This window comes from Phyllobates terribilis, unplaced genomic scaffold (genome assembly GCF_046119375.1).
Source record: "Phyllobates terribilis strain yellow unplaced genomic scaffold, ASM4611937v1 Scaffold_68__1_contigs__length_7421828, whole genome shotgun sequence".
NCBI lineage: Eukaryota > Metazoa > Chordata > Amphibia > Anura > Dendrobatidae > Phyllobates > Phyllobates terribilis.
The window spans coordinates 5,571,276-5,643,364 of NW_027362828.1; positions in this window are offsets into that span (position 1 = coordinate 5,571,276).

Here is a 72,089-nt window from a genome sequence, read left to right on the forward strand (position 1 = left end):
ATTATCCATGACTTTAGTTGCTCAAAGGCTTGTTGCAGCTGTTCTTGGTGGTCCTTGTTGTTTAAATCAGCCAGAGTGTCTTCTTTTAATGCATCATATAAGGGCTGCATCAGACGTGAAGCGTCTGGGATCCATTGTCTGCAATATGTACATAGTCCGAGGAACCGTTGCAGTTCTATGCGATCTTTTGGGAACGGTAGTGCGTAGATGACCATCTTCCTTTCTTCTGTGAGATGTCTGGCACCCTGAGTAAGGCAATGGCCTAAGAAGACCACTTGACCAAGGCAAAACTGAAGCTTCGAGGCTGAGACTCGACAATTCAGTTTTGCTAGATGCTTGAGGAGGCTAACACTGGCCCTGATGGACATTTGCTCTGTGGGGGCACGAAAAAAAGATCATCCATGTATTGTAAAAGTACTACCTCAGAGTTGTCCAGCTGCCACGGCAGCAGACAGCTAGACATGTTCTTTGCAAACTGATTAGGGCTATTCTGCGCACCCTGCGGCATCACCGTCCAAGTCATTTGCCTGCCCTGCTATGTAAATGCAAACAGAAACTGACAGTCTTTGTGTAGTGGAATGCTAATAAAGAAAACAAAAAACGTTTGCTAAATCAATTACTGTAAACCAGACAATGTGTATGTGCATCTATTAGAAACTTAAGGATATATGACCATCTAGAAAATTCGTTTACATCACCATATTTTAGCCAAAGTGGACATAAATATGTGCTGTTGAGGATAGTGGATTGATTAGCCAACTTATCCTGAGCCCATATTTTAAGGGCTTGACAGAAGTCAACCCCACTCTCATATGTATTGGCATCTAATGCTCTGTCACACACTCATCATGATCTTCCTCATACACATTCTGGGTGTAGTGTGTATTGCTGCCTGTATTTCGGGTGTGCCAAGATGGCCGCCACCAGAAGGAAGCATACTACAGGAAGGGTGCACCAAGATGGCCACCACCAAAGGGACATCTGGTCAGAGGCCGGAGGTGATGCAATGGGTGTAGCAACATGGCTGCTGCAGGAAGGGTTGGAACTTTGGGCGGACATAGGTATAACAGATGAGGATGGGGCACTAGGAGTGGCTTGGGTAGTGGCAAGCCGTGGGTCTCCTGGACGGGGGGGGGCACGTGACATGCAACACAATAATCTGCTGACAATGGATTCTGCTGGCCACAATTAGAACATTCCCAACAATTCATTACTCCGCCATTATCGGAGAGCAGTATATTTGTAATACACATAACATAGCGTCTTTCCCTTATTGTCTGTATTTTGTTCCTCCATTCACCCTTTTTTTTTTTTGACAAATTCTCTGCTGTTCCGTATCAAGCCAAGGCCATTTTGCTATGCTAGCAGCTGTAACTGGGCGCTTATCTCGCAGCGCGCACATTTCAGTTAACCATTTAAGTTCCTCCACATATCCACATACTTTTTCCTTCTGTCAACAAACTCAGCGCAACCTTTTTTTTTTCACATGCATTCACTTTATTTTTCAACATTCCATTATCTCTTCCTTGCTGCATTTAACATCTTGTACTGTAATCTTACACAATGACATTACTCTTTTTGGTTTTCTCTACATGTATAACAAACTGACATGATTGCTGTCCTGTAGTGTTGAGCGAGCACTAAAATGCTCGGGTGCTCGAAGCTCGGGCCAAGCTCACCGTGATACTCGGGTGCTCGACCCGAGCAACGAGCCCAATGTTAGTCTATGGGAGACCCGAACATTTTTGCGGCGGCACCCCCAGCAGTCTGTAGAAAGCCTAAAAAGTGCCCAAAACGATAGTGACAGTGCTCAAATGACATGGGGACAGCATGGGGATCTCCCCTGGAAGCATTTCTGACCCCCAGGTCACTGCTGTCAACAACGTGGTCAGAGGTATTAAGCCACTTTTACAGGCTCACAATAAAACGTTCAAAAACGAAAGTGAAAGTGCTTTCCTGTGAAATATGTTAACCCCTTAACGACCATGGGTCTTTCTGTTTTTGTGTTTTCCTTTTTTGCTCCCCTTCTTCCCAGAGCCAGAACTATTTTAATTTTTGTTCAATATGGCCATGTGAGGGCTTATTTTTTGCGGAACGAGTTGTACTTTTAAATACCATCACTGGTTTTACCATATCATGTGCTGGAAAATGGGAAAAAAATTCCAAGTGCAGTGAAACTGCAAAAAAAATGCAATTCCACAGTTGTTTTTTGGGTCCTTTTTTACCACGTTCACAGATTGCTAAAACTGACCTGCCATCATTATTTTCCAGGTCGTTAGGAGTTCATAGACACCAAACATGTATAGGTTCTTTTTTATTTAAGTGGTGAAAAAAAATCCGAAGCTTGCTAAAAAAAACAAAAAAAATGGCGCCATTTTCCGAGACCCTTAGCTTCTCCATTTTTCGTGATCTGGGGCCAGGTGAGTGCTTATTTTTTGCGTGCCGGGCTGACGTTTTTATTGATACCATTTTGGGGTAGATCCGATGTTTTGATCGCCCGTTATTGCATTTTATTGCAAAGTTGTAGCGACCAAAAAAACTTAATTCTGGCGTTTAAAATTTTTTTCTCGTTACGCCGTTTACTGATTGTATTAATTCTTCTTTTATATTGATAGATCGGGCGATTCTGAACGCGGCGATACCAAATATGTGTATGTGGTTTTTTTTTTATATATATATATTTTATTTTGAATGGGGCGAAAGGGGGGTGACTTAAACTTTTATATATTTTTTATTTTTTTTATTTTTTTAAAAACTTTTATTTTACACTTTCTGCTTGCTTCTATAGTCTCCAGAGGAGACTAGAAGAAGCAGTTGTCTGATTGCTTCTACGGCATACAAGCGATGAGCAGATCGCTTGTATGCAGGAGAAATGCTCGCTTGCTATGAGTGCTGACCACTAGGTGGCGCTCATAGCAATTGAGACATGACAACCACAGGCGTCTGCTGCAGACCCTGAGTTGTCATGCCCACCCATTGGTGACCCGCGATCACTCACGGGGTCACTGATGGGCGGGGCTTATGACTCCCGGAAGCGCGAGTTAAATGCCACCGTCAGAGATTTAACATGTTAACAGCCGCGGGTGGATTGCGATTCCAATAATCAGCTGACATGTGCTCGCTTCAGTGCGGGCTCACCCCCGGAGCCCCCGCTGAACCGGCCTTCCCGACCTGGTGCGTACTATTACTGACCAGGTCGGAAAGGGGTTAAGGAACATCCTTTCCAGGGTAAAGACTTGTGTATAAGGTAAAATAAATAACCAAAAGCAAAAATACTCCTCGACACCTTGGGCTATGTTCACAAGTAGCATTTTTTATGCGTTTTTGCACGTTTGTATTGCTTTCAACCGTGACAAATGCATTCACCGGGAAATGTCATTTTAACATTTTACAACCTTATCTGGCCATGTGCTGTGTGACACATGCATACAGTGCTAAAAAGACATGGGAACAGCATGGGGAAGACCCCTGGAAGCATCTCTGACACCCAGGTCACTGCCTAAAAGTGTGCCCATCAGAAGTGATCCTTGCCGCATCAGAAGATGCAGACTTGCAACTATCCCTGTGCAAGTCCTTGTCCCAGGGCAGTGTTCAATTGTACCTCCCCCATAACTTGCAATACAAGCGCAAGTATGCAGCCTTCCACCCACCCACCCCCAGGCTGCAATACCATACTGCTAACTTGCTTGCACTTGAAATTGGGCCTTTTAGGCATGTGGAGGTGGAATCTGGCCACCACGTCATGGCTGCGTCGGTAGCCTGGTATTCATACTCAGTCCCCAGCCGCCCGGCGGCCGGGTGTCCACGCTTGGTGCCCAGTCGCCAGGGGGCGGCCGGGTGTCCATACTCAGTCCCCAGCCGCCCCGCGGCCGGGTGCCCACACACAGTCCCCAGCCGCGTGGGGGTGGCCGGGTGTCCATAAACGGTCCCCAGCCGCCCCTATTTGTCCCGGTGCGCCTTATACACAAGCGCGCATACCAAAACATTACCTGTGCCCTCCCCAGTGCATTTAGTGGGAAGGACAGCCTAACCACAAACACGTGGACAAGTGAATGTGGCCAGGAATGGTCCATCTCACTGAAACCTTCACACTGGGTTAATATTGTGGAAGCCGGGACACAGTTGGACACTGGGATGCAACACGTCCTCCAGACATAGAGGATTGCGGGTCCTGGGTCAATCAGGCTTCAACACAAAGTTCAGAAGGTAGACAGCAGCAGTGGTCGGCCTCCTACACAACGAGTAAATTATTCATGATCATGAGGCCATCCACCTCCTTAGCTTTCTGTTCCTTGGAATGCAAGCGCATGTATGTAGTAGCAGCTAGGCCTGAGGTGGTCAGCGTTTTGGCGCATATTCAACCTCCTTCGAGGATTGCTGGATGTTTTCCTGCTACTATCCCAGTTCTATGACTCCCGTTAAAACAAAGCTTCAGGTGATGAATGATTGATGAGGTGGTGGCAAAGGAGAAATAGCAGGAGGAACAGGGACCATTCACATCAATATCAGGCCAGCCAACCACACATGTCTTGTAGGATATGTTTCTGTACCAAAAGGAGCGGTTCAGCTACACAGTTATAAGGCATACAGTGAATGCAATGCTTACCAAAAATTTTGAGGCACTCCAATGCCCCTTGGAAGTGACATGGAGGTCAGAGGGCCTTAACTAAACCGTTTTTTCCATTTATAGCAACTGGGTCTCCTGTACACTGTTGGCGTAAGCAGGGAATGGAAGGCTTTCCAAAAATTATTAGGCACTGCAATGCCCCTTGAAACAGACGTGGATTAAAGCGTATTAAAAACCTTCTACCCATTATTGGGGAGTGGGTCTCCCTTAGTGTTCGCCTATGCATTGAAAAGCAAAAGCTGACAAAAATTAGGAGGAAATGCAATGCCCGTTGCAAGAGTCGTGGAGGTTAGAGGTAATTAAAAACAACATGTCAATGCCCCTTAGAAGAGCTGTGGAGTTCAGAGTGGTTTAACAAGACGGTTTTAATGCCCCTTAGAAGAGACGTGGAGTTCAGAGTGGTTTAACAAGACAGTTTTAATGCCCCTTGGAAGAGATGTGGAGGTCAGAGTAGCTTAACAAGATGGTTTTAATGCCCCTTGGAAGAGACGTGGAGTTCAGAGTGGTTTAACAAGACAGTTTTAATGCCCCTTGGAAGAGTGGTGGAGGTTACAGTGGAATAAAAAGACAATATCAATGCCCCGTGGAAGAGACGTGGAGGTCACAGTAGCTTAACAAGACGGTTTTAATGCCCCTTGGAAGAGTGGTGGAGGTCGCAGTGGAATAAAAAGACAATATCAATGCCCCTTGGAAGAGTGGTGGAGGTTACAGTGGAATAAAAAGACAATATCAACGCCCTGTGGAAGAGACGTGGAGGTCACAGTAACTTAACAAGACGCTTTTAATGCCCCTTGGAAGAGTGGTGGAGGTCGCAGTGGAATAAAAAGACAATATTAACGACCCTTGGAAGAGATGTGGAGGTCACAGTAGCTTAACAAGACGATTTTAATGCCCCTTACAAGAGCCATGCAGTACAGCATATTAAAAACATTATTCCCATTATTGGGGAGTGGGTCTCCCATAGTCTTTGCATATGCCTTCCAAGCAAAAGCTGCCAAAAATTAGGAAGGGGGAACTTGCAATGTCCCTTACAAGAGCCATGCAGTACAGCATATTAAAAACATTATTCCCATTATTGGGGAGTGGGTCTCCCATAGTCTTTGCCTATGCCTTCCAAGCAAAAGCTGATAAAAATTAGGACAGAGGAACTTGCAATGCTGGCAACATGGACCACGGTCACCCTGGTGGTATAGTGGTCGTGGAGGCTGAGGATAAGGAGAAGAGCAAAAAACAGCTGAAATGAGGAAGCGTATACCCATGTGTGGGTGTGAAGCGATGCATGGGAATACACCTCCCGAAATAACACAGTGAATTTGACTTTATGTTACTCTGCTGTCATTTGGTGGTGATGAGAAGTCTGGCCCAATCCAGCCCTTGTTCATTTTGATAAGGGTCAGCTTGTCAGCATTGTCAGTTGACAGGCGAGTGCGCTTATCAGTTATAATTCACCCAGCGGCACTAAAAACACGCTCCGATAACACGCTAGCGGCAGGGCAGGCCAGGACCTCCAAGGCATACAGAGTGAATTCATTCCAAGTGTCCAGCTTGGATACCCAATAATTAAAAGGCACAGAGGAATCACGGAGGACACTGGTACTCCCTCACCATCTTTTTGGGGCTACTGCCCCATTTTTGTAGACCTCTCCAACTCAGGAATAAGAGAGTGAAAGTTCTCCTTGTAGAGGGGGTCTAAAAGTGTCATCAACCAGTAATGACTGTCACCCAACATTTTGACAATGCGAGGGTCACGGTTAAGGCAGCGGAATATAAAGTCAGCCATGGGTGCCAGACTGGTAACGGGCAAGACTTCCGTGTCCTTACCAAGATGACGACTGATAGTGTTGAGCGATCACTAAAATGCTCGGGTGCTCGAAGCTCGGGCCGAGCTTACCGTGATACTCGGGTGCTCGACCCGAGCAATGAGCCCAATGTTAGTCTATGAGAGACCCGAGCATTTTTGCGGCAGCACCCCGGGCAGTTTGTAGAAAGCCTAAAAAGTGCCCAAAACGATAGTGACAGTGCTCAAAAGACATGGGGGCAGCACGCGGATCGCCCCTGGAAGCATTTCTGACCCCCAGGTCACTGCTGTCAACAACGTGGTCAGAGGTATTAAGCCACTTTTGAGGGCTCACAATAAAACGTTCAAAAACGAAACTGAAACGGTTTTCCTGTGAAATATGTTAAGGAATTTCTATTCCAGGGTAAAAACTTGTGTATAAGGTAAAATAAATAACCAAAAACAAAAATACTCCTCCACACCTTGGGCTATGTTCACAAGTAGCATTTTTCATGCATTTTTGCACTTTTGTATTGCTTTCAACCGTGACAAATGGGTTCACCAGGAAATGTCATTTTAACATTTTACAACCTTATCTGGCCATGTGCTGTGTGACACATGCATACAGTGCTGAAAAGACAAGGGATCAGCATGGGGAAGACCCCTGAAAGCATCTCTGACCCCCAGGTCACTGTCTAAAAGTGTGCCCATCAGAAGTGATCCTTGCCGCATCAGAAGATGCAGACTTGCAACTATCCCCGTGCAAGTCCTTGTCCCAGGGCAGTGTTCAATTGTACCTCCCCCATTCCTTGCAATGCAAGCGAAAATAAGCAGCCAACCACCCACCCACCCGCAGGCTGCAATACCATACTGCTAGCTTTCACTTGAAATGGGGCCTTTTAGTTTGGAGGAGGCCGAAGCTGGCCACTACCTCATGGCCGCTTCGGCAGCGAGGTATCCATACTCTGTCCCCAGCCGCCCGGCGGCCGGGTGTCCACGCTCGGTCCCCAGCCGCCAGGTGGCGGCCAGGTGTCCATACTCGGTCCCCAGCCGCCCTGATTTCTCCTGTCACCTTCCCCCACACTTTTCTTAGCCTGGCCTGCTTTAGGGCAGCATTGGATGAGCCCACCAGAGAACCAGACTCCTCCGGTGGGCCCTGGCTTCTCCATCAGGGGAGTTGAGAGTGCCTAGGTGAGGAGCATGATGATGATGATAGAAGTTAGCATCTGCTTTGTTTTCTTGGAATGCAAGAGCATGTATGTAGTAGCGGCTAGGCCTGAGGTGGTCCGTGTTTTGGCGCATATCCTACCTCCTCCGAGGATTGCTGGATGTTTTCCTGCTACTATCCCAGTTCTATGACTCCCGTTAAAACAAAGCTTCAGGTGATAAATGATGGATGAGGTGGTGGCAAAGGAGAAAGAGCAGGAGGAACAGGGACCATTCACATCAATATCAGGCCAGTCAACCAGATATGTCTTGTAGGATATGTTTCTGTAACAAAAGGAGCGGTTCGGCTACACAGTTATAGGGCATACAGTGAGTGCAATGCCTACCAAAAATTTCGAGCCACTCCAATGCCCCTTGGAAATGACATGGAGGTCAGAGGGCGTTAACTAAACCTTTTTTTCGATTTATAGCAACTGGGTCTCCCGTGCACTGTTGGCCTAAGCAGTGAATGGAAGGCTTTCCAAAAATTATGAGTGGCACTCCAGGGGTCTGGTCACCACAGTAATAGAGATATTACGTCGGAGAGCAAGTGGGAGGTTTCCTGGTCAGGTTCCTGGTCAGGTTCCCTTAAACATGCAACATCCTCCTGCCCCAGTCCTGGGAGGGGAGAATTCTGCCCTTATAAACTGGATCTGGAGCGGGGTTGAGTGAGTCAGAGAACAGTCAGAGTCAGAGTGAGAGCAAGGGAAAGTAACAGCAAGGAGCTCTGTAGGAGCTAGGAGCTAAAGACCAGGGGCTGGAAGCTGAGCAGAGCTCGCCCTGGCAGAAGACAATAGGAACCGGACACAGGAGTCCGAAGCTGTGAGGACTTATATATCCAGCAGCAGAAACCAGCCGGCAGGGGATTTCAGGTCCTCTGGCCATAGAAGCCCGGAGGCTCAGTCACAAGCAAGGGACCAGCACCGCCGTCGTGGAGCGGAGGCTAACAGAAGGCCCCAAGTCACCAGCCATACGGGTGAGCACTACACGGTACACTCAGGGACGTGGGCTACTTCTACCCGCTTACAGCAAGGTAGCCAGGAAGAGTGCAGACAGACGGGGAGGCCTACAACTCCACCTGGCCAGGGGAACTCCTGCTTGCTCACAGACTGACCAGGTCTCTTATGCTAGCCAGTACTCCTGGGAGGGTCTACCTTATAATCATCAGTAAAGACCCTGAACTGCACTGCAAAGACTCTGAGTCGTTCCTGCTGCGCTCGTGCACCATCACCCCCATCATCCACACTCACTGCCCTGAGGCTATACTCCTCCCGAGGGGAGTTATCCCATTCTATGCTGCACACACAACACCAGCCTCAGCGGTCTGCCTCGCAGCGGTGGTACTCCCTGACCGCAATCCACGGGTGGCGCAGTCGGACAATTAACCTCAAAACCTAAGAAAGACTGCCACTGGTTTGACCAGCCTGAGCCACGGGACCGGGTCACCGCCACGGAGACTACAGACCCCAGAGACCCGGCACCGGGTATCCCACACACGTGTACACACGGCCCAGGGGGCGCGTCACATGCAGTACAGCATATTACAAACATAAGTCCCATTATTGGGGAGTGGGTGTCCCATAGTATTTGCTTATGCCTTGCAAGCAAAAGCTGCCAAAAATTAGGACGGAGCAACTTGCAGTGCCCCTTACAAGAGCCATGCAGTACAGCATATTACAAACATAAGTCCCATTATTGGGGAGTGGGTCTCCCATAGTATTTGCTTATGCTTTCCCAGCAAAAGCTGCCAAAAATTAGGACGGAGCAACTTGCAATGCCCCTTACAAGAGCCATGCAGTACAGCATATTACAAACATAAGTCCCATTATTGGGGAGTGGGTGTCCCATGGTATTTGCTTATGCTTTCCCAGCAAAAGCTGCCAAAAATTAGGACGGAGCAACTTGCAATGCCCCTTACAAGAGCCATGCAGTGCAGCATATTACAAACATAAGTCCCATTATTGGGGAGTGGGTCTCCCATAGTATTTGCTTATGCTTTCCCAGCACAAGCTGCCAAAAATTAGGACAGAGCAACTTGCAATGCCCCTTACAAGAGCCATGCAGTACAGCATATTACAAACATAAGTCCCATTATTGGGGAGTGGGTGTCCCATGGTATTTGCTTATGCTTTCCCAGCAAAAGCTGCCAAAAATTAGGACGGAGGAACTTGCAATGCTGGCACCCTGGTGGTATAGTGGTGGTGGAGGCTGAGGATAAGGAGAAGAAGATTAAACAGCCGAAACGAGGAAGCGTATACCCATGTGTGGGTGTGAAGCGGTGCATGTGAATACACCTCCCGAAATAACACAGTGGATTTGACTTTATGTTACTCTGCTGTCATTTGGTGGTGATGAGAAGTCTGGCCCAATCCAGCCCTTGTTCATTTTGATAAGGGTCAGCTTGTCAGCATTGTCAGTTGACAGGCGAGTGCGCTTATCAGTTATAATTCCCCCAGCGGCACTAAAAACACGCTCCGATAACACGCTAGCGGCAGGGCAGGCCAGGACCTCCAAGGCGTACAGAGCGAGTTCATTCCAAGTGTCCAGCTTGGATACCAAATAATTAAAAGGCACAGAGGAATCACGGAGGACGCTGGTACGATCGGCAAGGTACTCCCTCACCATCTTTTGAAACTTTTCACTCCTTGTGAGAGTACCCCGCGCCTCATGGCCTGTAAGCTGGGCAGGTCTCAGAAAACTGTCCTAGAACATTGATAGTGTTCCCCTGCCTCTGCTGGATTGGAGTTGCGTCTCTCTAGCCTGTATGCCTTAGTTGGGCAGCGAACTGTGACCTCTGCCGCTACCGTGTTCAGATGGGAATTTTTTTAATAGTTCTGCAGCAAGGGCCTTCTGGTATTGCCCCATTTTTGTAGACCTCTCCACCTCAGGAAAAAGAGAGTGAAAGTTCTCCTTGTAGCGGGGGTCTACAAGTGTCACCAACCAGTAATGACTGTCACCCAACATTTTGACAACGCGAGGGTCACGGTTAAGGCAGCGTAACATAAAATCAGCCATGCGTGCCAGACTGGTAACGGGCAAGATTTCTGTGTCCTCACCAAGATGACGACTGACCATGCTCTCCTCCTCCTCTTCCTCCTCCCCCCTGTCCTCAGGCCACCCACGCTGAACCGACGGTATGACACTTGTACGGGTACTACCGTCTACAATGCATGATAGCAGCTCCTGTTCTTCCTCCTCCTCCTCCTCCTCCTCTCCCTCATTGTCCCCCAATGCACGTTGGGATGAGATGAGGCTGGGCTGTATGTAATCGCCCGCTACGGCTTCTTGATCCATCTCAACATATCCTGGCTGCAATGCCTCCTCTTTAATTCTCTGCAGAGAGCGTTGCAAAAGACAGACAAGTGGGATGCTGACACTAATGATGGCGTCATCGCCACTCACCACCTTGGTGGCCTCTTCAAAGTTTGTCAGGATGGTACATATGTCAGACATCCAGGTCCACTCCTGAGGTCTTATGTGTGGAGTCTGACCTGAATATCGACAGCCTTGTTGCAGCTGGTACTCCACAACTGCTCTCTTCTGCTCACAAATCCTTTGCAACATGTGGAGAGTAGAGATCCAACGTGTGGGGACATCACACACCAGTCGGTGTGCCGGAAGCTGCAAACGCTGCTGCAACACAGCAAGGGCGGCGGAAGCTGTAGCCGACTTGCGAAAATGAGCTGACAGGCGGCGTACTTTCACGAGCAGATCTGGCAACTCGGGGTACGATTTAAGAAACCGCTGAACCACGAGGTTAAGCACATGAGCCAGGCATGGTACGTGTGTAATCTCACCTCGCCTCAGAGCCGCCACCAGGTTACGGCCATTGTCACACACGACCATGCCGGGATGTAGGTTCAGCGGTCTCAGCCACAGATCTGCCTGCTCTTTCACAGCTGTCCACAACTCACAAGCAGTGTGAGGTTTATCACCTAAGCTTATGAGTTTCAGCACAGCCTGTTGCCGCTTGGCAGAGGCAGTACTGCAATGCTTCCAGCTTGTAACTGATGTGGTGATATCTGAGATGGAGGCTGAACATGAGGAGGAGGAGGAGGAGGATGCGCAGGAGCTGTACACTGTGGGGGCAACTCTGACTGACATAGGGCCCGCAATCCTCGGTGTGGGGAGGATGTGATCCGTCCCAAGGTCCGACTGGGTCCCGGCTTCCACTATCTTTACCCAGTGTGCCGTCAGAGAGATGTACCGTCCCTGGCCCTCTCCCAGTAACTGCGTTGTTGAAGGCACGGCAGATGCTTTGGGACACGTGCTTGTGTAGTGCGGGGATGGCACACCGGGCAAAATAGTGTCGGCTGGGGACCGAGTACCGAGGGACGGCCACCGCCATAAGATTGCGGAAGGATTCCGTCTCCACCAGCCTAAAAGGCAGCATTTCCAATGCAAGCAGTCGTGAAATGTGCGAATTTAGGACTGTGGCCTGTGGGGCATTAGCTGCGAATTTCCGCTTTCTTTCAAAGGTCTGGGATATGGACAATTGAACGCTGCGGTGGGACGTGGACGTGGACATTGATGCTGTTTCTTGAGAAACTGCCATAACAAGTGAAGACTGAGAGGAGGGGGCGTCTTTACATGCAGTATGGACAGGGGATTGCCTTGCACACACAACAGGGGGTTCTATTGCACGCACAACAGTGGAAGAAGCAGTGGTGACTCCCGCTGACACAGGTCGTGGACCCTGAGTTTCGCCCCACAAAGTCGGGTGCTTTGCTGCCATGTGCCTGATCATGCTGGTGGTGGTCAGGCTGGTAGTTTTGTCACCCCTGCTGATGCTGGCATGGCAGGTGGAACATATGGCCTTTTTGGGGTTATCAGCAGAGTCTTTAAAAAAATTCCAGACTCTGGAAGACCTACCGCTTGTACTGGCAACGTCCCTCGTGTTGGTGTTACGGGGAACGGTTGCCTGCCTTCTGTCTGCAGCCACCACACTGCTTCTTCCTGCCTGTTGGGGTACTCTGCCTCACTCCCCCTGTGTGCTGCTGGCCTTACTCTGCATGTCTTCCTTCCACGTTGGGTCACTTACTAGATCATCCACCACCTCCTCCTCTTCCACTTGCGCACCACGATCCTCCTCCTTACTTCCTGGCAATTGTGTCTCGTCATCGTCCACCTCTTGTGACAGATTGCCAACGTCGACTTCCTGTGGCCGTGGCTGTTCAAATATTTGGGCATCGCAACATGGGATCTCCTCTTCCACCACTTCAAGCGTTTCAGGCGAGGGGCCCAAATATGGAAATGGACCAGTGAACAGCTCTTCAGAGTGTCCAAGTGTGGAATCACTTGCTGTCTGACGACACTCGGCATGGTGGGAGGAAGGAGCATCAGGGTGAGGAGGAGTATGCGGTCGAGACTCATGGCTACTAAGAGTTGACCGTGTGGAAGACAGACCGGAGGTGGTGGTGCCCAGGTAACTGGAAGAATTGTCTGCTATCCAATTAATAACCTGTTCACACTGATCAGTTCTCAATACTGGTGTTGTTCTGTGCTTCCCTAGTAATTCGGTCAAGAAGTGGGAGCGAGAAGATGTGGCTGTTGGTTGTGGCACATTTTCACCTTGGCCACGGCCCCGTCCTCTGCACGAACCATCACCAGAACGTCCACTTCCACGTCCCTTGCCACGCTCTTTGACCATTGTAAATGAAGTAAAATAGCTTACACTTGCACTATCAATGGAAAAAGGGTAAAAAAGAGTAGATTAGAACCGTGGAAGAGGAAAACCACAGTTATTGTTTACTGGGGTATACCACACTTTTTTAAATAGAGATATTTGCGGCTGAACAGTGAGCGACACACTCAAACTGCTTTTTTTTTAGATACCAAAGGCCAAAAACTGGATAGTACAGCGATTTGACCCGTGGAACTGCGAAACCACACTGGGATGTCGGGCCTACACAAGACTATTTTCAACAGATATATTTTTGTGTCACAACAGTCAGGAGACACTACTGTGTTTCTTTACGGAAAAAACTACCAAAACCTGAATAATAGAGATTTCTTACCGTGGAACAGCAAAACCACAGTTGTAATTTACTGGTGTATACCAGGCTTTTTAAAATATATATATATTTGCGGCTGAACAGTGAGCGACACACTCAAACTGTTTTTTTTAGATACAAATGGCCCAAAAGTGGATAATACAGAGGTTTGTACCGTGGAACTGCAAAACCACACTTGTATTTCTCGGGCCTACACCAGACTATTTTCAACAGATATATTTGTGTCTGAAAAATCAGGGAGACACTATTTTTTTTTTTTACAGCAAAAAATGCAAAAAGCAGGATAATAGAGATTTTTTACCGTGGAACAGCAAAAGCACACTTCTGTCTCTCTGGCCTACACCAGACTATTTTCAACAGATATATTTGTGTCTGAAAAATCAGGGAGACGCTATTATTATTGTTATACAGCAAAAAATGCCAAAAACAGGATAATAGAGATGTTTTACCGTGGAACATCAAAACCACAGTAATAATTTACTGGTGTATACCAGGCTTTTTAAAATATATATATATTTGCGGCTGAACAGTGAGCGACACACTCAAACTGTTTTTTTAGATACAAATGGCCCAAAAGTGGATAATACAGAGGTTTGTACCGTGAAACTGCAAAACCACACTTGTATTTCTCGGGCCTACACCAGACTATTTTCAACAGATATATTTGTGTCTGAAAAATCAGGGAGACACTATTTTTTTTTTTTACAGCAAAAAAATGCAAAAAGCAGGATAATAGAGATTTCTTACCGTGGAACAGCAAAAGCACACTTCTGTCTCTCTGGCCTACACCAGACTATTTTCAACAGATATATTTGTGTCTGAAAAATCAGGGAGACACTATTATTATTTTTATACAGCAAAAAATGCCAAAAACAGGATAATAGAGATGTATTACCGTGGAACATCAAAACCACAGTAATAATTTACTGGTGTATACCAGGCTTTTTAAAATATATATATACTTGCGGCTGAACAGTGAGCGACACACTCAAACTGGTTTTTTTAGATACAAATGGCCCAAAAGTGGATAATACAGAGGTTTGTACCGTGGAACTGCAAAACCACACTTGTATTTCTCGGGCCTACACCAGACTATTTTCAACAGATATATTTGTGTCTGAAAAATCAGGGAGACACTATTTTTTTTTTTTTACAGCAAAAAATGCAAAAAGCAGGATAATAGAGATTTTTTACCGTGGAACAGCAAAAGCACACTTCTGTCTCTCTGGCCTACACCAGACTATTTTCAACAGATATATTTGTGTCTGAAAAATAAGGGAGACACTATTATTATTTTTATACAGCAAAAAATGCCAAAAACAGGATAATAGAGATGTTTTACCGTGGAACATCAAAACCACAGTAATAATTTACTGGTGTATACCAGGCTTTTTAAAATATATATATATTTGCGGCTGAACAGTGAGCGACACACTCAAACTGTTTTTTTTAGATACAAATGGCCCAAAAGTCGATAATACAGAGGTTTGTACCGTGGAACTGCAAAACCACACTTATATTTCTCGGGCCTACACCAGACTATTTTCAACAGATATATTTGTGTCTGAAAAATCAGGGAGACACTATTTTTTTTTTTTACAGCAAAAAATGCAAAAAGCAGGATAATAGAGATTTTTTACCGTGGAACAGCAAAAGCACACTTCTGTCTCTCTGGCCTACACCAGACTATTTTCAACAGATATATTTGTGTCTGAAAAATCAGGGAGACACTATTATTATTTTTATACAGCAAAAAATGCCAAAAACAGGATAATAGAGATGTTTTACCGTGGAACATCAAAACCACAGTAATAATTTACTGGTGTATACCAGGCTTTTTAAAATATATATATATTTGCGGCTGAACAGTGAGCGACACACTTAAACTGATTTTTTTAGATACAAATGGCCCAAAAGTGGATAATACAGAGGTTTGTACCGTGGAACTGCAAAACCACACTTGTATTTCTCGGGCCTACACCAGACTATTTTCAACAGATATATTTGTGTCTGAAAAATCAGGGAGACACTATTTTTTTTTTTTTACAGAAAAAAATGCAAAAAGCAGGATAATAGAGATTTTTTACCGTGGAACAGCAAAAGCACTCTTCTGTCTCTCTGGCCTACACCAGACTATTTTCAACAGATATATTTGTGTCCGAAAAATCAGGGAGACACTATATTTTTTTTTTTTTACAGCAAAAAATGCAAAAAGCAGGATAATAGAGATTTTTTACCGTGGAACAGCAAAACCACACTTCTGTCTCTCTGGCCTACACCAGACTATTTTCAACAGATATATTTGTGTCTGAAAAATCAGGGAGACGCTATTATTATTTTTATACAGCAAAAAATGCCAAAAACAGGATATTAGAGATGTTTTACCATGGAACATCAAAACCACAGTAATAATTTACTGGTGTATACCAGGCTTTTTAAAATATATATATATTTGCGGCTGAACAGTGAGCGACACACTCAAACTGTTTTTTTAGATACAAATGGCCCAAAAGTGGATAATACAGAGGTTTGTACCGTGAAACTGCAAAACCACACTTGTATTTCTCGGGCCTACACCAGACTATTTTCAACAGATATATTTGTGTCTGAAAAATCAGGGAGACACTATTATTATTTTTATACAGCAAAAAATGCCAAAAACAGGATAATAGAGATGTTTTACCGTGGAACATCAAAACCACAGTAATAATTTGCTGGTGTATACCAGGCTTTTTAAAATATATATATATTTGCGGCTGAACAGTGAGCGACACACTCAAACTGTTTTTTTTAGATACAAATGGCCCAAAAGTGGATAATACAGAGGTTTGTACCGTGGAACTGCAAAACCACACTTGTATTTCTCGGGCCTACACCAGACTATTTTCAACAGATATATTTGTGTCTGAAAAATCAGGGAGACACTATTTTTTTTTTTTTTACAGCAAAAAATGCAAACAGCAGGATAATAGAGATTTTTTACCGTGGAACAGCAAAAGCACACTTCTGTCTCTCTGGCCTACACCAGACTATTTTCAACAGATATATTTGTGTCCGAAAAATCAGGGAGACACTATATTTTTTTTTTTTTACAGCAAAAAATGCAAAAAGCAGGATAATAGAGATTTTTTACCGTGGAACAGCAAAACCACACTTCTGTCTCTCTGGCCTACACCAGAATATTTTCAACAGATATATTTGTGTCTGAAAAATCAGGGAGACGCTATTATTATTTTTATACAGCAAAAAATGCCAAAAACAGGATATTAGAGATGTTTTACCGTGGAACATCAAAACCACAGTAATAATTTACTGGTGTATACCAGGCTTTTTAAAATATATATATATTTGCGGCTGAACAGTGAGCGACACACTCAAACTGTTTTTTTAGATACAAATGGCCCAAAAGTGGATAATACAGAGGTTTGTACCGTGAAACTGCAAAACCACACTTGTATTTCTCGGGCCTACACCAGACTATTTTCAACAGATATATTTGTGTCTGAAAAATCAGGGAGACACTATTTTTTTTTTTTTACAGCAAAAAAATGCAAAAAGCAGGATAATAGAGATTTCTTACCGTGGAACAGCAAAAGCACACTTCTGTCTCTCTGGCCTACACCAGACTATTTTCAACAGATATATTTGTGTCTGAAAAATCAGGGAGACACTATTATTATTTTTATACAGCAAAAAATGCCAAAAACAGGATAATAGAGATGTATTACCGTGGAACATCAAAACCACAGTAATAATTTGCTGGTGTATACCAGGCTTTTTAAAATATATATATACTTGCGGCTGAACAGTGAGCGACACACTCAAACTGGTTTTTTTAGATACAAATGGCCCAAAAGTGGATAATACAGAGGTTTGTACCGTGGAACTGCAAAACCACACTTGTATTTCTCGGGCCTACACCAGACTATTTTCAACAGATATATTTGTGTCTGAAAAATCAGGGAGACACTATTTTTTTTTTTTTACAGCAAAAAAATGCAAAAAGCAGGATAATAGAGATTTTTTACCGTGGAACAGCAAAAGCACACTTCTGTCTCTCTGGCCTACACCAGACTATTTTCAACAGATATATTTGTGTCTGAAAAATAAGGGAGACACTATTATTATTTTTATACAGCAAAAAATGCCAAAAACAGGATAATAGAGATGTTTTACCGTGGAACATCAAAACCACAGTAATAATTTACTGGTGTATACCAGGCTTTTTAAAATATATATATATTTGCGGCTGAACAGTGAGCGACACACTCAAACTGTTTTTTTTAGATACAAATGGCCCAAAAGTCGATAATACAGAGGTTTGTACCGTGGAACTGCAAAACCACACTTATATTTCTCGGGCCTACACCAGACTATTTTCAACAGATATATTTGTGTCTGAAAAATCAGGGAGACACTATTTTTTTTTTTTACAGCAAAAAATGCAAAAAGCAGGATAATAGAGATTTTTTACCGTGGAACAGCAAAAGCACACTTCTGTCTCTCTGGCCTACACCAGACTATTTTCAACAGATATATTTGTGTCTGAAAAATCAGGGAGACACTATTATTATTTTTATACAGCAAAAAATGCCAAAAACAGGATAATAGAGATGTTTTACCGTGGAACATCAAAACCACAGTAATAATTTACTGGTGTATACCAGGCTTTTTAAAATATATATATATTTGCAGCTGAACAGTGAGCGACACACTTAAACTGATTTTTTTAGATAGAAATGGCCCAAAAGTGGATAATACAGAGGTTTGTACCGTGGAACTGCAAAACCACACTTGTATTTCTCGGGCCTACACCAGACTATTTTCAACAGATATATTTGTGTCTGAAAAATCAGGGAGACACTATTTTTTTTTTTTTACAGAAAAAAATGCAAAAAGCAGGATAATAGAGATTTTTTACCGTGGAACAGCAAAAGCACTCTTCTGTCTCTCTGGCCTACACCAGACTATTTTCAACAGATATATTTGTGTCTGAAAAATCAGGGAGACACTATTATTATTTTTATACAGCAAAAAATGCCAAAAACAGGATAATAGAGATGTTTTACCGTGGAACATCAAAACCACAGTAATAATTTGCTGGTGTATACCAGGCTTTTTAAAATATATATATATTTGCGGCTGAACAGTGAGCGACACACTCAAACTGTTTTTTTTAGATACAAATGGCCCAAAAGTGGATAATACAGAGGTTTGTACCGTGGAACTGCAAAACCACACTTGTATTTCTCGGGCCTACACCAGACTATTTTCAACAGATATATTTGTGTCTGAAAAATCAGGGAGACACTATTTTTTTTTTTTTACAGCAAAAAATGCAAACAGCAGGATAATAGAGATTTTTTACCGTGGAACAGCAAAAGCACACTTCTGTCTCTCTGGCCTACACCAGACTATTTTCAACAGATATATTTGTGTCCGAAAAATCAGGGAGACACTATATATTTTTTTTTTACAGCAAAAAATGCAAAAAGCAGGATAATAGAGATTTTTTACCGTGGAACAGCAAAACCACACTTCTGTCTCTCTGGCCTACACCAGACTATTTTCAACAGATATATTTGTGTCTGAAAAATCAGGGAGACGCTATTATTATTTTTATACAGCAAAAAATGCCAAAAACAGGATATTAGAGATGTTTTACCATGGAACATCAAAACCACAGTAATAATTTACTGGTGTATACCAGGCTTTTTAAAATATATATATATTTGCGGCTGAACAGTGAGCGACACACTCAAACTGTTTTTTTAGATACAAATGGCCCAAAAGTGGATAATACAGAGGTTTGTACCGTGAAACTGCAAAACCACACTTGTATTTCTCGGGCCTACACCAGACTATTTTCAACAGATATATTTGTGTCTGAAAAATCAGGGAGACACTATTATTATTTTTATACAGCAAAAAATGCCAAAAACAGGATAATAGAGATGTTTTACCGTGGAACATCAAAACCACAGTAATAATTTGCTGGTGTATACCAGGCTTTTTAAAATATATATATATTTGCGGCTGAACAGTGAGCGACACACTCAAACTGTTTTTTTTAGATACAAATGGCCCAAAAGTGGATAATACAGAGGTTTGTACCGTGGAACTGCAAAACCACACTTGTATTTCTCGGGCCTACACCAGACTATTTTCAACAGATATATTTGTGTCTGAAAAATCAGGGAGACACTATTTTTTTTTTTTTTACAGCAAAAAATGCAAACAGCAGGATAATAGAGATTTTTTACCGTGGAACAGCAAAAGCACACTTCTGTCTCTCTGGCCTACACCAGACTATTTTCAACAGATATATTTGTGTCCGAAAAATCAGGGAGACACTATATATTTTTTTTTTTACAGCAAAAAATGCAAAAAGCAGGATAATAGAGATTTTTTACCGTGGAACAGCAAAACCACACTTCTGTCTCTCTGGCCTACACCAGACTATTTTCAACAGATATATTTGTGTCTGAAAAATCAGGGAGACGCTATTATTATTTTTATACAGCAAAAAATGCCAAAAACAGGATATTAGAGATGTTTTACCGTGGAACATCAAAACCACAGTAATAATTTACTGGTGTATACCAGGCTTTTTAAAATATATATATATTTGCGGCTGAACAGTGAGCGACACACTCAAACTGTTTTTTTAGATACAAATGGTCCAAAAGTGGATAATACAGAGGTTTGTACCGTGAAACTGCAAAACCACACTTGTATTTCTCGGGCCTACACCAGACTATTTTCAACAGATATATTTGTGTCTGAAAAATCAGGGAGACACTATTTTTTTTTTTTTACAGCAAAAAAATGCAAAAAGCAGGATAATAGAGATTTCTTACCGTGGAACAGCAAAAGCACACTTCTGTCTCTCTGGCCTACACCAGACTATTTTCAACAGATATATTTGTGTCTGAAAAATCAGGGAGACACTATTATTATTTTTATACAGCAAAAAATGCCAAAAACAGGATAATAGAGATGTATTACCGTGGAACATCAAAACCACAGTAATAATTTGCTGGTGTATACCAGGCTTTTTAAAATATATATATACTTGCGGCTGAACAGTGAGCGACACACTCAAACTGGTTTTTTTAGATACAAATGGCCCAAAAGTGGATAATACAGAGGTTTGTACCGTGGAACTGCAAAACCACACTTGTATTTCTCGGGCCTACACCAGACTATTTTCAACAGATATATTTGTGTCTGAAAAATCAGGGAGACACTATTTTTTTTTTTTTACAGCAAAAAAAATGCAAAAAGCAGGATAATAGAGATTTTTTACCGTGGAACAGCAAAAGCACACTTCTGTCTCTCTGGCCTACACCAGACTATTTTCAACAGATATATTTGTGTCTGAAAAATAAGGGAGACACTATTATTATTTTTATACAGCAAAAAATGCCAAAAACAGGATAATAGAGATGTTTTACCGTGGAACATCAAAACCACAGTAATAATTTACTGGTGTATACCAGGCTTTTTAAAATATATATATATTTGCGGCTGAACAGTGAGCGACACACTCAAACTGTTTTTTTTAGATACAAATGGCCCAAAAGTCGATAATACAGAGGTTTGTACCGTGGAACTGCAAAACCACACTTATATTTCTCGGGCCTACACCAGACTATTTTCAACAGATATATTTGTGTCTGAAAAATCAGGGAGACACTATTTTTTTTTTTTACAGCAAAAAATGCAAAAAGCAGGATAATAGAGATTTTTTACCGTGGAACAGCAAAAGCACACTTCTGTCTCTCTGGCCTACACCAGACTATTTTCAACAGATATATTTGTGTCTGAAAAATCAGGGAGACACTATTATTATTTTTATACAGCAAAAAATGCCAAAAACAGGATAATAGAGATGTTTTACCGTGGAACATCAAAACCACAGTAATAATTTACTGGTGTATACCAGGCTTTTTAAAATATATATATATTTGCGGCTGAACAGTGAGCGACACACTTAAACTGATTTTTTTAGATAGAAATGGCCCAAAAGTGGATAATACAGAGGTTTGTACCGTGGAACTGCAAAACCACACTTGTATTTCTCGGGCCTACACCAGACTATTTTCAACAGATATATTTGTGTCTGAAAAATCAGGGAGACACTATTTTTTTTTTTTTACAGAAAAAAATGCAAAAAGCAGGATAATAGAGATTTTTTACCGTGGAACAGCAAAAGCACTCTTCTGTCTCTCTGGCCTACACCAGACTATTTTCAACAGATATATTTGTGTCTGAAAAATCAGGGAGACACTATTATTATTTTTATACAGCAAAAAATGACAAAAACAGGATAATAGAGATGTTTTACCGTGGAACATCAAAACCACAGTAATAATTTGCTGGTGTATACCAGGCTTTTTAAAATATATATATATTTGCGGCTGAACAGTGAGCGACACACTCAAACTGTTTTTTTTAGATACAAATGGCCCAAAAGTGGATAATACAGAGGTTTGTACCGTGGAACTGCAAAACCACACTTGTATTTCTCGGGCCTACACCAGACTATTTTCAACAGATATATTTGTGTCTGAAAAATCAGGGAGACACTATTTTTTTTTTTTTACAGCAAAAAATGCAAACAGCAGGATAATAGAGATTTTTTACAGTGGAACAGCAAAAGCACACTTCTGTCTCTCTGGCCTACACCAGACTATTTTCAACAGATATATTTGTGTCCGAAAAATCAGGGAGACACTATATTTTTTTTTTTTACAGCAAAAAATGCAAAAAGCAGGATAATAGAGATTTTTTACCGTGGAACAGCAAAACCACACTTCTGTCTCTCTGGCCTACACCAGACTATTTTCAACAGATATATTTGTGTCTGAAAAATCAGGGAGACGCTATTATTATTTTTATACAGCAAAAAATGCCAAAAACAGGATAATAGAGATGTTTTACCGTGGAACATCAAAACCACAGTAATAATTTACTGGTGTATACCAGGCTTTTTCAAATATATACATATTTGCGGCTGAACAGTGAGCGACACACTCAAACTGTTTTTTTAGATACAAATGGCCCAAAAGTGGATAATACAGAGGTTTGTACCGTGGAACTGCAAAACCACACTTGTATTTCTCGGGCCTACACCAGACTATTTTCAACAGATATATTTGTGTCTGAAAAATCAGGGAGACACTATTTTTTTTTTTTTACAGCAAAAAAATGCAAAAAGCAGGATAATAGAGATTTCTTACCGTGGAACAGCAAAAGCACACTTCTGTCTCTCTGGCCTACACCAGACTATTTTCAACAGATATATTTGTGTCTGAAAAATCAGGGAGACACTATTATTATTTTTATACAGCAAAAAATGCCAAAAACAGGATAATAGAGATGTATTACCGTGGAACATCAAAACCACAGTAATAATTTACTGGTGTATACCAGGCTTTTTAAAATATATATATATTTGCGGCTGAACAGTGAGCGACACACTTAAACTGTTTTTTTTAGATACAAATGGCCCAAAAGTGGATAATACAGAGGTTTGTACCGTGGAACTGCTAAACCACACTTGTATTTCTCGGGCCTACACCAGACTATTTTCAACAGATATATTTGTGTCTGAAAAATCAGGGAGACACTATTTTTTTTTTTTTTACAGAAAAAAATGCAAAAAGCAGGATAATAGAGATTTTTTACCGTGGAACAGCAAAAGCACACTTCTGTCTCTCTGGCCTACACCAGACTATTTTCAACAGATATATTTGTGTCTGAAAAATCAGGGAGACACTATTATTATTTTTATACAGCAAAAAATGCCAAAAACAGGATAATAGAGATGTTTTACCGTGGAACATCAAAACCACAGTAATAATTTGCTGGTGTATACCAGGCTTTTTAAAATATATATATACTTGCGGCTGAACAGTGAGCGACACACTCAAACTGTTTTTTTTAGATACAAATGGCCCAAAAGTAGATAATACAGAGGTTTGTACCGTGGAACTGCAAAACCACACTTATATTTCTCGGGCCTACACCAGACTATTTTCAACAGATATATTTGTGTCTGAAAAATCAGGGAGACACTATTTTTTTTTTTTACAGCAAAAAATGCAAAAAGCAGGATAATAGAGATTTTTTACCGTGGAACAGCAAAAGCACACTTCTGTCTCTCTGGCCTACACCAGACTATTTTCAACAGATATATTTGTGTCTGAAAAATCAGGGAGACACTATTATTATTTTTATACAGCAAAAAATGCCAAAAACAGGATAATAGAGATGTTTTACCGTGGAACATCAAAACCACAGTAATAATTTGCTGGTGTATACCAGGCTTTTTAAAATATATATATATTTGCGGCTGAACAGTGAGCGACACACTCAAACTGGTTTTTTTAGATACAAATGGCCCAAAAGTGGATAATACAGAGGTTTGTACCGTGGAACTGCAAAACCACACTTGTATTTCCCGGGCCTACACCAGACTATTTTCAACAGATATATTTGTGTCTGAAAAATCAGGGAGACACTATTTTTTTTTTTTTTTACAGCAAAAAATGCAAACAGCAGGATAATAGAGATTTTTTACCGTGGAACAGCAAAAGCACACTTCTGTCTCTCTGGCCTACACCAGACTATTTTCAACAGATATATTTGTGTCCGAAAAATCAGGGAGACACTATTTTTTTTTTTTTTTACAGAAAAAATGCAAAAAGCAGGATAATAGAGATTTTTTACCGTGGAACAGCAAAACCACACTTCTGTCTCTCTGGCCTACACCAGACTATTTTCAACAGATATATTTGTGTCTGAAAAATCAGGGAGACGCTATTATTATTTTTATACAGCAAAAAATGCCAAAAACAGGATAATAGAGATGTTTTACCGTGGAACATCAAAACCACAGTAATAATTTACTGGTGTATACCAGGCTTTTTAAAATATATATATATTTGCGGCTGAACAGTGAGCGACACACTCAAACTGTTTTTTTTAGATACAAATGGCCCAAAAGTGGATAATATAGAGGTTTGTACAGTGGAACTGCAAAACCACACTTGTATTTCTCGGGCCTACACCAGACTATTTTCAACAGATATATTTGTGTCTGAAAAATCAGGGAGACACTATTTTTTTTTTTTTACAGCAAAAAATGCAAACAGCAGGATAATAGAGATTTTTTACCGTGGAACAGCAAAAGCACACTTCTGTCTCTCTGGCCTACACCAGACTATTTTCAACAGATATATTTGTGTCTGAAAAATCAGGGAGACGCTATTATTATTTTTATACAGCAAAAAATGCCAAAAACAGGATAATAGAGATGTTTTACCGTGGAACATCAAAACCACAGTAATAATTTACTGGTGTATACCAGGCTTTTTAAAATATATATATATTTGCGGCTGAACAGTGAGCGACACACTCAAACTGTTTTTTTAGATACAAATGGCCCAAAAGTGGATAATACAGAGGTTTGTACCGTGAAACTGCAAAACCACACTTGTATTTCTCGGGCCTACACCAGACTATTTTCAACAGATATATTTGTGTCTGAAAAATCAGGGAGACACTATTTTTTTTTTTTTACAGCAAAAAAATGCAAAAAGCAGGATAATAGAGATTTCTTACCGTGGAACAGCAAAAGCACACTTCTGTCTCTCTGGCCTACACCAGACTATTTTCAACAGATATATTTGTGTCTGAAAAATAAGGGAGACACTATTATTATTTTTATACAGCAAAAAATGCCAAAAACAGGATAATAGAGATGTTTTACCGTGGAACATCAAAACCACAGTAATAATTTACTGGTGTATACCAGGCTTTTTAAAATATATATATATTTGCGGCTGAACAGTGAGCGACACACTCAAACTGTTTTTTTTAGATACAAATGGCCCAAAAGTCGATAATACAGAGGTTTGTACCGTGGAACTGCAAAACCACACTTATATTTCTCGGGCCTACACCAGACTATTTTCAACAGATATATTTGTGTCTGAAAAATCAGGGAGACACTATTTTTTTTTTTTACAGCAAAAAATGCAAAAAGCAGGATAATAGAGATTTTTTACCGTGGAACAGCAAAAGCACACTTCTGTCTCTCTGGCCTACACCAGACTATTTTCAACAGATATATTTGTGTCTGAAAAATCAGGGAGACACTATTATTATTTTTATACAGCAAAAAATGCCAAAAACAGGATAATAGAGATGTTTTACCGTGGAACATCAAAACCACAGTAATAATTTACTGGTGTATACCAGGCTTTTTAAAATATATATATATTTGCGGCTGAACAGTGAGCGACACACTTAAACTGTTTTTTTTAGATACAAATGGCCCAAAAGTGGATAATACAGAGGTTTGTACCGTGGAACTGCAAAACCACACTTGTATTTCTCGGGCCTACACCAGACTATTTTCAACAGATATATTTGTGTCTGAAAAATCAGGGAGACACTATTTTTTTTTTTTACAGCAAAAAATGCAAAAAGCAGGATAATAGAGATTTTTTACCGTGGAACAGCAAAGGCACACTTCTGTCTCTCTGGCCTACACCAGACTATTTTCAACAGATATATTTGTGTCTGAAAAATCAGGGAGACACTATTATTATTTTTATACAGCAAAAAATGCCAAAAACAGGATAATAGAGATGTTTTACCGTGGAACATCAAAACCACAGTGTAACGGGTCTGGGAGGCGGAACCTCTGAGCTACTATACAAGGGGGCGGCCCTTGTAAGGGAGCGGGTGGCAGTCTCTGGATGAACGGACAGGGAGTTACGGCAAGTGATCAGGGCAGTCTCTGGGTAAAGGGTAGGTACGACCTGTGATGGCAGAGCCTCCGGGTAGGCTAGCAGACAGATGGTAGATGTGTGCTCCCAGGTGAGCAAGCGAGAGTCTCTGGAATGGCAGGTGGTCACGGCACGTGACGGCGGAGCCTCCGTGCTGGCAAGCAGGCAGGTAACGGAGAAGCGCTCCCAGGTGAGCGGGCGAGAGTCTCTGAAATAGCTGGTGGTCACAGCACGTGACAGCGGAGCCTCCGGGCTGGCAAGCAGGCAGGTAGTGGAGAAGCGCTCCCAGGTGAGCAGGCAAGAGTCTGAAGTAGCTGGTGGTCACAGCACGTGACAACGGAGCCTCCGGGCTGGCAAGCAGGCAGGTAACGGAGAAGCGCTCCCAGGTGAGCGGGCAAGCTGGTCCATAGACAGACTGACCGAAGTTGTAAGGCAGACCGTCGGACCTCAGGCAAGCAGGCAGGTAGCTGATGTGCGCTCCCAGGTGAGCGGGCAGGCTGGTCCTTAGACAGACTGACAGGAGTAGTAAGGCAGACCGTCGGACCTCAGACTGGCAGACAGGTAACAAGTATTCAGACAGGAATCAGGCAGGTAACTGGCAGGTAACTGGCAGGTAACTGGCAACGGGACCTGAGGGCTGAAGCACAGGTGAGACACAGGTGCAAACAACATTGCTCGGGCACCTCCATTTTGGAGGAGGTGCCTTATATATGATGAAGTCCTCCGGCCATTGGCCGGGGACTCCTAAGGACGACGCGCACGGCCCCTTTAAGAGGAGGGGAGCGCGCGCGCCCTAAGCACAGGGGCCGGGAAGGAGCGCGCGCTGAGAGCAGAGCAGGAGGAGGACGCCGGGAAGGAGCGCGCGCTGACAGCAGAGCGGGGGGAGGACGCCGGGCACGGAGCAGAGCGGTGAGGAGAGCAGCGTCCCTGCCTAGCAGAGGGCAGGGACGCCGGCACTACAGTACCCCCCCCTTTAGGCCCCCCCTTTTTTAGGCCAGATAGAAATTTAGCTAGGATGAGAGGGGCATGGATGTTCTCCCGGGGCTCCCACGTTCTCTCCTCAGGACCAAACCCCTTCCAATCTACCAGAAAATAGGTCTTTCCTCTTACCCTTTTGGTGGCAAGAATGTTCTCTACCTCAAACTCGTCCTCAGCAGAAACCGGAGCAGGAGGCGTACCTGTAGACTTGGAAAAAGAGTTAAGTACCACGGGTTTGAGGAGAGATACATGGAAGGAGTTAGGGATCCGTAAGTTGGCCGGGAGTTTCAATTTATAGGCCACCGGGTTGATCTGACTGATGACCTCCAGTGGGCCGATGAACCGAGGCCCTAACTTATAGGAAGGGATCTTGAGCCGGACATATTTGGACGAGAGCCAGACTTTATCCCCAGGACGGAATTGAGGAGGGTCCAGACGTTTTTTGTCAGCGTGTCTTTTCATACGCTCGGATGACAGAAGGAGAGCGGACCGGGTACTCTCCCATATGGAGGAAAATTTGTTAACAAGAGATTCCGCAGCCGGATTGTCCACCGAGGTGGAGACGGGAAACGGGATCCGAGGATGCTGACCGAAGACTACAAAAAACGGGGATTTGGAGGAAGACTCGCTCACGTGATTGTTGTACAAGAATTCGGCCCATGGCAGGAGATCCACCCAGTCAGAATGGTGGGCATTAACGAAGTGCCGGAGGTAACTGGTCAGGTTCTGATTGATCCGCTCCACTTGACCATTAGACTGTGGGTGGTAAGCGGAGGAGAAGTCCAGGGTGACGTCCAGCAATTTACAAGTGGCTCTCCAGAAACGAGAAGTGAACTGTACTCCTCGATCCGACACGATGTGACGGGGCAGGCCATGAAGACGGAAGATGTGGCGGATAAAGTCTTTAGCCAGCTCGGGTGCAGACGGAAGGCCTGGCAGTGGAATGAAGTGAGCCATCTTGGAAAAGCGGTCAGCGACCACCCAAATGACCGTACAACCGGCAGAGACGGGCAGATCAGTTATGAAGTCCATCGCTATATGCTGCCAGGGGGCAGCAGGTACTGGCAGAGGTAGGAGGCGGCCGGCCGGCAGGTGTCTCGGAACTTTGTTGCGGGCGCAGGACACACAGGCAGAAACAAAGTCTATTACATCCTTGTGCAGGTTAGGCCACCAGTAGTGCCGGGTAATAAGCTGGAGGGTCTTTTTCTGACCGGCGTGGCCAGCTAGTTTAGACGAATGACCCCAGTGAAGGATCTTCTCCCGATCAGGTACTGATACGAACGTCTTACCAGGAGGGAGACGATTTAGACTCACGGGAGCCACCTGCATTACTCTGGCGGGATCGATGATGTGTTTCGGATCCTCCTCGAGATCAGACACCAGAAAGGATCGAGACAAGGCGTCCGCCTTGACGTTTTTGTCAGCCGGGCGAAAATGAAGGACAAAATCAAAACGAGCAAAAAACAAGGACCACCGGGCTTGGCGCGGGTTAAGTCTCTGGGCATGCTGGAGGTAAGCCAAGTTCTTGTGGTCAGTGTAAATTATTACCGGGTGAAGAGCCCCCTCGAGCAGGTAACGCCACTCCTCTAATGCCAGTTTGATGGCCAATAACTCTCGGTCTCCTATGGAATAGTTGCGCTCTGAGGAGGAGAAGAGTTTTGAGAAGAAGCCACAAGTTACCATCCTCCCGGAAGATGATTTTTGAGTAAGTACCGCTCCGGCTCCAGAGGAGGAGGCGTCAACTTCCAGGAAGAACTGCTTGTTGCCATCTGGGCGATGCAGCACCGGAGCGGAAGAGAAGGCCTGTTTTAGGGAAAGAAAGGCCTCCTCTGCTTCGGGTGGCCACTCTTTGGGATTAGTACCTTTACGGGTGAGCGCAGAAATTGGGGCCGTCCGGGAAGAGAAGTGTGGTATGAAGAGGCGGTAGTAGTTGGCGAAGCCCAGGAATCGCTGAATGGCCTTCAACCCCTCCGGTCGGGGCCATTTCTCGATGGCAGACAGTTTCTCAGGATCCATTTGTAGGCCGGTCTGAGAGATAATGTAGCCCAGAAACGGAAGCGAGGTCTGCTCAAAGAGGCACTTCTCAAATTTAGCGTAGAGATGGTTCTGCCTGAGCCTGAGCAGGACCTGACGAACGTCCCTCCGGTGAGTCTGGAGATCCGGAGAGAAGACCAAGATGTCGTCCAGGTACACCACTACGCAGGAGTAGAGAAGGTCCCGGAAGATGTCATTGACCAACTCTTGAAAGACGGCAGGAGCGTTACAGAGACCAAAGGGCATTACCAGGTATTCATAGTGGCCGTCCCGGGTGTTGAATGCCGTCTTCCATTCATCCCCCTGACGAATACGAACCAGGTTGTACGCCCCACGAAGGTCCAGTTTGGTGAAGATCCTAGCCCCCCTCAGACGATCAAATAATTCTGGAATGAGCGGAAGGGGGTACTTATTCTTCACCGTGATCAGGTTTAGGCCTCTATAGTCTATACAGGGACGGAGAGAGCCGTCCTTCTTTTTGACGAAAAAGAAGCCTGCTCCCGCCGGGGAGGTAGATTTTCGGATGAATCCTCTGGCCAGATTCTCCTCAATATATTCGGACATAGATCGGGTCTCAGCAGCGGATAAAGGATAAATACGCCCACGGGGAGGAGTAGTACCGGGTAGCAGATCGATGGGACAGTCGTATGGTCTATGAGGTGGTAATGTCTCTGCCTCCTTTTTATTAAAGACATCTGCATAAGACCAATAAGGAATTGGAAGTCCAGGAAGATTAGCTGGGGTAGGAGAGGGATGGACGGGATGGACGGGAACCAGGCAGGTTTTATGACAGTCTTGTCCCCAGCGAAGGACCTCTCCGGTTTGCCAGTCAAGCACGGGTGCATGTCTCTGGAACCAGGGCAGACCTAGCAAGAGGGCGTGAGAGAGTCCAGGCAGAACATGAAAGGAGATACTTTCAGAATGCAGCATTCCTACTTGCAGGGTAATGGATTCGGTGATGAGTTGAATGGGGCGAGGTAAGAGGCCCACATCCACGGCAGCGACAGACAAGGGTACAGCCAGAGGTTTGGTGGGGATGCGGTATTTCTCAACCAGGGACTGTGAAATAAGATTCCCGGCTGCTCCAGAGTCAAGTTGGGCTAGTTCGAAATAACGGTTCTCCCCGTAGATGATCGAAACTGACAACAGCAGGGATGGAGAGGATTTATTCTTGTCTAGGTGGACCTCTCTGAGCGAACCTAGACACAGGCGTTTCCCGACCTCTCCGGGCAGGCACGGATCCGGTGCTCCTTACTGCCACAGTAGAAGCAGCTCCCCTCGGCACGGCGTGAGTCCTGACGGGTTTTGACCATCTTGGTCTGGTCGACCTGCATAGGCTCAGGAGAATGTACCTGGGGAGAGACGGAGGGAATGACGGGTTTCTGGAAAGTAGGGGCTAAACGTGGAATCCTCCTCTCACGGGTGACCTCTTTGGCACGCTCCTGGAACCGTAGGTCAATCCGGGTGGCAAGTGTTATTAGATCATCGAGAGAGGTAGGAATATCCCGACCAGCAAGTTCATCTTTAATACGACCGGACAGACCCTCCCAGAAGACGGATACCAGAGCGTCGTTATCCCAGGCCAGCTCCGAGGCAAGGGTGCGGAACCGTATGGCATATTGGCCCACGGTGAGACCCTCCTGACGGAGGCGTAGCAGAGAGGATGCGGATGAGGTCTTCCGTCCGGGTTCGTCGAAGACTTTCCTGAAAGCCGAGAGAAAAGCAGGCAAGTTGGACACCAGGGGGTCTCCTCTCTCCCATAGAGGATTTAGCCAGGCCAGGGCCTCCCCGGTGAGATGGGACATGATAAAGGCAATTTTGGCCCGGTCGGAGTTAAACTGATGGGACAAAAGTTCAAAGTGCAGGGTGCACTGATTTATGAAGCCCCGAGCCTGGGCGGAGTCGCCTCCGAAGCGAGGAGGTGCAGACAGCCGGGGTCCGGGATAGGAAACCATGGTATTAGTGGGTAGCGGAGCTGCCGGGTTGCGAGTCATGGTACTGGCAGTGGTTGCAGGTGGTGCAGTCAGAGTGTCCAGGCGAGTATTGACATTCCGCAGGTGACCCAGGATGGACTCCTGTTGGGACCTTTGACGGGACAGTTCATGACACAGGTCCGAGAGCGAGGGAGCTTGGGTGCCACCGGGTTCCATGGCCCGAGCAAACTGTAACGGGTCTGGGAGGCGGAACCTCTGAGCTACTATACTAGGGGGCGGCCCTTGTAAGGGAGCGGGTGGCAGTCTCTGGATGAACGGACAGGGAGTTACGGCAAGTGATCAGGGCAGTCTCTGGGTAAAGGGTAGGTACGACCTGTGATGGCAGAGCCTCCGGGTAGGCTAGCAGACAGATGGTAGATGTGTGCTCCCAGGTGAGCAAGCGAGAGTCTCTGGAATGGCAGGTGGTCACGGCACGTGACGGCGGAGCCTCCGGGCTGGCAAGCAGGCAGGTAACGGAGAAGCGCTCCCAGGTGAGCGGGCGAGAGTCTCTGAAATAGCTGGTGGTCACAGCACGTGACAGCGGAGCCTCCGGGCTGGCAAGCAGGCAGGTAGTGGAGAAGCGCTCCCAGGTGAGCGGGCAAGAGTCTGAAGTAGCTGGTGGTCACAGCACGTGACAACGGAGCCTCCGGGCTGGCAAGCAGGCAGGTAACGGAGAAGCGCTCCCAGGTGAGCGGGCAAGCTGGTCCATAGACAGACTGACCGGAGTTGTAAGGCAGACCGTCGGACCTCAGGCAAGCAGGCAGGTAGCTGATGTGCGCTCCCAGGTGAGCGGGCAGGCTGGTCCTTAGACAGACTGACAGGAGTAGTAAGGCAGACCGTCGGACCTCAGACTGGCAGACAGGTAACAAGTATTCAGACAGGAATCAGGCAGGTAACTGGCAGGTAACTGGCAGGTAACTGGCAACGGGACCTGAGGGCTGAAGCACAGGTGAGACACAGGTGCAAACAACATTGCTCGGGCACCTCCATTTTGGAGGAGGTGCCTTATATATGATGAAGTCCTCCGGCCATTGGCCGGGGACTCCTTAGGACGACGCGCGCGGCCCCTTTAAGAGGAGGGGAGCGCGCGCGCGCCCTAAGCACAGGGGCCGGAAAGGAGCGCGCGCTGAGAGCAGAGCAGGAGGAGGACGCCGGGAAGGAGCGCGCGCTGACAGCAGAGCGGGGGGAGGACGCCGGGCACGGAGCAGAGCGGTGAGGAGAGCAGCGTCCCTGCCTAGCAGAGGGCAGGGACGCCGGCACTACACACAGTAATAATTTACTGGTGTATACCAGGCTTTTTAAAATATATATATATTTGCGGCTGAACAGTGAGCGACACATTTAAACTGTTTTTTTTAGATACAAATGGCCCAAAAGTGGATAATACAGAGGTTTGTACCGTGGAACTGCAAAACCACACTTGTATTTCTCGGGCCTACACCAGACTATTTTCAACAGATATATTTGTGTCTGAAAAATCAGAAGACACTATTTTATTTTTTTTTACAGAAAAAAATGCAAAAAGCAGGATAATAGAAATTTTTTACCGTGGAACAGCAAAAGCACTCTTCTGTCTCTCTGGCCTACACCAGACTATTTTCAACAGATATATTTGTGTCTGAAAAATCAGGGAGACACTATTATTATTTTTATACAGCAAAAAATGCCAAAAACAGGATAATAGAGATGTTTTACCGTGGAACATCAAAACCACAGTAATAATTTGCTGGTGTATACCAGGATTTTTAAAATATATATATATTTGCGGCTGAACAGTGAGCGACACACTCAAACTGTTTTTTTAAGATACAAATGGCCCAAAAGTGGATAATACAGAGGTTTGTACCGTGGAACTGCAAAACCACACTTGTATTTCTCGGGCCTACACCAGACTATTTTCAACAGATATATTTGTGTCTGAAAAATCAGGGAGACACTATTTTTTTTTTTTTACAGCAAAAAATGCAAACAGCAGGATAATAGAGATTTTTTACCGTGGAACAGCAAAAGCACACTTCTGTCTCTCTGGCCTACACCAGACTATTTTCAACAGATATATTTGTGTCTGAAAAATCAGGGAGACGCTATTATTATTTTTATACAGCAAAAAATGCCAAAAACAGGATAATAGAGATGTTTTACCATGGAACATCAAAACCACAGTAATAATTTACTGGTGTATACCAGGCTTTTTAAAATATATATATATTTGCGGCTGAACAGTGAGCGACACACTCAAACTGTTTTTTTAGATATAAATGGCCCAAAAGTGGATAATACATAGGTTTGTACCGTAAAACTGCAAAACCACACTTGTATTTCTCGGGCCTACACCAGACTATTTTCAACAGATATATTTGTGTCTGAAAAATCAGGGAGACACTATTTTTTTTTTTTTACAGCAAAAAAATGCAAAAAGCAGGATAATAGAGATTTCTTACCGTGGAACAGCAAAAGCACACTTCTGTCTCTCTGGCCTACACCAGACTATTTTCAACAGATATATTTGTGTCTGAAAAATCAGGGAGACACTATTATTATTTTTATACAGCAAAAAATGCCAAAAACAGGATAATAGAGATGTATTACCGTGGAACATCAAAACCACAGTAATAATTTACTGGTGTATACCAGGCTTTTTAAAATATATATATATTTGAGGCTGAACAGTGAGCGACACACTTAAACTGTTTTTTTTAGATACAAATGGCCCAAAAGTGGATAATACAGAGGTTTGTACCGTGGAACTGCAAAACCACACTTGTATTTCTCGGGCCTACACCAGACTATTTTCAACAGATATATTTGTGTCTGAAAAATCAGGGAGACACTATTTTTTTTTTTTTTACAGAAAAAAATGCAAAAAGCAGGATAATAGAGATTTTTTACCGTGGAACAGCAAAAGCACACTTCTGTCTCTCTGGCCTACACCAGACTATTTTCAACAGATATATTTATGTCTGAAAAATCAGGGAGACACTATTATTATTTTTATACAGCAAAAAATGCCAAAAACAGAATAATAGAGATGTTTTACCGTGGAACATCAAAACCACAGTAATAATTTGCTGGTGTATACCAGGCTTTTTAAAATATATATATACTTGCGGCTGAACAGTGAGCGACACACTCAAACTGTTTTTTTTAGATACAAATGGCCCAAAAGTAGATAATACAGAGGTTTGTACCGTGGAACTGCAAAACCACACTGGTATTTCTCGGGCCTACACCAGACTATTTTCAACAGATATATATGTGTCTGAAAAATCAGGGAGACACTATTTTTTTTTTTTTGCAGCAAAAAAATGCAAAAAGCAGGATAATAGAGATTTTTTACCGTGGAACAGCAAAAGCACACTTCTGTCTCTCTGGCCTACACCAGACTATTTTCAACAGATATATTTGTGTCTGAAAAATAAGGGAGACACTATTATTATTTTTATACAGCAAAAAATGCCAAAAACAGGATAATAGAGATGTTTTACCGTGGAACATCAAAACCACAGTAATAATTTACTGGTGTATACCAGGCTTTTTAAAATATATATATATTTGCGGCTGAACAGTGAGCGACACACTTAAACTGTTTTTTTTAGATACAAATGGCCCAAAAGTGGATAATACAGAGGTTTGTACCGTGGAACTGCAAAACCACACTTGTATTTCTCGGGCCTACACCAGACTATTTTCAACAGATATATTTGTGTCTGAAAAATCAGGGAGACACTATTTTTTTTTTTTTACAGAAAAAAATGCAAAAAGCAGGATAATAGAGATTTTTTACCGTGGAACAGCAAAAGCACTCTTCTGTCTCTCTGGCCTACACCAGACTATTTTCAACAGATATATTTGTGTCTGAAAAATCAGGGAGACACTATTATTATTTTTATACAGCAAAAAATGCCAAAAACAGGATAATAGAGATGTTTTACCGTGGAACATCAAAACCACAGTAATAATTTGCTGGTGTATACCAGGCTTTTTAAAATATATATATATTTGCGGCTGAACAGTGAGCGACACACTCAAACTGTTTTTTTTAGATACAAATGGCCCAAAAGTGGATAATACAGAGGTTTGTACCGTGGAACTGCAAAACCACACTTGTATTTCTCGGGCCTACACCAGACTATTTTCAATAGATATATTTGTGTCTGAAAAATCAGGGAGACACTATTTTTTTTTTTTTTACAGCAAAAAATGCAAACAGCAGGATAATAGAGATTTTTTACCGTGGAACAGCAAAAGCACACTTCTGTCTCTCTGGCCTACACCAGACTATTTTCAACAGATATATTTGTGTCCGAAAAATCAGGGAGACACTATTTTTTTTTTTTTTTACAGCAAAAAATGCAAAAAGCAGGATAATAGAGATTTTTTACCGTGGAACATCAAAACCACAGTAATAATTTACTGGTGTATACCAGGCTTTTTAAAATATATATATATTTGCGGCTGAACAGTGAGCGACACACTCAAACTGTTTTTTTTAGATACAAATGGCCCAAAAGTCGATAATACAGAGGTTTGTACCGTGGAACTGCAAAACCACTTATATTTCTCGGGCCTACACCAGACTATTTTCAACAGATATATTTGTGTCTGAAAAATCAGGGAGACACTATTTTTTTTTTTTACAGCAAAAAATGCAAAAAGCAGGATAATAGAGATTTTTTACCGTGGAACAGCAAAAGCACACTTCTGTCTCTCTGGCCTACACCAGACTATTTTCAACAGATATATTTGTGTCTGAAAAATCAGGCAGACACTATTATTATTTTTATACAGCAAAAAATGCCAAAAACAGGATAATAGAGATGTTTTACCGTGGAACATCAAAACCACAGTAATAATTTACTGGTGTATACCAGGCTTTTTAAAATATATATATATTTGCGGCTGAACAGTGAGCGACACACTTAAACTGTTTTTTTTAGATACAAATGGCCCAAAAGTGGATAATACAGAGGTTTGTACCGTGGAACTGCAAAACCACACTTGTATTTCTCGGGCCTACACCAGACTATTTTCAACAGATATATTTGTGTCTGAAAAATCAGGGAAAAACTATTTTATTTTTTTTTACAGAAAAAAATGCAAAAAGCAGGATAATAGAGACTTTTTACCGTGGAACAGCAAAAGCACACTTCTGTCTCTCTGGCCTACACCAGACTATTTTCAACAGATATATTTGTGTCTGAAAAATCAGGGAGACACTATTATTATTTTTATACAGCAAAAAATGCCAAAAACAGGATAATAGAGATGTTTTACCGTGGAACATCAAAACCACAGTAATAATTTGCTGGTGTATACCAGGATTTTTAAAATATATATATATTTGCGGCTGAACAGTGAGCGACACACTCAAACTGTTTTTTTTAGATACAAATGGCCCAAAAGTGGATAATACAGAGGTTTGTACCGTGGAACTGCAAAACCACACTTGTATTTCTCGGGCCTACACCAGACTATTTTCAACAGATATATTTGTGTCTGAAAAATCAGGGAGACACTATTTTTTTTTTTTTTACAGCAAAAAATGCAAAAAGCAGGATAATAGAGATTTTTTACCGTGGAACAGCAAAAGCACACTTCTGTCTCTCTGGCCTACACCAGACTATTTTCAACAGATATATTTGTGTCCGAAAAATCAGGGAGACACTATTTTTTTTTTTTTTTTACAGCAAAAAATGCAAAAAGCAGGATAATAGAGATTTTTTACCGTGGAACAGCAAAACCACACTTCTGTCTCTCTGGCCTACACCAGACTATTTTCAACAGATATATTTGTGTCTGAAAAATCAGGGAGACGCTATTATTATTTTTATACAGCAAAAAATGACAAAAACAGGATAATAGAGATGTTTTACCATGGAACATCAAAACCACAGTAATAATTAACTGGTGTATACCAGGCTTTTTAAAATATATATATATTTGCGGCTGAACAGTGAGCGACACACTTAAACTGTTTTTTTTAGATACAAATGGCCCAAAAGTGGATAATACAGAGGTTTGTACCGTGGAACTGCAAAACCCCACTTGTATTTCTCGGGCCTACACCAGACTATTTTCAACAGATATATTTGTGTCTGAAAAATCAGGGAGACACTATTTTTTTTTTTTTACAGAAAAAAATGCAAAAAGCAGGATAATAGAGATTTTTTACCGTGGAACAGCAAAAGCACACTTCTGTCTCTCTGGCCTACACCAGACTATTTTCAACAGATATATTTGTGTCTGAAAAATCAGGGAGACACTATTATTATTTTTATACAGCAAAAAATGCCAAAAACAGGATAATAGAGATGTTTTACCATGGAACATCAAAACCACAGTAATAATTTGCTGGTGTATACCAGGCTTTTTAAAATATATATATACTTGCGGCTGAACAGTGAGCGACACACTCAAACTGTTTTTTTTAGATACAAATGGCCCAAAAGTAGATAATACAGAGGTTTGTACCGTGGAACTGCAAAACCACACTTGTATTTCTCGGGCCTACACCAGACTATTTTCAACAGATATATATGTGTCTGAAAAATCAGGGAGACACTATTTTTTTTTTTTTGCAGCAAAAAAATGCAAAAAGCAGGATAATAGAGATTTTTTACCGTGGAACAGCAAAAGCACACTTCTGTCTCTCTGGCCTACACCAGACTATTTTCAACAGATATATTTGTGTCTGAAAAATAAGGGAGACACTATTATTATTTTTATACAGCAAAAAATGCCAAAAACAGGATAATAGAGATGTTTTACCGTGGAACATCAAAACCACAGTAATAATTTACTGGTGTATACCAGGCTTTTTAAAATATATATATATTTGCGGCTGAACAGTGAGCGACACACTCAAACTGTTTTTTTTAGATACAAATGGCCCAAAAGTCGATAATACAGAGGTTTGTACCGTGGAACTGCAAAACCACACTTATATTTCTCGGGCCTACACCAGACTATTTTCAACAGATATATTTGTGTCTGAAAAATCAGGGAGACACTATTTATTTTTTTTACAGCAAAAAATGCAAAAAGCAGGATAATAGAAATTTTTTACCGTGGAACAGCAAAAGCACACTTCTGTCTCTCTGGCCTACACCAGACTATTTTCAACAGATATATTTGTGTCTGAAAAATCAGGGAGACACTATTATTATTTTTATACAGCAAAAAATGCCAAAAACAGGATAATAGAGATGTTTTACCGTGGAACATCAAAACCACAGTAATAATTTACTGGTGTATACCAGGCTTTTTAAAATATATATATATTTGCGGCTGAACAGTGAGCGACACACTTAAACTGTTTTTTTTAGATACAAATGGCCCAAAAGTGGATAATACAGAGGTTTGTACCGTGGAACTGCAAAACCACACTTGTATTTCTCGGGCCTACACCAGACTATTTTCAACAGATATATTTGTGTCTGAAAAATCAGGGAGACACTATTTTTTTTTTTTTACAGAAAAAAATGCAAAAAGCAGGATAATAGAGATTTTTTACCGTGGAACAGCAAAAGCACTCTTCTGTCTCTCTGGCCTACACCAGACTATTTTCAACAGATATATTTGTGTCTGAAAAATCAGGGAGACACTATTATTATTTTTATACAGCAAAAAATGCCAAAAACAGGATAATAGAGATGTTTTACCATGGAACATCAAAACCACAGTAATAATTTGCTGGTGTATACCAGGCTTTTTAAAATATATATATACTTGCGGCTGAACAGTGAGCGACACACTCAAACTGTTTTTTTTAGATACAAATGGCCCAAAAGTAGATAATACAGAGGTTTGTACCGTGGAACTGCAAAACCACACTTGTATTTCTCGGGCCTACACCAGACTATTTTCAACAGATATATATGTGTCTGAAAAATCAGGGAGACACTATTTTTTTTTTTTTGCAGCAAAAAAATGCAAAAAGCAGGATAATAGAGATTTTTTACCGTGGAACAGCAAAAGCACACTTCTGTCTCTCTGGCCTACACCAGACTATTTTCAACAGATATATTTGTGTCTGAAAAATAAGGGAGACACTATTATTATTTTTATACAGCAAAAAATGCCAAAAACAGGATAATAGAGATGTTTTACCGTGGAACATCAAAACCACAGTAATAATTTACTGGTGTATACCAGGCTTTTTAAAATATATATATATTTGCGGCTGAACAGTGAGCGACACACTCAAACTGTTTTTTTTAGATACAAATGGCCCAAAAGTCGATAATACAGAGGTTTGTACCGTGGAACTGCAAAACCACACTTATATTTCTCGGGCCTACACCAGACTATTTTCAACAGATATATTTGTGTCTGAAAAATCAGGGAGACACTATTTATTTTTTTTACAGCAAAAAATGCAAAAAGCAGGATAATAGAAATTTTTTACCGTGGAACAGCAAAAGCACACTTCTGTCTCTCTGGCCTACACCAGACTATTTTCAACAGATATATTTGTGTCTGAAAAATCAGGGAGACACTATTATTATTTTTATACAGCAAAAAATGCCAAAAACAGGATAATAGAGATGTTTTACCGTGGAACATCAAAACCACAGTAATAATTTACTGGTGTATACCAGGCTTTTTAAAATATATATATATTTGCGGCTGAACAGTGAGCGACACACTTAAACTGTTTTTTTTAGATACAAATGGCCCAAAAGTGGATAATACAGAGGTTTGTACCGTGGAACTGCAAAACCACACTTGTATTTCTCGGGCCTACACCAGACTATTTTCAACAGATATATTTGTGTCTGAAAAATCAGGGAGACACTATTTTTTTTTTTTTACAGAAAAAAATGCAAAAAGCAGGATAATAGAGATTTTTTACCGTGGAACAGCAAAAGCACTCTTCTGTCTCTCTGGCCTACACCAGACTATTTTCAACAGATATATTTGTGTCTGAAAAATCAGGGAGACACTATTATTATTTTTATACAGCAAAAAATGCCAAAAACAGGATAATAGAGATGTTTTACCGTGGAACATCAAAACCACAGTAATAATTTGCTGGTGTATACCAGGCTTTTTAAAATATATATATATTTGCGGCTGAACAGTGAGCGACACACTCAAACTGTTTTTTTTAGATACAAATGGCCCAAAAGTGGATAATACAGAGGTTTGTACCGTGGAACTGCAAAACCACACTTGTATTTCTCGGGCCTACACCAGACTATTTTCAACAGATATATTTGTGTCTGAAAAATCAGGGAGACACTATTTTTTTTTTTTTACAGCAAAAAATGCAAACAGCAGGATAATAGAGATTTTTTACCGTGGAACAGCAAAAGCACACTTCTGTCTCTCTGGCCTACACCAGACTATTTTCAACAGATATATTTGTGTCCGAAAAATCAGGGAGACACTATTTTTTTTTTTTTTTACAGCAAAAAATGCAAAAAGCAGGATAATAGAGATTTTTTACCGTGGAACATCAAAACCACACTTCTGTCTCTCTGGCCTACACCAGACTATTTTCAACAGATATATTTGTGTCTGAAAAATCAGGGAGACACTATTATTATTTTTATACAGCAAAAAATGCCAAAAACAGGATAATAGAGATGTTTTACTGTGGAACATCAAAACCACAGTAATAATTTTCTGGTGTATACCAGGCTTTTTAAAATATCTATATATTTGCGGCTGAACAGTGAGCGACACACTCAAACTGTTTTTTTTAGATACAAATGGCCCAAAAGTGGATAATACAGAGATTTGTACCGTGGAACTGCAAAACCACACTTGTATTTCTCGGGCCTACACCAGACTATTTTCAACAGATATATTTGTGTCTGAAAAATCAGGGAGACACTATTTTTTTTTTTTTACAGCAAAAAATGCAAAAAGCAGGATAATAGAGATTTTTTACCGTGGAACAGCAAAAGCACACTTCTGTCTCTCTGGCCTACACCAGACTATTTTCAACAGATATATTTGTGTCTGAAAAATCAGGGAGACACTATTATTATTTTTATACAGCAAAAAATGCCAAAAACAGGATAATAGAGATGTTTTACCGTGGAACATCAAAACCACAGTAATAATTTACTGGTGTATACCAGGCTTTTTAAAATATATATATATTTGCGGCTGAACAGTGAGCGACACACTTAAACTGTTTTTTTTAGATACAAATGGCCCAAAAGTGGATAATACAGAGGTTTGTACCGTGGAACTGCAAAACCACACTTGTATTTCTCAGGCCTACACCAGACTATTTTCAACAGATATATTTGTGTCTGAAAAATCAGGGAGACACTATTTTTTTTTTTTTTACAGAAAAAAATGCAAAAAGCAGGATAATAGAGATGTTTTACCGTGGAACAGCAAAAGCACACTTCTGTCTCTCTGGCCTACACCAGACTATTTTCAACAGATATATTTGTGTCTGAAAAATCAGGAAGACACTATTATTATTTTTATACAGCAAAAAATGCCAAAAACAGGATAATAGAGATGTTTTACCGTGGAACATCAAAACCACAGTAATAATTTACTGGTGTATACCAGGCTTTTTAAAATATATATATATTTGCGGCTGAACAGTGAGCGACACACTCAAACTGTTTTTTAAGATACAAATGGCCCAAAAGTGGATAATACAGAGGTTTGTACCGTGAAACTGCAAAACCACACTTGTATTTCTCGGGCCTACACCAGACTATTTTCAACAGATATATTTGTGTCTGAAAAATCAGGGAGACACTATTTTTTTTTTTTTACAGAAAAAAATGCAAAAAGCAGGATAATAGAGATTTCTTACCGTGGAACAGCAAAAGCACACTTCTGTCTCTCTGGCCTACACCAGACTATTTTCAACAGATATATTTGTGTCTGAAAAATCAGGGAGACACTATTATTATTTTTATACAGCAAAAAATGCCAAAAACAGGATAATAGAGATGTATTACCGTGGAACATCAAAACCACAGTAATAATTTACTGGTGTATACCAGGCTTTTTAAAATATATATATATTTGCGGCTGAACAGTGAGCGACACACTCAAACTGTTTTTTTTAGATACAAATGGCCCAAAAGTGGATAATACAGAGGTTTGTACCGTGGAACTGCAAAACCACACTTGTATTTCTCGGGCCTACACCAGACTATTTTCAATAGATATATTTGTGTCTGAAAAATCAGGGAGACACTATTTTTTTTTTTTTTACAGCAAAAAATGCAAACAGCAGGATAATAGAGATTTTTTACCGTGGAACAGCAAAAGCACACTTCTGTCTCTCTGGCCTACACCAGACTATTTTCAACAGATATATTTGTGTCCGAAAAATCAGGGAGACACTATTTTTTTTTTTTTTTACAGCAAAAAATGCAAAAAGCAGGATAATAGAGATTTTTTACCGTGGAACATCAAAACCACAGTAATAATTTACTGGTGTATACCAGGCTTTTTAAAATATATATATATTTGCGGCTGAACAGTGAGCGACACACTCAAACTGTTTTTTTTAGATACAAATGGCCCAAAAGTCGATAATACAGAGGTTTGTACCGTGGAACTGCAAAACCACACTTATATTTCTCGGGCCTACACCAGACTATTTTCAACAGATATATTTGTGTCTGAAAAATCAGGGAGACACTATTTTTTTTTTTTACAGCAAAAAATGCAAAAAGCAGGATAATAGAGATTTTTTACTGTGGAACAGCAAAAGCACACTTCTGTCTCTCTGGCCTACACCAGACTATTTTCAACAGATATATTTGTGTCTGAAAAATCAGGGAGACACTATTATTATTTTTATACAGCAAAAAATGCCAAAAACAGGATAATAGAGATGTTTTACCGTGGAACATCAAAACCACAGTAATAATTTACTGGTGTATACCAGGCTTTTTAAAATATATATATATTTGCGGCTGAACAGTGAGCGACACACTTAAACTGTTTTTTTTAGATACAAATGGCCCAAAAGTGGATAATACAGAGGTTTGTACCGTGGAACTGCAAAACCACACTTGTATTTCTCGGGCCTACACCAGACTATTTTCAACAGATATATTTGTGTCTGAAAAATCAGGGAAACACTATTTTATTTTTTTTTACAGAAAAAAATGCAAAAAGCAGGATAATAGAGACTTTTTACCGTGGAACAGCAAAAGCACTCTTCTGTCTCTCTGGCCTACACCAGACTATTTTCAACAGATATATTTGTGTCTGAAAAATCAGGGAGACACTATTATTATTTTTATACAGCAAAAAATGCCAAAAACAGGATAATAGAGATGTTTTACCGTGGAACATCAAAACCACAGTAATAATTTGCTGGTGTATACCAGGATTTTTAAAATATATATATATTTGCGGCTGAACAGTGAGCGACACACTCAAACTGTTTTTTTTAGATACAAATGGCCCAAAAGTGGATAATACAGAGGTTTGTACCGTGGAACTGCAAAACCACACTTGTATTTCTCGGGCCTACACCAGACTATTTTCAACAGATATATTTGTGTCTGAAAAATCAGGGAGACACTATTTTTTTTTTTTTTACAGCAAAAAATGCAAACAGCAGGATAATAGAGATTTTTTACCGTGGAACAGCAAAAGCACACTTCTGTCTCTCTGGCCTACACCAGACTATTTTCAACAGATATATTTGTGTCCGAAAAATCAGGGAGACACTATTTTTTTTTTTTTTTTACAGCAAAAAATGCAAAAAGCAGGATAATAGAGATTTTTTACCGTGGAACAGCAAAACCACACTTCTGTCTCTCTGGCCTACACCAGACTATTTTCAACAGATATATTTGTGTCTGAAAAATCAGGGAGACGCTATTATTATTTTTATACAGCAAAAAATGCCAAAAACAGGATAATAGAGATGTTTTACCATGGAACATCAAAACCACAGTAATAATTTACTGGTGTATACCAGGCTTTTTAAAATATATATATATTTGCGGCTGAACAGTGAGCGACACACTCAAACTGTTTTTTTAGATACAAATGGCCCAAAAGTGGATAATACATAGGTTTGTACCGTGAAACTGCAAAACCACACTTGTATTTCTCGGGCCTACACCAGACTATTTTCAACAGATATATTTGTGTCTGAAAAATCAGGGAGACACTATTTTTTTTTTTTTACAGCAAAAAAATGCAAAAAGCAGGATAATAGAGATTTCTTACCGTGGAACAGCAAAAGCACACTTCTGTTTCTCTGGCCTACACCAGACTATTTTCAACAGATATATTTGTGTCTGAAAAATCAGGTAGACACTATTATTATTTTTATACAGCAAAAAATGCCAAAAACAGGATAATAGAGATGTATTACCGTGGAACATCAAAACCACAGTAATAATTTACTGGTGTATACCAAGCTTTTTAAAATATATATATACTTGCGGCTGAACAGTGAGCGACACACTCAAACTGTTTTTTTTAGATACAAATGGCCCAAAAGTAGATAATACAGAGGTTTGTACCGTGGAACTGCAAAACCACACTTGTATTTCTCGGGCCTACACCAGACTATTTTCAACAGATATATATGTGTCTGAAAAATCAGGGAGACACTATTTTTTTTTTTTTTGCAGCAAAAAAATGCAAAAAGCAGGATAATAGAGATTTTTTACCGTGGAACAGCAAAAGCACACTTCTGTCTCTCTGGCCTACACCAGACTATTTTCAACAGATATATTTGTGTCTGAAAAATAAGGGAGACACTATTATTATTTTTATACAGCAAAAAATGCCAAAAACAGGATAATAGAGATGTTTTACCGTGGAACATCAAAACCACAGTAATAATTTACTGGTGTATACCAGGCTTTTTAAAATATATATATATTTGCGGCTGAACAGTGAGCGACACACTCAAACTGTTTTTTTAGATACAAATGGCCCAAAAGTGGATAATACATAGGTTTGTACCGTGAAACTGCAAAACCACACTTGTATTTCTCGGGCCTACACCAGACTATTTTCAACAGATATATTTGTGTCTGAAAAATCAGGGAGACACTATTTTTTTTTTTTTACAGCAAAAAAATGCAAAAAGCAGGATAATAGAGATTTCTTACCGTGGAACAGCAAAAGCACACTTCTGTCTCTCTGGCCTACACCAGACTATTTTCAACAGATATATTTGTGTCTGAAAAATCAGGTAGACACTATTATTATTTTTATACAGCAAAAAATGCCAAAAACAGGATAATAGAGATGTATTACCGTGGAACATCAAAACCACAGTAATAATTTACTGGTGTATACCAAGCTTTTTAAAATATATATATACTTGCGGCTGAACAGTGAGCGACACACTCAAACTGTTTTTTTTAGATACAAATGGCCCAAAAGTAGATAATACAGAGGTTTGTACCGTGGAACTGCAAAACCACACTTGTATTTCTCGGGCCTACACCAGACTATTTTCAACAGATATATATGTGTCTGAAAAATCAGGGAGACACTATTTTTTTTTTTTTTGCAGCAAAAAAATGCAAAAAGCAGGATAATAGAGATTTTTTACCGTGGAACAGCAAAAGCACACTTCTGTCTCTCTGGCCTACACCAGACTATTTCAACAGATATATTTGTGTCTGAAAAATAAGGGAGACACTATTATTATTTTTATACAGCAAAAAATGCCAAAAACAGGATAATAGAGATGTTTTACCGTGGAACATCAAAACCACAGTAATAATTTACTGGTGTATACCAGGCTTTTTAAAATATATATATATTTGCGGCTGAACAGTGAGCGACACACTCAAACTGTTTTTTAAGATACAAATGGCCCAAAAGTGGATAATACAGAGGTTTGTACCGTGAAACTGCAAAACCACACTTGTATTTCTCGGGCCTACACCAGACTATTTTCAACAGATATATTTGTGTCTGAAAAATCAGGGAGACACTATTTTTTTTTTTTTACAGCAAAAAAATGCAAAAAGCAGGATACTAGAGATTTCTTACCGTGGAACAGTAAAAGCACACTTCTGTCTCTCTGGCCTACACCAGACTATTTTCAACAGATATATTTGTGTCTGAAAAATCAGGGAGACACTATTATTATTTTTATACAGCAAAAAATGCCAAAAACAGGATAATAGAGATGTATTACCGTGGAACATCAAAACCACAGTAATAATTTACTGGTGTATACCAGGCTTTTTAAAATATATATATATTTGCGGCTGAACAGTGAGCGACACACTTAAACTGTTTTTTTTTAGATACAAATGGCCCAAAAGTGGATAATACAGAGATTTGTACCGTGGAACTGCAAAACCACACTTGTATTTCTCGGGCCTACACCAGACTATTTTCAACAGATATATTTGTGTCTGAAAAATCAGGGAGACACTATTTTTTTTTTTTTTACAGAAAAAAATGCAAAAAGCAGGATAATAGAGATTTTTTACCGTGGAACAGCAAAAGCACACTTCTGTCTCTCTGGCCTACACCAGACTATTTTCAACAGATATATTTGTGTCTGAAAAATCAGGGAGACACTATTATTATTTTTATACAGCAAAAAATGCCAAAAACAGGATAATAGAGATGTTTTACCGTGGAACATCAAAACCACAGTAATAATTTGCTGTGTATACCAGGCTTTTTAAAATATATATATACTTGCGGCTGAACAGTGAGCGACACACTCAAACTGGTTTTTTTAGATACAAATGGCCCAAAAGTGGATAATACAGAGGTTTGTACCGTGGAACTGCAAAAGCCCACTTGTATTTCTCGGGCCTACACCAGACTATTTTCAACAGATATATTTGTGTCTGAAAAATCAGGGAGACACTATTTTTTTTTTTTTTTACATCAAAAAAATGCAAAAAGCAGGATAATACAGATTTTTTACCGTGGAACAGCAAAAGCACACTTCTGTCTCTCTGGCCTACACCAGACTATTTTCAACAGATATATTTGTGTCTGAAAAATAAGGGAGACACTATTATTATTTTTATACAGCAAAAAATGCCAAAAACAGGATAATAGAGATGTTTTACCGTGGAACATCAAAACCACAGTAATAATTTACTGGTGTATACCAGGCTTTTTAAAATATATATATATTTGCGGCTGAACAGTGAGCGACACACTCAAACTGTTTTTTTTAGATACAAATGGCCCAAAAGTCGATAATACAGAGGTTTGTACCGTGGAACTGCAAAACCACACTTATATTTCTCGGGCCTACACCAGACTATTTTCAACAGATATATTTGTGTCTGAAAAATCAGGGAGACACTATTTTTTTTTTTACAGCAAAAAATGCAAAAAGCAGGATAATAGAGATATTTTACCGTGGAACAGCAAAAGCACACTTCTGTCTCTCTGGCCTACACCAGACTATTTTCAACAGATATATTTGTGTCTGAAAAATCAGGGAGACACTATTAATATTTTTATACAGCAAAAAATGCCAAAAACAGGATAATAGAGATGTTTTACCGTGGAACATCAAAACCACAGTAATAATTTACTGGTGTATACCAGGCTTTTTAAAATATATATATATTTGCGGCTGAACAGTGAGCGACACACTTAAACTGTTTTTTTTAGATACAAATGGCCCAAAAGTGGATAATACAGAGGTTTGTACCGTGGAACTGCAAAACCACACTTGTATTTCTCGGGCCTACACCAGACTATTTTCAACAGATATATTTGTGTCTGAAAAATCAGGGAGACACTTTTTTTTTTTTTTTACAGAAAAAAATGCAAAAAGTAGGATAATAGAGATTTTTTACCGTGGAACAGCAAAAGCACTCTTCTGTCTCTCTGGCCTACACCAGACTATTTTCAACAGATATATTTGTGTCTGAAAAATCAGGGAGACACTATTATTATTTTTATACAGCAAAAAATGCCAAAAACAGGATAATAGAGATGTTTTACCGTGGAACATCAAAACCACAGTAATAATTTGCTGGTGTATACCAGGCTTTTTAAAATATATATATATTTGCGGCTGAACAGTGAGCGACACACTCAAACTGTTTTTTTAGATACAAATGGCCCAAAAGTGGATAATACAGAGGTTTGTACCGTGGAACTGCAAAACCACACTTGTATTTCTCGGGCCTACACCAGACTATTTTCAACAGATATATTTGTGTCTGAAAAATCAGGGAGACACTATTTTTTTTTTTTTTACAGCAAAAAATGCAAACAGCAGGATAATAGAGATTTTTTACCGTGGAACAGCAAAAGCACACTTCTGTCTCTCTGGCCTACACCAGACTATTTTCAACAGATATATTTGTGTCCGAAAAATCAGGGAGACACTATTTTTTTTTTTTTTTACAGCAAAAAATGCAAAAAGCAGGATAATAGAGATTTTTTACCGTGGAACAGCAAAAGCACACTTCTGTCTCTCTGGCCTACACCAGACTATTTTCAACAGATATATTTGTGTCTGAAAAATCAGGGAGACACTATTATTATTTTTATACAGCAAAAAATGCCAAAAACAGGATAATAGAGATGTTTTACCGTGGAACATCAAAACCACAGTAATAATTTACTGGTGTATACCAGGCTTTTTAAAATATATATATATTTGCGGCTGAACAGTGAGCGACACACTTAAACTGTTTTTTTTAGATACAAATGGCCCAAAAGTGGATAATACAGAGGTTTGTACCGTGGAACTGCAAAACCACACTTGTATTTCTCGGGCCTACACCAGACTATTTTCAACAGATATATTTGTGTCTGAAAAATCAGGGAGACACTATTTTTTTTTTTTTTACAGAAAAAAATGCAAAAAGCAGGATAATAGAGATTTTTTACCGTGGAACAGCAAAAGCACACTTCTGTCTCTCTGGCCTACACCAGACTATTTTCAACAGATATATTTGTGTCTGAAAAATCAGGAAGACACTATTATTATTTTTATACAGCAAAAAATGCCAAAAACAGGATAATAGAGATGTTTTACCGTGGAACATCAAAACCACAGTAATAATTTACTGGTGTATACCAGGCTTTTTAAAATATATATATATTTGCGGCTGAACAGTGAGCGACACACTCAAACTGTTTTTTTTAGATACAAATGGCCCAAAAGTGGATAATACAGAGGTTTGTACCGTGGAACTGCAAAACCACACTTGTATTTCTCGGGCCTACACCAGACTATTTTCAACAGATATATTTGTGTCTGAAAAATCAGGGAGACACTATTTTTTTTTTTTTTACAGAAAAAAATGCAAAAAGCAGGATAATAGAGATTTTTTACCGTGGAACAGCAAAAGCACACTTCTGTCTCTCTGGCCTACACCAGACTATTTTCAACAGATATATTTGTGTCTGAAAAATCAGGAAGACACTATTATTATTTTTATACAGCAAAAAATGCCAAAAACAGGATAATAGAGATGTTTTACCGTGGAACATCAAAACCACAGTAATAATTTACTGGTGTATACCAGGCTTTTTAAAATATATATATATTTGCGGCTGAACAGTGAGCGACACACTCAAACTGTTTTTTTTAGATACAAATGGCCCAAAAGTGGATAATACAGAGGTTTGTACCGTGGAACTGCAAAACCACACTTGTATTTCTCGGGCCTACACCAGACTATTTTCAACAGATATATTTGTGTCTGAAAAATCAGGGAGACACTATTTTTTTTTTTTTACAGCAAAAAATGCAAACAGCAGGATAATAGAGATTTTTTACCGTGGAACAGCAAAAGCACACTTCTGTCTCTGTGGCCTACACCAGACTATTTTCAACAGATATATTTGTGTCTGAAAAATCAGGGAGACGCTATTATTATTTTTATACAGCAAAAAATGCCAAAAACAGGATAATAGAGATGTTTTACCGTGGAACATCAAAACCACAGTAATAATTTACTGGTGTATACCAGGCTTTTTAAAATATATATATATTTGCGGCTGAACAGTGAGCGACACACTCAAACTGTTTTTTAAGATACAAATGGCCCAAAAGTGGATAATATAGAGGTTTGTACCGTGAAACTGCAAAACCACACTTGTATTTCTCGGGCCTACACCAGACTATTTTCAACAGATATATTTGTGTCTGAAAAATCAGGGAGACACTATTTTTTTTTTTTTACAGCAAAAAAATGCAAAAAGCAGGATAATAGAGATTTCTTAACGTGGAACAGCAAAAGCACACTTCTGTCTCTCTGGCCTACACCAGACTATTTTCAACAGATATATTTGTGTCTGAAAAATCAGGGAGACACTATTATTATTTTTATACAGCAAAAAATGCCAAAAACAGGATAATAGAGATGTTTTACCGTGGAACATCAAAACCACAGTAATAATTTGCTGGTGTATACCAGGCTTTTTAAAATATTTATATATTTGCGGCTGAACAGTGAGCGACACACTCAAACTGTTTTTTTAGATACAAATGGCCCAAAAGTGGATAATACAGAGGTTTGCACCGTGGAACTGCAAAACCACACTTGTATTTCTCGGGCCTACACCAGACTATTTTCAACAGATATATTTGTGTCTGAAAAATCAGGGAGACACTATTTTTTTTTTTTTTACAGCAAAAAATGCAAACAGCAGGATAATAGAGATTTTTTACCGTGGAACAGCAAAAGCACACTTCTGTCTCTCTGGCCTACACCAGACTATTTTCAACAGATATATTTGTGTCCGAAAAATCAGGGAGACACTATTTTTTTTTTTTTTTACAGCAAAAAATGCAAAAAGCAGGATAATAGAGATTTTTTACCGTGGAACAGCAAAACCACACTTCTGTCTCTCTGGCCTACACCAGACTATTTTCAACAGATATATTTGTGTCTGAAAAATCAGGGAGACACTATTATTATTTTTATACTGCAAAAAATGCCAAAAACAGGATAATAGAGATGTTTTACCGTGGAACATCAAAACCACAGTAATAATTTTCTGGTGTATACCAGGCTTTTTAAAATATATATATATTTGCGGCTGAACAGTGAGCGACACACTCAAACTGATTTTTTTAGATACAAATGGCCCAAAAGTGGATAATACAGAGGTTTGTACCGTGGAACTGCAAAACCACACTTGTATTTCTCGGGCCTACACCAGACTATTTTCAACAGATATATTTGTGTCTGAAAAATCAGGGAGACACTATTTTTTTTTTTTTACAGCAAAAAATGCAAAAAGCAGGATAATAGAAATTTTTTACCGTGGAACAGCAAAAGCACTCTTCTGTCTCTCTGGCCTACACCAGACTATTTTCAACAGATATATTTGTGTCTGAAAAATCAGGGAGACACTATTATTATTTTTATACAGCAAAAAATGCCAAAAACAGGATAATAGAGATGTTTTACCGTGGAACATCAAAACCACAGTAATAATTTGCTGGTGTATACCAGGCTTTTTAAAATATATATATATTTGCGGCTGAACAGTGAGCGACACACTCAAACTGTTTTTTTAGATACAAATGGCCCAAAAGTGGATAATACAGAGGTTTGTACCGTGGAACTGCAAAACCACACTTGTATTTCTCGGGCCTACACCAGACTATTTTCAACAGATATATTTGTGTCTGAAAAATCAGGGAGACACTATTTTTTTTTTTTTTACAGCAAAAAATGCAAACAGCAGGATAATAGAGATTTTTTACCGTGGAACAGCAAAAGCACACTTCTGTCTCTCTGGCCTACACCAGACTATTTTCAACAGATATATTTGTGTCCGAAAAATCAGGGAGACACTATTTTTTTTTTTTTTTACAGCAAAAAATGCAAAAAGCAGGATAATAGAGATTTTTTACCGTGGAACAGCAAAAGCACACTTCTGTCTCTCTGGCCTACACCAGACTATTTTCAACAGATATATTTGTGTCTGAAAAATCAGGGAGACACTATTATTATTTTTATACAGCAAAAAATGCCAAAAACAGGATAATAGAGATGTTTTACCGTGGAACATCAAAACCACAGTAATAATTTACTGGTGTATACCAGGCTTTTTAAAATATATATATATTTGCGGCTGAACAGTGAGCGACACACTTAAACTGTTTTTTTTAGATACAAATGGCCCAAAAGTGGATAATACAGAGGTTTGTACCGTGGAACTGCAAAACCACACTTGTATTTCTCGGGCCTACACCAGACTATTTTCAACAGATATATTTGTGTCTGAAAAATCAGGGAGACACTATTTTTTTTTTTTTTACAGAAAAAAATGCAAAAAGCAGGATAATAGAGATTTTTTACCGTGGAACAGCAAAAGCACACTTCTGTCTCTCTGGCCTACACCAGACTATTTTCAACAGATATATTTGTGTCTGAAAAATCAGGAAGACACTATTATTATTTTTATACAGCAAAAAATGCCAAAAACAGGATAATAGAGATGTTTTACCGTGGAACATCAAAACCACAGTAATAATTTACTGGTGTATACCAGGCTTTTTAAAATATATATATATTTGCGGCTGAACAGTGAGCGACACACTCAAACTGTTTTTTTTAGATACAAATGGCCCAAAAGTGGATAATACAGAGGTTTGTACCGTGGAACTGCAAAACCACACTTGTATTTCTCGGGCCTACACCAGACTATTTTCAACAGATATATTTGTGTCTGAAAAATCAGGGAGACACTATTTTTTTTTTTTTACAGCAAAAAATGCAAACAGCAGGATAATAGAGATTTTTTACCGTGGAACAGCAAAAGCACACTTCTGTCTCTGTGGCCTACACCAGACTATTTTCAACAGATATATTTGTGTCTGAAAAATCAGGGAGACGCTATTATTATTTTTATACAGCAAAAAATGCCAAAAACAGGATAATAGAGATGTTTTACCGTGGAACATCAAAACCACAGTAATAATTTACTGGTGTATACCAGGCTTTTTAAAATATATATATATTTGCGGCTGAACAGTGAGCGACACACTCAAACTGTTTTTTAAGATACAAATGGCCCAAAAGTGGATAATATAGAGGTTTGTACCGTGAAACTGCAAAACCACACTTGTATTTCTCGGGCCTACACCAGACTATTTTCAACAGATATATTTGTGTCTGAAAAATCAGGGAGACACTATTTTTTTTTTTTTACAGCAAAAAAATGCAAAAAGCAGGATAATAGAGATTTCTTAACGTGGAACAGCAAAAGCACACTTCTGTCTCTCTGGCCTACACCAGACTATTTTCAACAGATATATTTGTGTCTGAAAAATCAGGGAGACACTATTATTATTTTTATACAGCAAAAAATGCCAAAAACAGGATAATAGAGATGTTTTACCGTGGAACATCAAAACCACAGTAATAATTTGCTGGTGTATACCAGGCTTTTTAAAATATTTATATATTTGCGGCTGAACAGTGAGCGACACACTCAAACTGTTTTTTTAGATACAAATGGCCCAAAAGTGGATAATACAGAGGTTTGCACCGTGGAACTGCAAAACCACACTTGTATTTCTCGGGCCTACACCAGACTATTTTCAACAGATATATTTGTGTCTGAAAAATCAGGGAGACACTATTTTTTTTTTTTTTACAGCAAAAAATGCAAACAGCAGGATAATAGAGATTTTTTACCGTGGAACAGCAAAAGCACACTTCTGTCTCTCTGGCCTACACCAGACTATTTTCAACAGATATATTTGTGTCCGAAAAATCAGGGAGACACTATTTTTTTTTTTTTTTACAGCAAAAAATGCAAAAAGCAGGATAATAGAGATTTTTTACCGTGGAACAGCAAAACCACACTTCTGTCTCTCTGGCCTACACCAGACTATTTTCAACAGATATATTTGTGTCTGAAAAATCAGGGAGACACTATTATTATTTTTATACTGCAAAAAATGCCAAAAACAGGATAATAGAGATGTTTTACCGTGGAACATCAAAACCACAGTAATAATTTTCTGGTGTATACCAGGCTTTTTAAAATATATATATATTTGCGGCTGAACAGTGAGCGACACACTCAAACTGATTTTTTTAGATACAAATGGCCCAAAAGTGGATAATACAGAGGTTTGTACCGTGGAACTGCAAAACCACACTTGTATTTCTCGGGCCTACACCAGACTATTTTCAACAGATATATTTGTGTCTGAAAAATCAGGGAGACACTATTTTTTTTTTTTTACAGCAAAAAATGCAAAAAGCAGGATAATAGAAATTTTTTACCGTGGAACAGCAAAAGCACACTTCTGTCTCTCTGGCCTACACCAGACTATTTTCAACAGATATATTTGTGTCTGAAAAATCAGGGAGACACTATTATTATTTTTATACTGCAAAAAATGCCAAAAACAGGATAATAGAGATGTTTTACCGTGGAACATCAAAACCACAGTAATAATTTTCTGGTGTATACCAGGCTTTTTAAAATATATATATATTTGCGGCTGAACAGTGAGCGACACACTCAAACTGATTTTTTTAGATACAAATGGCCCAAAAGTGGATAATACAGAGGTTTGTACCGTGGAACTGCAAAACCACACTTGTATTTCTCGGGCCTACACCAGACTATTTTCAACAGATATATTTGTGTCTGAAAAATCAGGGAGACACTATTTTTTTTTTTTTACAGCAAAAAATGCAAAAAGCAGGATAATAGAAATTTTTTACCGTGGAACAGCAAAAGCACTCTTCTGTCTCTCTGGCCTACACCAGACTATTTTCAACAGATATATTTGTGTCTGAAAAATCAGGGAGACACTATTATTATTTTTATACAGCAAAAAATGCCAAAAACAGGATAATAGAGATGTTTTACCGTGGAACATCAAAACCACAGTAATAATTTGCTGGTGTATACCAGGCTTTTTAAAATATATATATATTTGCGGCTGAACAGTGAGCGACACACTCAAACTGTTTTTTTAGATACAAATGGCCCAAAAGTGGATAATACAGAGGTTTGTACCGTGGAACTGCAAAACCACACTTGTATTTCTCGGGCCTACACCAGACTATTTTCAACAGATATATTTGTGTCTGAAAAATCAGGGAGACACTATTTTTTTTTTTTTTACAGCAAAAAATGCAAACAGCAGGATAATAGAGATTTTTTACCGTGGAACAGCAAAAGCACACTTCTGTCTCTCTGGCCTACACCAGACTATTTTCAACAGATATATTTGTGTCCGAAAAATCAGGGAGACACTATTTTTTTTTTTTTTTACAGCAAAAAATGCAAAAAGCAGGATAATAGAGATTTTTTACCGTGGAACAGCAAAAGCACACTTCTGTCTCTCTGGCCTACACCAGACTATTTTCAACAGATATATTTGTGTCTGAAAAATCAGGGAGACACTATTATTATTTTTATACAGCAAAAAATGCCAAAAACAGGATAATAGAGATGTTTTACCGTGGAACATCAAAACCACAGTAATAATTTACTGGTGTATACCAGGCTTTTTAAAATATATATATATTTGCGGCTGAACAGTGAGCGACACACTTAAACTGTTTTTTTTAGATACAAATGGCCCAAAAGTGGATAATACAGAGGTTTGTACCGTGGAACTGCAAAACCACACTTGTATTTCTCGGGCCTACACCAGACTATTTTCAACAGATATATTTGTGTCTGAAAAATCAGGGAGACACTATTTTTTTTTTTTTTACAGAAAAAAATGCAAAAAGCAGGATAATAGAGATTTTTTACCGTGGAACAGCAAAAGCACACTTCTGTCTCTCTGGCCTACACCAGACTATTTTCAACAGATATATTTGTGTCTGAAAAATCAGGAAGACACTATTATTATTTTTATACAGCAAAAAATGCCAAAAACAGGATAATAGAGATGTTTTACCGTGGAACATCAAAACCACAGTAATAATTTACTGGTGTATACCAGGCTTTTTAAAATATATATATATTTGCGGCTGAACAGTGAGCGACACACTCAAACTGTTTTTTTTAGATACAAATGGCCCAAAAGTGGATAATACAGAGGTTTGTACCGTGGAACTGCAAAACCACACTTGTATTTCTCGGGCCTACACCAGACTATTTTCAACAGATATATTTGTGTCTGAAAAATCAGGGAGACACTATTTTTTTTTTTTTACAGCAAAAAATGCAAACAGCAGGATAATAGAGATTTTTTACCGTGGAACAGCAAAAGCACACTTCTGTCTCTGTGGCCTACACCAGACTATTTTCAACAGATATATTTGTGTCTGAAAAATCAGGGAGACGCTATTATTATTTTTATACAGCAAAAAATGCCAAAAACAGGATAATAGAGATGTTTTACCGTGGAACATCAAAACCACAGTAATAATTTACTGGTGTATACCAGGCTTTTTAAAATATATATATATTTGCGGCTGAACAGTGAGCGACACACTCAAACTGTTTTTTAAGATACAAATGGCCCAAAAGTGGATAATATAGAGGTTTGTACCGTGAAACTGCAAAACCACACTTGTATTTCTCGGGCCTACACCAGACTATTTTCAACAGATATATTTGTGTCTGAAAAATCAGGGAGACACTATTTTTTTTTTTTTACAGCAAAAAAATGCAAAAAGCAGGATAATAGAGATTTCTTAACGTGGAACAGCAAAAGCACACTTCTGTCTCTCTGGCCTACACCAGACTATTTTCAACAGATATATTTGTGTCTGAAAAATCAGGGAGACACTATTATTATTTTTATACAGCAAAAAATGCCAAAAACAGGATAATAGAGATGTTTTACCGTGGAACATCAAAACCACAGTAATAATTTGCTGGTGTATACCAGGCTTTTTAAAATATTTATATATTTGCGGCTGAACAGTGAGCGACACACTCAAACTGTTTTTTAAGATACAAATGGCCCAAAAGTGGATAATATAGAGGTTTGTACCGTGAAACTGCAAAACCACACTTGTATTTCTCGGGCCTACACCAGACTATTTTCAACAGATATATTTGTGTCTGAAAAATCAGGGAGACACTATTTTTTTTTTTTTACAGCAAAAAAATGCAAAAAGCAGGATAATAGAGATTTCTTAACGTGGAACAGCAAAAGCACACTTCTGTCTCTCTGGCCTACACCAGACTATTTTCAACAGATATATTTGTGTCTGAAAAATCAGGGAGACACTATTATTATTTTTATACAGCAAAAAATGCCAAAAACAGGATAATAGAGATGTTTTACCGTGGAACATCAAAACCACAGTAATAATTTGCTGGTGTATACCAGGCTTTTTAAAATATTTATATATTTGCGGCTGAACAGTGAGCGACACACTCAAACTGTTTTTTTAGATACAAATGGCCCAAAAGTGGATAATACAGAGGTTTGCACCGTGGAACTGCAAAACCACACTTGTATTTCTCGGGCCTACACCAGACTATTTTCAACAGATATATTTGTGTCTGAAAAATCAGGGAGACACTATTTTTTTTTTTTTTACAGCAAAAAATGCAAACAGCAGGATAATAGAGATTTTTTACCGTGGAACAGCAAAAGCACACTTCTGTCTCTCTGGCCTACACCAGACTATTTTCAACAGATATATTTGTGTCCGAAAAATCAGGGAGACACTATTTTTTTTTTTTTTTACAGCAAAAAATGCAAAAAGCAGGATAATAGAGATTTTTTACCGTGGAACAGCAAAACCACACTTCTGTCTCTCTGGCCTACACCAGACTATTTTCAACAGATATATTTGTGTCTGAAAAATCAGGGAGACACTATTATTATTTTTATACTGCAAAAAATGCCAAAAACAGGATAATAGAGATGTTTTACCGTGGAACATCAAAACCACAGTAATAATTTTCTGGTGTATACCAGGCTTTTTAAAATATATATATATTTGCGGCTGAACAGTGAGCGACACACTCAAACTGATTTTTTTAGATACAAATGGCCCAAAAGTGGATAATACAGAGGTTTGTACCGTGGAACTGCAAAACCACACTTGTATTTCTCGGGCCTACACCAGACTATTTTCAACAGATATATTTGTGTCTGAAAAATCAGGGAGACACTATTTTTTTTTTTTTACAGCAAAAAATGCAAAAAGCAGGATAATAGAAATTTTTTACCGTGGAACAGCAAAAGCACACTTCTGTCTCTCTGGCCTACACCAGACTATTTTCAACAGATATATTTGTGTCTGAAAAATCAGGGAGACACTATTATTATTTTTATACTGCAAAAAATGCCAAAAACAGGATAATAGAGATGTTTTACCGTGGAACATCAAAACCACAGTAATAATTTTCTGGTGTATACCAGGCTTTTTAAAATATATATATATTTGCGGCTGAACAGTGAGCGACACACTCAAACTGATTTTTTTAGATACAAATGGCCCAAAAGTGGATAATACAGAGGTTTGTACCGTGGAACTGCAAAACCACACTTGTATTTCTCGGGCCTACACCAGACTATTTTCAACAGATATATTTGTGTCTGAAAAATCAGGGAGACACTATTTTTTTTTTTTTACAGCAAAAAATGCAAAAAGCAGGATAATAGAGATTTTTTACCGTGGAACAGCAAAACCACACTTCTGTCTCTCTGGCCTACACCAGACTATTTTCAACAGATATATTTGTGTCTGAAAAATCAGGGAGACACTATTATTATTTTTATACTGCAAAAAATGCCAAAAACAGGATAATAGAGATGTTTTACCGTGGAACATCAAAACCACAGTAATAATTTTCTGGTGTATACCAGGCTTTTTAAAATATATATATATTTGCGGCTGAACAGTGAGCGACACACTCAAACTGATTTTTTTAGATACAAATGGCCCAAAAGTGGATAATACAGAGGTTTGTACCGTGGAACTGCAAAACCACACTTGTATTTCTCGGGCCTACACCAGACTATTTTCAACAGATATATTTGTGTCTGAAAAATCAGGGAGACACTATTTTTTTTTTTTTACAGCAAAAAATGCAAAAAGCAGGATAATAGAAATTTTTTACCGTGGAACAGCAAAAGCACACTTCTGTCTCTCTGGCCTACACCAGACTATTTTCATCAGATATATTTGTGTCTGAAAAATCAGGGAGACACTATTATTATTTTTATACAGCAAAAAATGCCAAAAACAGGATAATAGAGATGTTTTACCGTGGAACATCAAAACCACAGTAATAATTTACTGGTGTATACCAGGCTTTTTAAAATATATATATATTTGCGGCTGAACAGTGAGCGACACACTTAAACTGTTTTTTTTAGATACAAATGGCCCAAAAGTGGATAATACAGAGGTTTGTACCGTGGAACTGCAAAACCACACTTGTATTTCTCGGGCCTACACCAGACTATTTTCAACAGATATATTTGTGTCTGAAAAATCAGGGAGACACTATTTTTTTTTTTTTTACAGCAAAAAATGCAAAAAGCAGGATAATAGAGATTTTTTACCGTGGAACAGCAAAAGCACACTTCTGTCTCTCTGGCCTACACCAGACTATTTTCAACAGATATATTTGTGTCTGAAAAATCAGGAAGACACTATTATTATTTTTATACAGCAAAAAATGCCAAAAACAGGATAATAGAGATGTTTTACCGTGGAACATCAAAACCACAGTAATAATTTACTGGTGTATACCAGGCTTTTTAAAATATATATATATTTGCGGCTGAACAGTGAGCGACACACTCAAACTGTTTTTTTTAGATACAAATGGCCCAAAAGTGGATAATACAGAGGTTTGTACCGTGGAACTGCAAAACCACACTTGTATTTCTCGGGCCTACACCAGACTATTTTCAACAGATATATTTGTGTCTGAAAAATCAGGGAGACACTATTTTTTTTTTTTTACAGCAAAAAATGCAAACAGCAGGATAATAGAGATTTTTTACCGTGGAACAGCAAAAGCACACTTCTGTCTCTCTGGCCTACACCAGACTATTTTCAACAGATATATTTGTGTTGGAAAAATCAGGGAGACGCTATTATTATTTTTATACAGCAAAAAATGACAAAAACAGGATAATAGAGATGTTTTACCGTGGAACATCAAAACCACAGTAATAATTTACTGGTGTATACCAGGCTTTTTAAAATATATATATATTTGCGGCTGAACAGTGAGCGACACACTCAAACTGTTTTTTAAGATACAAATGGCCCAAAAGTGGATAATACAGAGGTTTGTACCGTGAAACTGCAAAACCACACTTGTATTTCTCGGGCCTACACCAGACTATTTTCAACAGATATATTTGTGTCTGAAAAATCAGGGAGACACTATTTTTTTTTTTTTACAGCAAAAAAATGCAAAAAGCAGGATAATAGAGATTTCTTAACGTGGAACAGCAAAAGCACACTTCTGTCTCTCTGGCCTACACCAGACTATTTTCAACAGATATATTTGTGTCTGAAAAATCAGGGAGACACTATTATTATTTTTATACAGCAAAAAATGCCAAAAACAGGATAATAGAGATGTATTACCGTGGAACATCAAAACCACAGTAATAATTTACTGGTGTATACCAGGCTTTTTAAAATATATATATATTTGCGGCTGAACAGTGAGCGACACACTTAAACTGTTTTTTTTAGATACAAATGGCCCAAAAGTGGATAATACAGAGGTTTGTACCGTGGAACTGCGAAACCACACTTGTATTTCTCGGGCCTACACCAGACTATTTTCAACAGATATATTTGTGTCTGAAATATCAGGGAGACACTATTTTTTTTTTTTTTTACAGCAAAAAATGCAAACAGCAGGATAATAGAGATTTTTTACCGTGGAACAGCAAAAGAACACTTCTGTCTCTCTGGCCTACACCAGACTATTTTCAACAGATATATTTGTGTCCGAAAAATCAGGGAGACACTATTTTTTTTTTTTTTTACAGCAAAAAATGCAAAAAGCAGGATAATAGAGATTTTTTACCGTGGAACAGCAAAACCACACTTCTGTCTCTCTGACCTACACCAGACTATTTTCAACAGATATATTTGTGTCTGAAAAATCAGGGAGACACTATTATTATTTTTATACAGCAAAAAATGCCAAAAACATGATAATAGAGATGTTTTACCGTGGAACATCAAAACCACAGTAATAATTTTCTGGTGTATACCAGGCTTTTTAAAATATATATATATTTGCGGCTGAACAGTGAGCGACACACTCAAACTGTTTTTTTAGATACAAATGGCCCAAAAGTGGATAATACAGAGGTTTGTACCGTGGAACTGCAAAACCACACTTGTATTTCTCGGGCCTACACCAGACTATTTTCAACAGATATATTTGTGTCTGAAAAATCAGGGAGACACTATTTTTTTTTTTTTTACAGCAAAAAATGCAAACAGCAGGATAATAGAGATTTTTTACCGTGGAACAGCAAAAGCACACTTCTGTCTCTCTGGCCTACACCAGACTATTTTCAACAGATATATTTGTGTCCGAAAAATCAGGGAGACACTATTTTTTTTTTTTTTTACAGCAAAAAATGCAAAAAGCAGGATAATAGAGATTTTTTACCGTGGAACAGCAAAAGCACACTTCTGTCTCTCTGGCCTACACCAGACTATTTTCAACAGATATATTTGTGTCTGAAAAATCAGGGAGACACTATTATTATTTTTATACAGCAAAAAATGCCAAAAACAGGATAATAGAGATGTTTTACCGTGGAACATCAAAACCACAGTAATAATTTACTGGTGTATACCAGGCTTTTTAAAATATATATATATTTGCGGCTGAACAGTGAGCGACACACTTAAACTGTTTTTTTTAGATACAAATGGCCCAAAAGTGGATAATACAGAGGTTTGTACCGTGGAACTGCAAAACCACACTTGTATTTCTCGGGCCTACACCAGACTATTTTCAACAGATATATTTGTGTCTGAAAAATCAGGGAGACACTATTTTTTTTTTTTTTACAGAAAAAAATGCAAAAAGCAGGATAATAGAGATTTTTTACCGTGGAACAGCAAAAGCACACTTCTGTCTCTCTGGCCTACACCAGACTATTTTCAACAGATATATTTGTGTCTGAAAAATCAGGAAGACACTATTATTATTTTTATACAGCAAAAAATGCCAAAAACAGGATAATAGAGATGTTTTACCGTGGAACATCAAAACCACAGTAATAATTTACTGGTGTATACCAGGCTTTTTAAAATATATATATATTTGCGGCTGAACAGTGAGCGACACACTCAAACTGTTTTTTTTAGATACAAATGGCCCAAAAGTGGATAATACAGAGGTTTGTACCGTGGAACTGCAAAACCACACTTGTATTTCTCGGGCCTACACCAGACTATTTTCAACAGATATATTTGTGTCTGAAAAATCAGGGAGACACTATTTTTTTTTTTTTACAGCAAAAAATGCAAACAGCAGGATAATAGAGATTTTTTACCGTGGAACAGCAAAAGCACACTTCTGTCTCTGTGGCCTACACCAGACTATTTTCAACAGATATATTTGTGTCTGAAAAATCAGGGAGACGCTATTATTATTTTTATACAGCAAAAAATGCCAAAAACAGGATAATAGAGATGTTTTACCGTGGAACATCAAAACCACAGTAATAATTTACTGGTGTATACCAGGCTTTTTAAAATACATATATATTTGCGGCTGAACAGTGAGCGACACACTCAAACTGTTTTTTAAGATACAAATGGCCCAAAAGTGGATAATATAGAGGTTTGTACCGTGAAACTGCAAAACCACACTTGTATTTCTCGGGCCTACACCAGACTATTTTCAACAGATATATTTGTGTCTGAAAAATCAGGGAGACACTATTTTTTTTTTTTTACAGCAAAAAAATGCAAAAAGCAGGATAATAGAGATTTCTTAACGTGGAACAGCAAAAGCACACTTCTGTCTCTCTGGCCTACACCAGACTATTTTCAACAGATATATTTGTGTCTGAAAAATCAGGGAGACACTATTATTATTTTTATACAGCAAAAAATGCCAAAAACAGGATAATAGAGATGTTTTACCGTGGAACATCAAAACCACAGTAATAATTTGCTGGTGTATACCAGGCTTTTTAAAATATTTATATATTTGCGGCTGAACAGTGAGCGACACACTCAAACTGTTTTTTTAGATACAAATGGCCCAAAAGTGGATAATACAGAGGTTTGCACCGTGGAACTGCAAAACCACACTTGTATTTCTCGGGCCTACACCAGACTATTTTCAACAGATATATTTGTGTCTGAAAAATCAGGGAGACACTATTTTTTTTTTTTTTACAGCAAAAAATGCAAACAGCAGGATAATAGAGATTTTTTACCGTGGAACAGCAAAAGCACACTTCTGTCTCTCTGGCCTACACCAGACTATTTTCAACAGATATATTTGTGTCCGAAAAATCAGGGAGACACTATTTTTTTTTTTTTTTACAGCAAAAAATGCAAAAAGCAGGATAATAGAGATTTTTTACCGTGGAACAGCAAAACCACACTTCTGTCTCTCTGGCCTACACCAGACTATTTTCAACAGATATATTTGTGTCTGAAAAATCAGGGAGACACTATTATTATTTTTATACTGCAAAAAATGCCAAAAACAGGATAATAGAGATGTTTTACCGTGGAACATCAAAACCACAGTAATAATTTTCTGGTGTATACCAGGCTTTTTAAAATATATATATATTTGCGGCTGAACAGTGAGCGACACACTCAAACTGTTTTTTTTAGATACAAATGGCCCAAAAGTGGATAATACAGAGGTTTGTACCGTGGAACTGCAAAACCACACTTGTATTTCTCGGGCCTACACCAGACTATTTTCAACAGATATATTTGTGTCTGAAAAATCAGGGAGACACTATTTTTTTTTTTTTACAGCAAAAAATGCAAAAAGCAGGATAATAGAAATTTTTTACCGTGGAACAGCAAAAGCACACTTCTGTCTCTCTGGCCTACACCAGACTATTTTCATCAGATATATTTGTGTCTGAAAAATCAGGGAGACACTATTATTATTTTTATACAGCAAAAAATGCCAAAAACAGGATAATAGAGATGTTTTACCGTGGAACATCAAAACCACAGTAATAATTTACTGGTGTATACCAGGCTTTTTAAAATATATATATATTTGCGGCTGAACAGTGAGCGACACACTTAAACTGTTTTTTTTAGATACAAATGGCCCAAAAGTGGATAATACAGAGGTTTGTACCGTGGAACTGCAAAACCACACTTGTATTTCTCGGGCCTACACCAGACTATTTTCAACAGATATATTTGTGTCTGAAAAATCAGGGAGACACTATTTTTTTTTTTTACAGCAAAAAAATGCAAAAAGCAGGATAATAGAGATTTCTTAACGTGGAACAGCAAAAGCACACTTCTGTCTCTCTGGCCTACACCAGACTATTTTCAACAGATATATTTGTGTCTGAAAAATCAGGGAGACACTATTATTATTTTTATACAGCAAAAAATGCCAAAAACAGGATAATAGAGATGTATTACCGTGGAACATCAAAACCACAGTAATAATTTACTGGTGTATACCAGGCTTTTTAAAATATATATATATTTGCGGCTGAACAGTGAGCGACACACTTAAACTGTTTTTTTTAGATACAAATGGCCCAAAAGTGGATAATACAGAGGTTTGTACCGTGGAACTGCGAAACCACACTTGTATTTCTCGGGCCTACACCAGACTATTTTCAACAGATATATTTGTGTCTGAAATATCAGGGAGACACTATTTTTTTTTTTTTTTACAGCAAAAAATGCAAACAGCAGGATAATAGAGATTTTTTACCGTGGAACAGCAAAAGAACACTTCTGTCTCTCTGGCCTACACCAGACTATTTTCAACAGATATATTTGTGTCCGAAAAATCAGGGAGACACTATTTTTTTTTTTTTTTACAGCAAAAAATGCAAAAAGCAGGATAATAGAGATTTTTTACCGTGGAACAGCAAAACCACACTTCTGTCTCTCTGACCTACACCAGACTATTTTCAACAGATATATTTGTGTCTGAAAAATCAGGGAGACACTATTATTATTTTTATACAGCAAAAAATGCCAAAAACATGATAATAGAGATGTTTTACCGTGGAACATCAAAACCACAGTAATAATTTTCTGGTGTATACCAGGCTTTTTAAAATATATATATATTTGCGGCTGAACAGTGAGCGACACACTCAAACTGTTTCTTTTAGATACAAATGGCCCAAAAGTGGATAATACAGAGGTTTGTACCGTGGAACTGCAAAACCACACTTGTATTTCTCGGGCCTACACCAGACTATTTTCAACAGATATATTTGTGTCTGAAAAATCAGGGAGACACTATTTTTTTTTTTTTTACAGCAAAAAAATGCAAAAAGCAGGATAATAGAGATTTTTTACCGTGGAACAGCAAAAGCACACTTCTGTCTCTCTGGCCTACACCAGACTATTTTCAACAGATATATTTGTGTCTGAAAAATCAGGGAGACACTATTATTATTTTTATACAGCAAAAAATGCCAAAAACAGGATAATAGAGATGTTTTACCGTGGAACATCAAAACCACAGTAATAATTTACTGGTGTATACCAGGCTTTTTAAAATATATATATATTTGCGGCTGAACAGTGAGCGACACACTCAAACTGTTTTTTTTAGATACAAATGGCCCAAAAGTCGATAATACAGAGGTTTGTACCGTGGAACTGCAAAACCACACTTATATTTCTCGGGCCTACACCAGACTATTTTCAACAGATATATTTGTGTCTGAAAAATCAGGGAGACACTATTTTTTTTTTTTACAGCAAAAAATGCATAAAGCAGGATAATAGAGATTTTTTACCGTGGAACAGCAAAAGCACACTTCTGTCTCTCTGGCCTACACCAGACTATTTTCAACAGATATTTTTGTGTCTGAAAAATCAGGGAGACACTATTATTATTTTTATACAGCAAAAAATGCCAAAAACAGGATAATAGAGATGTTTTACCGTGGAACATCAAAACCACAGTAATAATTTACTGGTGTATACCAGGCTTTTTAAAATATATATATATTTGCGGCTGAACAGTGAGCGACACACTTAAACTGTTTTTTTTAGATACAAATGGCCCAAAAGTGGATAATACAGAGGTTTGTACCGTGGAACTGCAAAACCACACTTGTATTTCTCGGGCCTACACCAGACTATTTTCAACAGATATATTTGTGTCTGAAAAATCAGGGAGACACTATTTTTTTTTTTTTACAGAAAAAAATGCAAAAAGCAGGATAATAGAGATTTTTTACCGTGGAACAGCAAAAGCACTCTTCTGTCTCTCTGGCCTACACCAGACTATTTTCAACAGATATATTTGTGTCTGAAAAATCAGGGAGACACTATTATTATTTTTATACAGCAAAAAATGGCAAAAACAGGATAATAGAGATGTTTTACCGTGGAACATCAAAACCACAGTAATAATTTGCTGGTGTATACCAGGCTTTTTAAAATATATATATATTTGCGGCTGAACAGTGAGCGACACACTCAAACAGTTTTTTTTAGATACAAATGGCCCAAAAGTGGATAATACAGAGGTTTGTACCGTGGAACTTCAAAACCACACTTGTATTTCTCGGGCCTACACCAGACTATTTTCAACAGATATATTTGTGTCTGAAAAATCAGGGAGACACTATTTTTTTTTTTTTTTACAGCAAAAAATGCAAACAGCAGGATAATAGAGATTTTTTACCGTGGAACAGCAAAAGCACACTTCTGTCTCTCTGGCCTACACCAGACTATTTTCAACAGATATATTTGTGTCCGAAAAATCAGGGAGACACTATTTTTTTTTTTTTTTTACAGCAAAAAATGCAAAAAGCAGGATAATAGAGATTTTTTACCGTGGAACAGCAAAACCACACTTCTGTCTCTCTGACCTACACCAGACTATTTTCAACAGATATATTTGTGTCTGAAAAATCAGGGAGACACTATTATTATTTTTATACAGCAAAAAATGCCAAAAACAGGATAATAGAGATGTTTTACCGTGGAACATCAAAACCACAGTAATAATTTTCTGGTGTATACCAGGCTTTTTAAAATATATATATATTTGCGGCTGAACAGTGAGCGACACACTCAAACTGTTTTTTTTAGATACAAATGGCCCAAAAGTGGATAATACAGAGGTTTGTACCGTGGAACTGCAAAACCACACTTGTATTTCTCGGGCCTACACCAGACTATTTTCAACAGATATATTTGTGTCTGAAAAATCAGGGAGACACTATTTTTTTTTTTTTACAGCAAAAAATGCAAAAAGCAGGATAATAGAGATTTTTTACCGTGGAACAGCAAAAGCACACTTCTGTCTCTCTGGCCTACACCAGACTATTTTCAACAGATATATTTGTGTCTGAAAAATCAGGGAGACACTATTATTATTTTTGTACAGCAAAAAATGCCAAAAACAGGATAATAGAGATGTTTCACCGTGGAACATCAAAACCACAGTAATAATTTACTGGTGTATACCAGGCTTTTTAAAATATATATATATTTGCGGCTGAACAGTGAGCGACACACTCAAACTGTTTTTTTTAGATACAAATGGCCCATAGAACTGCAAAACCACACTTCTATTTCTCTGGCCTACACCAGACTATTTTCAACAGATATATTTGTGTCTGAAAAATCAGAGGCACACTTTTTTTTTGGGGGGGGGGGGGAGTCACCAAAAGGTTAATAAGATGGGTGTTTGTACATTGTGAAGGAGGAAAAAAAAAAGAGGATTTAGATAAAAAAAAAGGATTTTTCCTGGCCCCCAGGACCTGGAGCTAAGTCCAGCAATTTCAGCAACAGGAGCAGCAGACAGGACTGTAATGCAGCGTTTGCTGGTATAACCACTGCTTCTCCTATACAGCCTGCCTGCCTGCCTGCCTGATATACCTGAGATGGATATTAGTCCTGAGAAGGACTGTTTGTTTGATCTGGCAGCCTTTACAGACCCTACACTAACTATTTTGCTGGATATATCTCTCCCTAAATCAGCAGCGCTCTTCCTACACTGTCTGATCCGGAGCGACTGTGTCCAAGATGGCGGCGCCCGGTTTTAAATACTCGAGGTGACGCTGTGCGGCCAGCCAATCACTGTAATGCCCACAAACAACATGGCTGCGGCATTACAGTGACTGGCTGGCAATCCCTGCATGTTCATTGGCTCTGTAAAGAGCGCCAAACATGCAGGGCGGAGACCTGAGCTCCCGCCCGAGTAACCCGGAAATGCTCGGTGCTCGCCGAACATCCCGAGTAGCGTGATGCTCGGGCGAGTACCGAGCAGTGTCGAGCATGTTCGCTCAACACTACTGTCCTGCTCTTGTAGCCATCACATCTCCTTCTCTTAACGGACCATGGTCACGGATGTAATCATTAGATGCAGCTTGTATTGTAGGTCCCCCAATACGACATATCTCTGCAGCTAGCCCCCACCAATGCTGCAGTTTCGCATTTGCTGCGTTTACAATGATCCCAACCTGCTGTTGTGGTATGCTCCCCATGCCTATTCTCAGTATAGTGGAGAATTCCGAAGGACCATTCAGTAAAACAGATGCCACCTCCTGATACTCGTGTCCATGTTCTATTTCCCTAGTTTGGGAGAGGGTGAATAGGGAAGAGTTCAGAGGACTCTGGGTCTCTCTGAATGGAGTATAGACCATGGCAGGGGCAGGTGGGGGTAGTGGTTTATAATACCCGCCTTCAGCGTTATGTAATGGGCAGGTTGGTGCTACAACACCGGGTTTACGTGCTCCACAATTATAGCACGTCTCACACCATCCTGGGTTATATGATGGTGGCTGGCCACCAGTGGGAAGTGTAGGGTATTTAATCTCCTTAGGTAAAAATTGCTCAGTTTCCGGATTGAGGGGCTGGGGTACTGCTACATTTGTGGGGGTAGGGGATGCTTCTTTAGGGGCTTCGGAGTTGGTTAGTGGACACATAAGTTGGGAAGGGGAATCTACTTCCTCCTGTACTTTTTCCCATCAGCTTCATTTTGTAACACAAAACAACCAGTATTCGTTACAGGGCTAGATAATTTTCCTTTCTTGACATAAAAGTAATTGAAATAACCAGGCTTCATCTCCTCCGCTATTTCTACATATCCTTCATCACAAATCTCATGTGCGACTTTCCTGAACTTCTCAGCGTCTTCCAACAATCCACAGTCAACTAATCTACCCTTTTGCTGCCGGATGCCTTCATCCCACAACACAGGCTGAAGCCTCCCCTCCACAGGAAAATTTAACACCATAAACACTTTTGGTGCATTCTTCAAAGATCTTTTCCCTTCTCAACCGATCATGATATTCATCACATCCTCCCCCTCCTGCAGGGGAGACAAATTTTTTCTGCTCCAAAGAAACATTGATTAATCACTACTGCCGCTTCACAACCAACAAAGATTCTTAATGCTTGTGCACAGCGGAGTCTGGCCAGAGCTCCCAGCTTTTCCACTACTACCTACTACCTTTTAATTCATCCAATCCGTCGGGGGAATCGTACAGACGGCTAATGAAAGGAGGAGCACTTTTGCAGCTTCGCAGCGCTCCGGACACTCGATATACATATATCTACTAGCGTGTCCTACCCAATCTTCGATCACCTGCCGCGACTGAAACTAACAATGTCCAGTCTTCTAAGAATCTTTGTCAGAAGTTAAAGAAGGAAAGATTCACGCAATATTCACTTGTCAATCAGAGGTGATACTGCTTGGAAGGTAAATAATATCAGACCCCTAATGGGACTACACCCCTTATAGTCTCACCTTTGACTATATCCAACCAGGACGTCCGGAGACACTGCAAACAACCACACACCACATGGAAACCACGCCAAATGGTCAGTGTCACTAGTAAAGAACTGGTGCACTTACCGTGGCTTTTTGTGAGGGATGATCAGTCCCAATTCCAGTGGGGAAGGCTGAAAGCAAGTCTCTCTTTGTGGACGTCCAGAGGTGGAGGGGCGTCCCTGGTTAGGAATCCGAGTCACGGCACCAGCTGTTGAGGGAGGGCAATAACCCTTCACGGTTGACCAAGTGAGTGTCAAATTATTATGTTGATTGCGCAATCCACAGAAAACCAAACGGAGGCAATGTGTGCTCTGTATTGGGAGGATTCAAAGAATCTCTGATCCCGTTTATTTTGCTTAGCATTTTATATTGTTTTGAGTATTTTAATAGCCAATCAACTCTGCAGCCATACTACAGTACTGTAGGCTAACCAATGTTAGTACAATTATTACGGAAACACATATATGGTCATATTATCATTGTTAGTTTGAAGCACTATGGAAATTTTACAAGGTCAGTCCTGGCCTAGACTAGTTAGATAACAGGAGCGGAGTGTCTGACAAAATACAAAATGTTCTTGTGAGAAAAATTTTGTGGGAAAGATCCATGGGAAGAGAAAGAAATAAGAATGTTATGCAAGGAGTGATGATAATAATATGATTTTAAAGCAAGCAGGCAAAATGGAGTTGCTCTAGCATGAGTAGCAATATGTCCTTTACACTATTTGAAGGACAGCCTAACCACAAACACGTGGACAAGTGAATGTGGCCAGGGATGGTCCATCTCACGCCTTCACACTGGGTTAATATTGTGGAAGCCGGGACACAGTTGGACTCTGGGATGCAACACTTCCTCCAGACAGAAGATTGCGGGTCCTGGGTCAATCAGGCTTCAACACAAAGTTCAAAAGGTAGACAGCAGCAGTGGTCAGCCTCCTACACAACGAGTACATTATTCATGATCATTCATGAGGCCATCCATCTCCTTAGCTTTCTGTTCCTTGGAATGCAAGCTCATGTATGTAGTAGCAGCTAGGCCTGAGGTGGTCAGCGTTTTGGCGCATATCCTACCTCCTCCGAGGATTGCTGGATGTTTTCCTGGTACTATCCCAGTTCTATGATTCCCATTAAAACAAAGCTTCAGGTGATGAATGATGGATGAGGTGGTGGCAAAGGAGAAAGAGCAGGAGGAACAGGGACCATTCACATTAATATCAGGCCAGTCAACCACACATGTCTTGTAGGATATGTTTCTGTACCAAAAGGAGCGGTTCGGCTACATAGTTATAAGGCATACAGTGAATGCAATGCCTACCAAAAATTTCGAGGCACTCAAATGCCACTTGGAAGTGACATGGAGGTCAGATGGCGTTAACTAAACCTTTTTTTCCATTTATAGCAACTGGGTCTCCTGTGCACTGTTGGCCTAAGCAGTGAATGGAAGGCTTTCCAAAAATGGCCCTTGAAACAGACGTGGATTACAGCATACTAAAAAACTTCTACCCATTATTAGGGAGTGGGTCTCCCTTAGTGTTCGCCTATGCATTGAAAAGAGAAAGCTGACTAAAATTAGGAGGAAATGCAATGTACGTTGGAAGAGTCATGGAGGTTAGAGTTAAATAAAAACAACATTTCAATGCCCCTTGGAAGAGACGTGGAGGTCGCAGCAGCCTAGCAAGACGGTTTAAATGTCCCTTGGAAGAGACGTGGAGGTCGCAGTAGCTTAACAAGATGGTTTTAATGCCCCTGGAAAAAGTGGTGGAGGTGGCAGTAGCTTAACAAGACTGTTTTAATGCCCCTTGGAGAAGTGGTGGAGGTCACAGTAGCTTAAAAAGACGGTTTTAATGCCCCTTGGAAGAGACATGGAGGT